General features: G+C 30.8%; 3 protein-coding genes, 1 long non-coding RNA gene and 1 pseudogene across 5 annotated transcripts; 2 read left to right on the plus strand and 3 right to left on the minus strand.

Moving 5' to 3' along the window:
* Positions 1–7,184: 7,184 nt before the first annotated feature.
* LOC114369274 lies at positions 7,185–21,922 on the minus strand. Its single transcript, XM_028326466.1, has 10 exons — positions 21,792–21,922; positions 18,764–20,497; positions 18,536–18,673; positions 12,287–12,358; positions 10,967–11,008; positions 10,730–10,816; positions 9,543–9,650; positions 9,340–9,432; positions 8,502–8,581; positions 7,185–8,397 (listed from the first exon to the last, which is right to left on the minus strand). Exons 2-10 carry the CDS (start codon positions 20,369–20,371, stop codon positions 7,668–7,670), a joined length of 2,958 nt encoding a protein of 985 aa, XP_028182267.1. The 5' UTR covers positions 20,372–20,497; positions 21,792–21,922; the 3' UTR covers positions 7,185–7,667.
* A 2,274-nt stretch (positions 21,923–24,196) lies between these two features.
* LOC114370890 lies at positions 24,197–26,111 on the plus strand. Its single transcript, XR_003657944.1, has 4 exons — positions 24,197–24,536; positions 24,635–24,708; positions 24,908–25,281; positions 25,363–26,111. It is a non-coding gene; the product is annotated as an uncharacterized LOC114370890 (long non-coding RNA).
* Positions 26,112–27,254: 1,143 nt separating this feature from the next.
* LOC114372663 lies at positions 27,255–30,011 on the minus strand (annotated as a pseudogene). The gene is made up of 4 exons (XR_003658255.1): positions 29,496–30,011; positions 28,772–28,869; positions 28,611–28,676; positions 27,255–27,680 (listed from the first exon to the last, which is right to left on the minus strand). The product of XR_003658255.1 is annotated as a multiple organellar RNA editing factor 2, chloroplastic-like (transcript).
* Positions 30,012–30,998: 987 nt separating this feature from the next.
* On the minus strand, positions 30,999–34,730 carry LOC114372406 (cyanate hydratase). The gene is made up of 4 exons (XM_028329938.1): positions 34,411–34,730; positions 33,353–33,424; positions 32,069–32,177; positions 30,999–31,383 (listed from the first exon to the last, which is right to left on the minus strand). Exons 1-4 carry the CDS (start codon positions 34,677–34,679, stop codon positions 31,336–31,338), a joined length of 498 nt encoding a protein of 165 aa, XP_028185739.1. The 5' UTR covers positions 34,680–34,730; the 3' UTR covers positions 30,999–31,335.
* A 6,914-nt stretch (positions 34,731–41,644) lies between these two features.
* On the plus strand, positions 41,645–48,112 carry LOC114369910 (protein NRT1/ PTR FAMILY 5.2-like). The gene is made up of 4 exons (XM_028327186.1): positions 41,645–41,897; positions 44,933–45,150; positions 45,929–46,494; positions 46,876–48,112. Exons 1-4 carry the CDS (start codon positions 41,783–41,785, stop codon positions 47,747–47,749), a joined length of 1,773 nt encoding a protein of 590 aa, XP_028182987.1. The 5' UTR covers positions 41,645–41,782; the 3' UTR covers positions 47,750–48,112.
* Positions 48,113–51,083: the final 2,971 nt, after the last annotated feature.

Here is a 51,083-nt window from a genome sequence, read left to right on the forward strand (position 1 = left end):
TCCACCTTTACAACCTTAAGCTATTTTTACCGAATACAAGCCCGGTCAATTGTAGGGATTATGAAGAAATAAAAATTATATGCATAAGGACTAAAACAGATTAATTAAAAATGTATGAATACAAACTAAAACAAGTAGTTTCTATATGTAAAGACTAAAACATAAAGATTGTGTAATTAAGTATAGAGATCAATAAGTAGCTAAACCTAATATTTTTCTAATACGTACACTTTTTAAATATATTTTTTTCTTGTCTCTTTTCATTAAATTAATTTCTTATCTCAAACTTTTTTTCTCTTTATTCTGATCTTTCTCTTTGTTATATAAAAAATTAGACAAATGGATTATATAAATAAAATTTGTCTTAATTAAATTCCTAGCTATTTCCTTTCTTCTTCCCTATAGTTGAAGTCATCGATCACCATGATAATCTCAAAATGCAGAAACCTATATAATTCAATGATTTATATCCAATGCAAAGCCAATCTTAAAATTGTTTATTCCATAAGGCCGACAAAAGTTAGCTCTATTGGCAAGATTAAAAGGTGTTGACAACAAAAATATGTCTAAGATTCAGATCCTTGTATTGGCTTTTGGTTTTTTAGTCAAGAAATGGGCGGTAAGTCGCAAAAGGATGGATAGCAATTTTCTATTTTTAAATTGATAGAAACTACAAAGAGATAAAAACAAAAGAGAACGGAATGCGATAATATTAATTAGTTGTCGTTATTTGAATGATTTAAATTGTTTAAAATAAATTACTGTAATATAATGTAACTTGATGGAATGGAATTTATGTCATTTATTAAATATGCGTGATTGGTTTATCTCTGCTTTTTTTTATCGCCAAAATCAATATATATATATATATATATATATATATATATATATATATATATATATATATATATATATATATATATATAAACAAGGTATAAGTATAACTGTATAAGTGTTACCCCAATATTTAATACAAACTAACAGAGTCTCAAAAAGAAATAAAAATGGTTACATTATATTTAGCACATAATATGTAAATATTGAGTAACCAAATACCACTCCCCATGTCTCTGTTTCTATGCATCCAATGGTGTCGCTGTACTAACTTAGGATCTTACACACCCAAATTTCAATGTATTATTAATGGTGACTTATAAATTTAATTTAAATTTAGTTAAATGTTAGGATAATACTATAGTTGTATAATTTTCTTGATTTAATTCCTAATAAAATATTTTAGGATATACTATTTTTTTAGTTCTTAAAGTTTTAAGATTTTTTTTTTGTTTTTATTCCCTTTGTTTTTAGTCTTTTAACTTTTTTTATTTTTACTTTTAATTTATTAACTTGTTTTTTTATTCTTATATTTAGTCTCTAAAAAGAATTAAAAGTAAAGAAAAAAATTAAAAGACTAAAAAGAACAATAAAAAAATTCAGTGACTAAAAACAAAAATCCTAACAAAACTTATTTCCAAATAATTATGAGTAAATAAAACCTCCGAAACATAACCACTCAGCAAAAAAAAACCTCTGAAACATAACCACTCAGCAAAAAAAAACCTCTGAAACATAACCGTTAAAAAATGGCTAATCAATGATTAATTATTGTTTGTATCTCTCATGTACATATATTAAGAGTTAAACCACATATGGATAACCCAAGTTTACATAATAATAAAAGGTTTTATTATATTCATATCAATAAAAATAATTTATTTAGTGTGAAAATTTATGTTTGATTTTCATTGTGTATAAAATTCTCATAAAGCACACCAGAAGCCAAATTAATTTATAACCCAATAAATTAAGAGATAGTTAAACTGTCTCACCTAAAACCAAATGCATCTTTCTTCAAATATTATTAAAGCACTACATTGTAAATAGCCCCATTATCTCCGCATGTTTATGGATGATGGCAAAAAGATAAAATTAATGTTCCTATAATTAAATGAATCAGTTAAGAGGCTGCTCATAAAATGCAATCTCCAACTGGGCAACGCACCCACCAGAAGAGTGTTAGAAAAAGGAAAGAGCGACGACATATGTTGCTTTTTCTTCTGAGGATAACAACCCGACACATCTTTGGGGGCTGCTGGTACTTCGAGGGTATAATTTGAAACTTTGGATGTGACTATGATAAGTAGAATTAAGTGGATCCAAAACCATATCTTCCACTTTGGGTGTTCATAGCTATTATCATAAAAAATATCTTTTCAAATGAAAAAGACCTTCGATCCACCATTACACTCCTCATCAGCAATCCAACAATGCCAAGTTTCACTTTTATATCCAAGCCTAATGGAAATTGTTCCAAATTGGACTAAGGTTATATACAAAAGGGCTTAGTCCAAAAGTATTTTAATGCCTACCAGGATCGAGATACACCATGGATTCATTATAAGAGCATCATGATACCTATAACTATAAGATAGCCTCCAGCATTTTTTCAGAACAGTTTTTTTTGCTAATACGTGTGATGCACTCTTTGATCGTTGATCCTGCTCAAAGACCACAATCATTCCCCTGCTAGAGCCTACTCTATGCTTAGGAAATCACCTGATTCGAATAGGTATCCATTTATACTATCAGTGCTCCATGCCTTTCATCCTGTAGCCTACCAAAGTCTAACTTCTTATGTCTCTGGAAAGCATGCCATCAGTGCATAGTCTCAACTCGCCAATGCATCATTCACACAATGAGGCTTTCACAGTATCCAATAACCTTTCCTCTACAATTTGATACCAACTACGAATTCCTACTCAGATATGATCACAGACCTCAAAATCACATAGATATGTATAAAAGTACAATTTAATTAAAAAAATAAGGATAGTCTAAATTATAAATTTATTAATATTTATAATAATTCTTTTTATAAAATAATTATTCATCGGCTTATAAATTCTTTGTTAAGTTAAATCCACAATTAATATATGTACACAATGGTTGGCCTTGACTAGCCTAAAAAGATAAAATAATAATAATAATAACTATTATAAAATTATATTTAATTTTATTTGAGAAAATAATAATAATAACTACAATGGTTGATCTCCTCATTATTTAAGAAAATATATTGTTTGATTTAAAAGGATGTTATAAAAACTAATCTTTTTTAAAGAGATGTCAGAGTGTTATCTTATTGTGTTTTTTTATACTACCCCATAAATACTCTCTTTTGTTTTTATTTTATATTTTACATAAATATTAATTACTATACATAATTTACTTAATTAAGTTTAATGTATTATTTTTTGATATAAATATATTAATATTTTAATATATATATATATATATATATATATATATATATATATATATTCTTATCTTTATATTTAACTCTTCTAAAAAAAACTATTGCTAACTCCATCTTGTATAAAGTTTTGTCCTTTCTATGCATATCAGCAAATGCGCAATTATATATTAATTTATTTTCTGTTTAAAGAACTTCAAACTCCAAGTGTAGGGACAAAAATCTGGTGCAGAGAGAAATGAGCTAGGGCCAGATGTTTTCTTTTTCTTTGGCTATAGAACCTTAAATATATGTTGTTACTGATCGAAGGTATCATCATTGAGAAAGTTCATTTTCTGGAATATTCGAGGTGGAATCAATCAAGTTGAAGAATGCATAATTAATTGAAGGGCTCTCGTTTGAGTGGGGAACTTGGAAAATCATTTAATGTTATACACTAATAAGCAAATGCCAGGCCTATTCAATCTTTTGAGTGGAATTTGTATAAATAGTGACGGGACATAACCACTTGGCCAAACCAAACCAAAAAGGCAAAAACATGCCATAGTAAGTAATAAAATAAAATAAAAGGAGGGGGCTAAAAAATAGAAAGAAATGGACTATAGAGATCTTTGGCCTATTCTTGTTTATTGAATTATTAAAGTCTAACTTTTTCTGAACCTAACTCCAACTTCTGATACATACATGCTCCCTCCAGGCATGTAAAAAAAATTCTGTTATATAATATATGTGATCTAAGACAATTCAAAGCGAAGGAATGTAACATCTTGTTATGTTTATATATGTAAAAATAATTTATTTAGTAGGATAAAAATTTATGTTTAATTATTTCCATACTTAAAATTTATTTAAGTCAACAACAATAATCACATATTTCAAGTAAAATTAATTTTTAATGTAATAAATTGAGAAACTATCATCATCTCTAACCCAATAAAAAAATGTGATTAAAACATTTCATGAATTGGAAAGTTGTCCAATAATTTTGTTGTGAAATAGACTGATGTCATGAAAATTATCAACTAGTACCTTATAATTTGTTAGTACACTGATGTAAAGCATGTGATACACTAAACCCCACTAAAGATTTTACGGTGAGAAGCATTCAAATTATGACATCAGATAAAGTTATGACACTTGAATTGCTCCAATGTGAATTAATTTGTATGGAAATTAAGGTCAACGATTGATAGATATAATGGGCCACTAGCTAGCTATATCGCACCATATCCAGAGCTTTCAAAAGAATATTAACAGTTCTTCTTCTGTAGATTATCCAACTACTGACTTGTTCTACGGTCTGGTTCTTCCTAATTCATATGTAGTGGCTTATTTATGTGGGAGTTTCATTATGATGTTGGGCTACAAAGTCATCATGGATTGGATATTGATGCCGTCATGACATGAATTTCATCATGAGACATTGATACACTACCGTGACCATACATTTTATATTAGTTGCATTAAAATGTTGTTAGGGCTAGAATCAATTAAGGTGGTGTTAATTTATTTTATGTTTTTATTAATTTGTAGTTGGTGCGTTTTTATTAGTATTATGAGAAGGATAAAAACAACATAGTCTTAAATTTCTATCATTTCCTTAGAGCAAGGAATAATCTAAAAACATAGTAACTGGGAAATAAATATTTTTTTTTCAATTATCAATAAATACATGTAACTCAAAATTAAAAAAATTAAACACACCCTAGCTAGTCCTTGGTTTTTATCATGGAATTTTGGTTTAATTTTACATGAAAAATTTTCTAGGCTTAAATAGAGCTTATAGAAGAACTTAAAGTTGTTTTACTTGATCAACCCTTTGAAATTAATTGTTGTAAGATTTATTTATCAGTTTATAAGCTAAATTAACTTAATATTGGCCCAAAATCATTAGTATCTACTATTTAGTACGATCCTATTTATATGTAAGACCAAATTAAGATACATAATTTCATATTGTATTTTTTTAATCAAAATTAGAATTTGACCTTACTAACAAAGTGAAATTATAATTTTAATTGAAAAATCATAATAAAAATAAAGATAACATTATATTTAAAGTTTCTCCTTATGCCCTTTCAATACCAAAAAAAACTCCTTTTACGTAAATAAATTCAGTATTCCTTACAATTCTTTTCACATTGAATAAGTTTATGTTAAAAAAAAAAAGAAGAAAAAGACTCGTGATCTAGCTAATTATTTACAAATGATTATGCGCCAATCATTTCCCTAATGACTATGACTAAACAAGGAGTAAGGTCAGAAGATAAAATTACATCAAACATTTTTTTTTTGTTCAGCAAATTACATCAAACATAAAAGCGTTGAAAGATAAGACTAGATAAAATTTGGAAGGAAAAAGAATAGTCATTTAATTTATGTATGTGATTACATCCACAGAGTGATTCAAGATAAGCATCCTATGATTCCAAATTTGCATTGCAATATTTAGTGGGTAAAATGAATTATCTCTTTTCTTCTTTTTTGTATTTGTCTTGTTAACTCAGAAATATTTCAACCAATGATCAAAATACAATGATTTTCAAATTTCTTTCCTGGAATAGTATCTTTGTTACCACGAAGCAATTTTTTTGTTCTCTTTTTTGGGTTGCACAGCAAGCCACGTATTTGCACTATTTAGTATTTACAAACATCCATTCATATTAAATAGATATTTCATTTTCTGTGATTTGGACTTCAGATCCACTAAAACCATTTTTGGGGTTTGAACTCATGTTCAAAATCCTCACATTTCCAATTGAGTGATCTTGAATGTAAGTCAATTTCCAATTTTGGTCAAATATTTCATTGTCAATATTATTGAATGGCTTTATTTTCAAGATTCTCATTTCCCATTATGTTCAAATATATTGTTGATAACTTTTCTCCTTTTGATTCTATTTTTTTCTTATAAATTGAGACATAATTTATTGAGATCTTATTATTTTTATTATCTTTTTAATATTTAAACTTCTAACATTTGAACTATTGTTTAAGTTCAAATCTCATAAGATGTTGTGATATCTAAGAGAAACATTTTTAGAATTATTTACCTCAAATTTTAGTTGCTTCCTCTTTTTTTTTTTTTTTTTTTTGTAGATTTGAATAACTGGAACTGATTGATCGACCATGTTTCTAAGTTCTAGCATGCCTTTGACTCATTTGGAGCATTTATATATAACTGGTATAAGATTTTTTTTTTTTTTTTTTGCGAACTCCCTTAATGTTGGAAGCATACAAATCCAGCATGTACACTCAACTTTCTTTTTGTACTCATAATGGTGCAATCTGATGGAGCAATCATGACTACCACCCATATATGAAAATTCCTATGTTAGAAACATATGGATGTTGGCCAGAATCGAACTATATGGGAGGGGGTTGTGAACTTATGATTAATGGTTAACCTTATACCAACAAGAAATGCAGCATTTAAAATAGTGTCCTCCTGCGAAAAACTATAAAAATGGCCTGTTCCAAATTATAAATGAATAGGTAACAAGTACTACTTTGAATGTTTAAGAAATTTTGGAGTTTGAACTCCAACTTCATTTAGTTATAGCTTTATAATCAAATGCATCAAGAACATATACAACATTAGGCGTCATTAAATTGAATATTAGGTTTCTAGCAAATGGTCATATTGCTGACCAACAATGTCATTGATCATTCTAATGATAAACTTAACTAATAAACTCCGTAGTCAATGTTTGATTCGACTTATTTCAAAGAAATAATGACTAATTCTTGTCAACTTAAAAACCCTTTTAAAATATAGGCGATTGTTTCCTTCTAACAAATTTATTCCAAAGATCCTAACTTACAATAGTGTGTGCATCAATCTCTCTGTAAGCATGTGTCCCTCACAACAGATATCATCCAAGATTCTGAGTAACATACTTGTCAAATAAATAGTAAAAAACAAGTTTTATAATGTTACGGTGATTCAAGATTAATGTCAAAAAAAATAATTATGAAAAGTATGGCCCTGTAACCAACATCTAAAAATAACTACGATACAATAATCAGTTTGTAACGCAACATAACCATGTACACAAAATATTGCCAAATAGCATAAGACCACCAGCTCGAAATGTAACCACATTTAAACGTACAAAATAAAAAAATAAAAATCATATGCCCGATTTGCATAACAAATCATCAGATAGTCTGCAGTTACAAACTTGATGTGTGCTATACTGCATTTTCCTCAAATCGACATTGCTCAGTTAAGCTTTTACCCACTCCAAATGTTGAAATACTAAACATCAGAAGTGTAAATCTGAAAGTTAAAAAGCTATCCAGGAAGCAGGCTGGCATAACCAATCAGATTGATTAATCTATTCTTCCACAATCATGCAAAAATATAATTTGGTGTTTCATCATATAACCACGAGTTGCTGCTTTGAAATGCTCATTTTGTAAATCTTGATCTGTATAGGCTGAGAGCAACATATCCCACCGTCACAATTCTGCCATCAAAGAATCGTCCGTGCAAACTATGTGCTGCCGAACAACATGCTTCAGCTCTTCCATACTCAACAAGAACAGAACCTGGTTTAAATACATGACCATAAATATCCTCTTCCGTGTCAATGCTCTTTTGGGGACTAACCAATTCTGCACTGATATCCCATTCAGAAAAGCCTTCCTGAAATGCACAAACTGTGTCTTTAGATTCCATATTATTTTCAATATTCACATCAATATCGTTAGCAACCATCTTATCATAAAATTCTGGCCCATCATTGGGTGTATCTTGTTGATCAGGACATTCTTGAATGATACTACAAGGTATGCCCTTATCCCCCACATCTTCTACTGCTGAATCATCCACGTGTTCTCTACATGATTTATAGTCAAAAACTTCAGCATTTTTATCAACATAAACACAGCTACCCTCGTCAACTTTAACTTCTTCCATTTCATTGTTATCATGGATTTCCATCCCATTTGTTCCTTCAAAGTCGGGGTAAGTAGCCTTGTCAGAAAAACTAGATTCTGTATTATTAGTAATACAGTTTGTGTCTTGAGAAACTTCTTTAGCATCCACTTTGTTTATGACTTTGCATTCTTCTAATTTGGTTGCTAAATTCTCGCCACTGCTATGCTTGACTACATTAATTGATTTAATAGTCCCAAATCTGCAAGATCAAAAAGGACTACATACAATAAATGTGTATAATTTATAAAGTTTAAAATTATAAATAATTCCAGAGAAAAAACAAATACTAGCTTGATTTATGACCTTGCACATTCCAACCGTACATCATCCAAAATTTCTTCAATGGCCATGTCGGATAAAGACAAAATAGTGTCTGCTGCAAACTATTCATATTTTACACAAACAGAAATCATCAAAATATGTAATGTAACTAACAATAATATTACAAGAAAAGCATATATTTGACACAAAGCAAGCACGTCTTAAGCAAGAGCCCAACAAAGATTTTTACAAGTCTAGTGCTCCTTTTCATGTGAAAGACAACTATCATCAAAATGTGGATTAAGTACAGGCAACTAGTTTACTTGAAACTAAGACTGATAGAAATTGAATCAGCCAAAGATTACAATAAAAAATAAATTAGGAATCTTTAAAGTGAATTGCTCTCTCAACTTGGCTCTGAATAAAGATGATTCAGATTCAAGTAAGAGAAGCTAGAACTCTAGTATACAGAGTGTTTGCATTATTCCATGAAATTGAAGAGTCTTCCATCTCCTACCCAATCTTCTAACAAAATTCCAAAACAGACCCTTCCCCATTATTTATTTTCCCTCCTACTCACTGATTATGCTCTCAACTGTCCAACAGACATGTCTGTTAGAACTGTGGTCAACAGTAACAGCTATTCTCTGGTCTAAATCCCTTACAGCCCCTCCATTCCTTCTAATAGACCTTCTTGAAAGGAGGCCAAACAAAAACATTTATACGGAAAATTTCAATTTAACACTAGAAGCATTAAAAAATTGAATTCCTATCATATAAAACAGCTAACAGACACTTCAAAAAATAGAAAGGGGAAAAAAGAGCCCACTGAAATTGAACGAAAATATAATAATCTCAAGCTAAATAAAAAATTGCATACCACATTATTAATCTCTAGTACTTGTGTTGGCTTTCTGAGCAGTGGTTTTGCATGCTCTGGAACCCCATAAGACAGTGATTCACCAGCATTTTCCTGGAATATTTTTATTTATGTAAAAAATTATGGATATAATTCAAAGGCAATCAAGGAATCATATCCAAGGATTAGAATAGACTAAAGGGATGAATGGATGGCGAAGTTACCAAGGGTGATGCATCAGGCATAGCCTGAAGAACTGTTAATACTTCCCCTCCCAGCTTCATACCATTCAAACCAGCACAGGCTTTGATGGTAACAGAGTGGTCCACGTACTGAACAGATGGCTCAAATCAGTGTTCAATAAAACAAAAAAGAGATTACAACAGGAAAGATAACAATAGCAAATAATAGTATACATGCTTTTAGGGTTTTTTCATCTTAGAATTGAAAAAGATACTAAAGAAAAAATAACAGCTTCTGCAAGAGCTCATATAGACAAGAGGAACCATAATATGCCAAAATTCATAAAAATTAAATCCAAAAACCAACCCATTATATTGTTTACATTTTTAAATTGAATTTGACTCTTCTAAACTAAGGATGCACTTTAAACGAATAGGTGTTGAGTTATTATTAAACTCTAATAACTTGATTTTCGGATCGAAGGATATAATTCAGCATGTTTCCCTCTATAGCGCACCCCACTTTAAAGGAGTCAAATCCCTAGCACATATTGGGTTTATCCTGCCAAAATCCCTAAAGAGAATGGCTAAGTAAGTACTTTTTCCAGGATTGTGTGCACCTATGATAAACCAACCCAAAGGCAGCAGTTTAATTAGGTTAATTTTGATGATTTTGTTTGTCTGCTGGAATTACAAGGAATGGTCCAATTACTGGTTTGAGTTTTCTAAGACCATTCAATTGGCTCAGAAAAAGAATGCTTGAATCATCATCTTAAAATGACAGTGTCACTTAACTAAAGAAAACATAAGAAGCTTCAAAAGGCACACAAATGGCCGTCTTAGTTGTTGAAGAAGATTTCTTACTCCAGGGCAACATCCCATCCCCACACCCTAACAGGAGAAAAAATATTTCTTTTCTTTGCACTTGGAGCTGAACAGAAACTGAATTTGTAAAAACAATGATGAAAAGTACACAACAGATGGAGGATTTTAGAAAATATCAATGGACATAGTTGAGGGGGGAAAAAAGAAATATTTACAAATGAAAAACACAAAATACCTCGTCAACATAATTTCTTTCTAACATAAGTATTTACAAATGGACCCTTGAGCCACTTGGGATTTGCTCAGGTTGGTACACAAGCAGGTAAGTGTAAATAGTAATACTTCTATTGTACAAAAGCTAATAAAACTATTAAAAAATAAATAAGAAAGAAATGCAGCCTTACCTCGAGAAAAGCACATGGTCCATTGTTGACCTTCATTTCAAAGTGGTAAGCCTTCAAAGATCCAAACACACCAGCAATCTCCATAAGCTAGAGAAGAAAATATGAAAAATAAATAGGCCTTAGTCACATGAAAGCTTAAGTAAGAACATTTAGTTACTAGATGGAGTACCAAAAATCCAAAAGGTCTTAAAAAGTTAGATTTTGAAAAATAAGGGATTTTCATTTCTTAATAATTACCATCTCTGAAGAAAGATGATTTGAAATTCCACCAATGAAGATCTGCCACAACATAAAAGATACAATCATTAGAAAAACAATTAATTGAGAAAAAAATAAGCCAATTAGCAACATATAAACAAGAACAAATTAATTTAAACTAAATCTGTCCGATTAAGCAAGAATGCAAGATGAATACTTTAGGATATGTTTAGCCCAAGTTTTTTCCTGCTTAAAAGCTACTTTTAAATTAAAACTAAAAATATGAACTTAAAGAAAGGTAGAAGTTGTTGTTTGTCAGTTTTCATTTTTTTTAACTTAAAAGCTCAGGAATGAATGTTGTTGTTTCCAGTGCCAAAGCCAATATTACTGCACTAACAAGATGTTGGGTTTCATTGTTTCAATGAAACATCTCCATCTGCCAAAAAAATCCTAATTTCTTCACTGAAGATTTGAGAATTTGTAATTGTAAGTCCGTTTGAAATATTCAGACTGCAAGGATTCTTCTCTTTTTCCCACATTTTCGTTTTGTTATGATTGATTTTTGCAAACTCTGCAGGGTCTCAGATCAATTATTACTTTCTATTCAAATATTAGGGGATTTATGACTTTAGCAATTTTTCACTAAATTTCTGACTATTAAACTTCTAAAATTATTTCACATCCCAAATCCATCATAAAGTCATAAACCCCCAAAATATTTGAATACAAATAATAATACTAACTTGAAGGTTTTATTAGGTAGAAAAAATAGAAAATAGGACCAAGTTTGCTTAATTTTGAAAATGGAATGCCTCAATTAGGTCAAAAAAACTTGGGGACCAAATTGAACAAATTCCAAACTAAAGTGACCAAAGCAATTAAGGCTAATAACAATGAATTAGAATGAGTACGAGAGCAGCAAAACTAGTACAAGTTTAAAGCAATAACACGGTTCATAGTCGCTCAAATATTATTTACCTAAATGTTATAAAGTGGCACATTCTTGCTAGTATAACAATACTCTACTGTCCTATAATCAATGTCTATGCCAACTGTCAGACATGTGTATAAACAAAAGCATAACCAAAAGTTGTGTATAACTAAAGAGGCACAAGTGATTTGGCACTTGTGTCCCCTTAACTAAGGGCTGGGTTCAATCCCCATCTTGGGAATAGTTTCACAACTAAAGGTACTCATTTACCACAGTGAAACGTCACGTTCCACTATGCAACAAAAAGATGAAGCCATGCAGTGAAAAGAGTATGTGCGATTCAACCATGCATGTAAGAGAAAAGTGCATCCTAAGCATTCAGATTGACACTTACACATGAAAGTAAAATTATTGTTTTGCATGCATACCTTGTGAGGTGAATCAATTACAACATCACTTATTGAGACAGCAACATCCACTGATCTCGCTGGTTCACCAGTCTGCATGAAAATAGCAATTGTCTGAAAACCTGCTACATGGATGATAACCACAATATACCTTAGAATTCTAAAGCTTACAAGAAGGCATTAGTTTGTAATATTGAGTGATAGAAATAAAAAAAAAATTAAGATCAGTTGACATTAACCGTACTTTTAAGATAAAGAAAGCGAGCAACATAAGTAACACAACAAACAAAAATGTAAAAACACAAGATTAGCCACCAATACAAAATCCAGCCAACAACTTCTCACTTACATCAGAAATGAGCCCAAAAAAAAACTAAAATGAGTACCAGACATCTAAGCACGTACAATATTATACATTTAATTTATAGTATTCTTTAGAGAAGCTGTTCCATGTATACATAAAATAAATTATGCGACATAAAAACAGCTTCCTCTTTCACAGGTTAGAATCATCGTAGAGGAACCCAGAGATAAAAAAAGTCAAAGAACAAGATGTCTCCTTTGTTTTCTCTAGGTGATTGAGGAAAAAGGATAATTAAATTCAAGATGTTTTTTCCTTACAAATACTGCATCAACAAATACCAATTCATTAGTGTTGCCACATATCAGATCATTAATACCATGCATAGTCACAGCAAATACTATCAAATAACATAGCAAAAAAGAAAAGAAAAATATTCCAAACACTTAAATATTTTATTCTTTTGATGCAATTTTCAGATGTAAAGACAACCTGCACACTGCACAGTATAAAAAAAAATTGAGACATAAAATGGAGGCCTCCATCTAACAGAACCAAAATAATCACATTTTTTTTGTCATGCAATTATGTGGCATGTGGCAAATCCCTGCAAAACAGCATACTTGTTCTGTCACAAAGTCAAATGATCTTGAGATCATAAACAAAATGATCAGAATAACCATCAAGATCAAATCACCCTTTAGCAATTAAGTTACACAAGTATATTCAACCTCAGTAATGGCATGTAAGGATGGAATACTAGAGGGCTTTTTAAGACACTCTACATTCCTTTAAGCTTTTGTAACAAGTACATAGCATTAGTGTATTAAAATTAACTACAGTTAGAAAAGAACATTTAGATTAATATGTACTTATGTAGACATACTCCAAATTAAGCAAGGTTCTTCGAGCAAAGTCTGTATTGTGTGTCAAGTGATGAAAATCAACGCACATAAAATTTTATCTGAAAGGGGAGAAGATACCAAGTAAAGAATGGTGAATACACCTTGCGCTATTTTAGGTAAGATGTACTTCATCTAAATTAATCAACGATGACATGCTTTCAGCACACAACATAACCCAAATTTTCAAGCCTAGGGACATTGGATATGAAGATAAATTAGGATCCCAAGGAAAAGTACAAAGCGGGCATTGGAACCGAGAGTGACAGAAGAAACTCAGAAATAACTTGCAACCCATAGCACTTACATGCTGAATATAACAAACAAAGCATGAGATCATAATTAGCATTGTCAGAGCAGCCTAGAACAATAACCCTGAAACATTGGCCAGCTAAATCCTGGTAACGCATCAAACTTGCCAATACACCTGGAAGTCTTCTTAATTAGGAGTCAGCTTCATCACCATCCAGAATGTGTATTACGAAATACCCCATATAAACATCCTATTTAAAAGATTCCAATACTAGGGTCAGAAAATATCTCATAAAATGGAACAAGCAGATCACTCCATGTGAATTATAAAGCTCTTGAAGCTACAGAAGCGGTTTCTAGCATTTGGTTATGAACAATATGAATTTATTGTCCAAATGTCCAAGAAACCTATCACTGAATATGTCATGAAACAAAATTCCAAGTTAATTAAGTACACCCTCACCAGCATTACCCAGAGGATTGGAATTGTGTCTTTCAGGCTAAGTTCAGATTTAAGGCTTCAAGGCTGAGGACAAGACAGCCGCTAAAAGATAGGACTTACCAACACACACAATTCTTCAGTGACAACAAAATTAAACTAGAAATTGTTGCCTTTTATTATAATTTTTTTATCACGTTGTTTATCTATAACCCAAAATTAGGATCTAATACTCTTGTTATATTCTTCAAGCATAAATTCACACACAAATGACAAAACAAAATTTATTTGCAACAAATGCAATATTACTCACCTTTTGGTTCATTTGGATGAGTATATCAGTGGAAAAAATCCAGTGGGGAAAGATACACAAGCATCATAGTTATCCTGTCAACTAAAATGTGCATCATGACAATACTTCTACAACACAATAGTTGCCAATTAGGGTCATTAGTTTTCTTCTGAGAACAAAAATTATCAAACTAATTTATAGTACAGGCCATGGTAGTAAAAAACGAGATTCTACCCCGACTCGGAAAGGGGTTACAGAATCGTAAACCGTGAAATCGTAACTTGAAGCATACATTCTACAAGACTTATAAAATTAAAATATATGAATATAAATTCTTATATATGCATCTAACATAGTAAAATTATGATAAAAAAAAACTTATATTTGCACGCAGAAAACAGAGAAAGGGAAGAAGGAAGGTTTGTGCCTTCAGTCCCTTCATTGCCAGTGCCTTGTGTTGTGCGTAAACAGAGAAAGAGAAGATGGAGAGGTTTCATTTTTTGAGAATCGAGACTCAATTCAGAATATGGAGAGGTTATTACTTATTAGACGTGTGTAAGTGTGTTGACTGTTGTCAATTCAGTTTTGGCCTTTTGGGTTGTCTTAACGTTTTTTGGGCTATTAGGTTGTTCTGTTTTAAAAAACAATGTTTTGAGCATTGGGCTTTTAGGTTTTTAAGGCCCAAAAAGTAAAAAATTTCCTACTCAGAACCGTTTGCTTCAGGAACAGAAAAAATGCACATTCAAGCATTTCTACAAGTTTAAGCGGCAATTTTACGAGTTCGATCAGAAAGCGAGTCTGCACGGAAACACACTTGCAAAGCCTTGGCAGAATCGTACGATTCTACGAGTTTCCTCTCGTTCTTGACTACCATGGTGCAGGCACCATTGACTACATCCGCATGAATTTTTTATTTTGCATAAAACATAACCATGAAAAGAAAGTACATTTTAAACACCTCTAGAGCTAAACAAACATTTATTTAAGTAATTCAAATTTCTAAAGTTACTTATACATAGGCCAGTTACAAGAAGGTTCAATTGTCTGTAATTCTGTATTCTATGTCAAATACCTGTACTTAACATTATTAATACTAATAAATGGTTGTAAATTCATAATTTTTTAAGAAACAATAAAAATCTCTGCTGCAACCAGCTCAGAAACATTAAACAATTTTTTTGTATTGCAAAGTGACCACCTCCTATCAAAATTAAAAAAAAAAAATTAATTCGTGGCAAGCACTGGGTGTGTCCTTAATCTTTGGAGCACCTTTTTGCAAAAATTAGGTGGCAAAGATTCTGTGGCAGGGTGCTGTTTCCACAAAACTTGCCTTGGAATAGGATTAACTATCTTTGGTGTTCAGCACACAGCTATTCCAAGGAAGTTGCTGTAGATTTACTAGTTTAGTTTCTAAGTTTCTTCTATCACAACCAATTCTCCCCCTAGTAGTATTTTTGCTCTCTTCTTTCGGGCAAAATTATTTTTACTACTATAGAATAAAAGTATTAAAAACATCACTTTCCAAAAATAATATAGCTAAGAAATTCAGTGATACAATATATGGAACAACTTAGAGAGCAGAGAAAGAATGCACAACATAAACTCATCTTTAGAAAGGCAAGTCAATTTGATGTGTTTTGCAGGGAAAATTAACTAAAACCTAAAATTATATTCAAGACACAAGCAAAACCACACAGCTGAAAGGAAAAACAATTCAGGTACACATTTTAAGATAAATAAATTAGAAATAGTCAAAACTCAAATTAATTGCATTTTCCATCACAGAAACTTGAGACAACATACACTTAAAAAAAAATTATTCATTACTTTTAGATTCTCAAATGAAACATTCAACTTAAATCTAGAGCACAAGAACAATAAAATCCAATGAATTTTATAAATGTCCAGCCTCAGTATCTGTTTCTTCATGGACAGAGAGTAGACAGAATAACAGAAAAGGTTAAGTTCTATAAAAACAGGAGTGACTAACTAATCTAACATCATTGCAATTACAAAACATCAAAAAGTTCACATTAACTATTAAGTATGTAAATATTAAACGAGGGGATACAACCTTTGCAGATGCACAATAACTTAAATCATCCCTACATTCAGTTATGATGGGAAGGTCAGTAATGGAAATAAAATACTGTTTTACAACACACCTGCAAAATCATTTGAAGTTGAAAACAGAAACAAATTATATTTTTTTTTATATTATCCATATTTCATAGCACATAATCTTGGAGCTGCATCTTGAATTTTATAAATCAGAAAATTTTAGAACATCTCAAATCAGAAAGAAAAAAGCCTTTTATAAGAAAATCACACCATTAGTCTGGGTCCTTTAAACTACTCTTTGGTAACCAATGATGAAAATTAACTAACAAATTCTAAAGTCTATATTAGGTTCTGCAGTATGACAACAAACAATCCAATGATTCATTGATCAAGACCAGTCATAACACAATATCTGATAGACCCCCTAGTACAAGGGCATATGCAACAGGTAGACGGGGAAGTTGAGAATCAGCAAATATGAGGGAAAGGATGAAAGAATAGCGAATATTCAATTGCAGCATAACGGGATGCCCATCTAGGAGTGAAAAATGACAGAATTTGGCTTGGAGGGATTAGATAAATGTGAAGAGCAGAAAGAGCAACAGTTAGGCAAAATTGTGTAAGAGTTTAGACAGGGAGGTGGGCAGACCCTCAAAAATCTGTATGTACTTCTATATTTTCTTTCTTTTAGTGTAACCAAGTCAGTTTCCGTATTGTAAGGAGCTATACTCCAGTGTATCTCATAAAAGTAAAAATCAGTTCCTATCAATATCTCAAATTTCTACAATGGATTCTTCACAGTTTGAGGAAAAGAAAAACATAAGTTACAAAACTTCAGGATTCAGACCAATTTACCAAAAATGGTTTCAGTAGTCAGAAATTTTAGAGCCAATTTTCAGTTGTAATAGACACTTTGTCAATGAAGTTTTAAAACAAAAAAAAAATGAAATCGTCAGGATATACGAGTCAAGCGTTGAAAAAGGAAAATATCTCCAGCTTCAATCATTAAATATTTAATCAAATATGGATACAACAAGGGTCATGCATGTCACAGGCTTTTGACATCAACAGAGAAAGCTGTTGTTTAATTTGGGCTTCCGTACAATTTTGACAGATTTTGAAATAGAAAGTTCACAAAGAAATTCATGCTGCAAATCTCTGGATCTTCTAAGATCCATTGAATGTAATGTGCAGCTTGGCAACTAATGGAAATTTACAGCATTGATTAATACAAATATAATACCAAACAATTACAGAAAAGCTAAGCAAATACTTGTATTTAATTCATAAATGCACATACAATAGGAAGTTACGAACCGAAATGTTTTTTTTATTATTCGCCATCCTAAAGACAAACTACCAGGTGTCTATAAAAGGAAGTCAGATTAATGTAACATAAACATAAAAATTAGGCAAAGAGATAGAGCTGCATATTTTTCATTTCCCTTTTAAATAGGAAATAGTTTTATTCAGTTTAAAAACAACCATATATCATTCAGAAAAATCCGCAACTTCATTTATCAAAGGATAAATTATCCATTTTAAACAAAAACATTGTAAAATGATCATGTCATAAAATTCAAGAAACCTAAACATAAACAAAAGGATAGAAGAATGCACAAGCATAATGGAATCTTTTCAAATTGAAACATCACCATCAACACAGCATCAATAAGCAAACCAAATTCAAACAAAAATCAGAAATGGTTGCATAATTTTTTGAGTAAACCAACTATATTTTGCCAATTAAAAGCAAGTACAGGTAAGCAAAATAAGTGGTAAGACAACTTTCATAGTTTCATCCGACAGTTCTCTATAAATGGTTGCATAATTTTTTGACTAAATCAACTACATTTTAGTGGAGGAAATACTAGAATGCAATATCTATAATGAAGCAAAAATACAAATCTAACTCTAGGAGAAAAATATCAAACACTTTAACAGCCATTATATTAACAGTTATAGTTGCAGTTATATGATACAAATGAAAGAATGAACGGATAGATAAGGTTTTCGTTCTTACTGCAACTTCAATGTAGTCTTTGGGACGTCTAATTTTCACAATGGAGCCAAATAGCATACTGCCATCAAAAGAAAGAGCAGCTGATGCATCATCAGCTGTAAGGAACTCTACAAGTGCTTGCCCCTTATCTTTATGTAACTGCAGAGAATATATACAAGAACAAATTCAAACCCATTGCTTCATAAGAGGGGGAAAACTAAATTTTCATATTTTGCACTGCAGACTCACAATGCAGCAGATGCATGGTTGAGCTTGCTGGATATGATTTACACGGGCAGAGAGCAAGAGGTTATTGAAACAATCCATCACAGCTTTCTCAGAAGCAGAAGCAGGTAAATTCTCAAGATAAAGCCTTCTAATAGGCCGGGTAGCTTGTGTCAATTGGACAGAATCAATGTTGGTATTCTTCCCTGTTGATACATCACTTGGAAAAGACACAGGCAGAGGCTTCACAAGGGCTAGATCAAGAGAACTAGTTGAAACCACATCATGCATATTAGACAACACAGCACAATTTGATACTGGAAAACTTGAAGAAACAACAGCAGAAGGATTATTTGTCCCTGCAGGGGGAAGATCCCATCCAGCACGTTTCTTCTCAAGAGAATGCTTAGATGGAGAAGGAGTCTTGGCAGCGGCTTCACTTTTCCTCTTCCTTGGAGAATACCCACCAAGTCCACTTGTGGAGACACCATGTCGATGATGGTGACCACTTGAACCATTAGTTGATACTCTATATCTATCAATATCAGGGTTCTTAGTTCTAGAACTATCTTTCAAGGAATGCATTGACAACTCTTTGCGCTCTCCATCTTGATAAGTACGTTTTTGCTCCCTTGGTGAAAAAGAAGGGGACCTTCTATCCTCACGCTCTCGACTTCTTGAACATCTCCTCTTTGCTGTTAATTCTTCATTATGAGACTTCACCTTTACCCGTCTCTCTTTCCTCTCATAAATGTGCATGTTATGATGTTTCACAGCATCTTGTTTTCTTGATGTATTCCTGTCTTGAGTTTCATCATCACCATTTTTGTATTTTCTCTTGGTTTCCCTTTCATATTTTGCCCTACCCCCTGCATGCTTATCCTTATCTGATTCTCTATAATGCTTCTTTTCAGGTACTTCTTCAGAGTCATTGCTTAACCGCTTTTTCAATTTCCACCTATTATCTCTATCTTTGTCATGCCTCTTTTCAGTAACATACATATTATGATTCTCATCCCCTCCAATGTGGTTCTTTTTCTTTATTTCCCTTTCAGATTTTGGTCTATTTGTTTCCACATAACTATCCTTATAAACTGAATCTCTTGAATGCTTATTTCCAGCTCTATACTCGGAACTATCATGAACTCGCTCATTTTTTTTATAACCAGACATCTCTTTTTCAGTCTTTTCTTTGGTTATCCTGGCTTTATTATTTAATCCAGCACTTGATTTGGTTTCCAAAATATGGTTTGCCCTTCTTTTCCCTTCAGTTAAATCATCTTCCTTTACAATGGCGCTTTCAACTTTCTTTCTAGATGTTACTTTCACTAATTCCTCCGAAACATGTTTCTCCATGCCAAAGGATAAACTTTTGTCATGTTTATAGATTCTGGCAGACTTAAAATGATCAGTAATTTTCTCTGAAGAACATCCATGTGCAGGGTCTTTTACATTTTCAAGCAGTTCTTTTTCTTTTGGTGAATTTCCAAGCAGTTCCTTGTTTCTTCTTCTAAGCATAATCTCTTCAAAACTAAATGGCCTTGTACGGGCTGCACTCTCTTCATCACAATTATGCTCAGAAAGCCAATTGCTTTTTCCATGCTTCTCCTTTGAACGATTAGATTTGCTCATCTTGTATGATGCCAACCAATTACAAAAAGAAATTAATTGTGTCCCTACTAAGAGATTAAGGAGAGCATAACAACATGCTGAAATCTTGAAATTGCAACAACTATCAAAAGATAGATTATACTGTTCCTGAGGAAGCCAAAAAAGGAAATACAATGAGATCACAACCACATACATGCATCTATATGTAACAACTCATTCAACTAAATGAAACAGAAAGTCCATTTCAAGCATTAATATGTTTGTTGATTTCTTCCAATCATGTTATGAAGAAATGATTAACTACAAAATGAATATAACATGGATCAGGCTCCTCTAATGCAAGCAACTCACTTTTGAGAGTAAAGTGGGCAATCTAAGTTGTCAATAAGAAAAACATAGTTGATGTTACTTGTGTTTGGGAGTTGGGTTTTGGAGGGGAAGGGAAGAGGAGGAATTTTTTTTGTTTTAAATAAATATTTTCTATTTTGATATTTTGTAAATGAAAGAAATAAAATAATATATCAGCATAAATTTAAAGTCCTGAACTTTTGTTTACTTTTATAAATAGTACATAACTATCTTCATTTAAAAAAAAAAAAAAAAATTGCCCTCCCTCTTCTTCCCCTTCAAAACTCAACTCCCAATCAGTTTATAAGGGAAAGGAGTGCCTAGCATTGTAATGCAACAACCACAAAAGTCTTATTCCCCAGGGTGAGATCCTCTACATGAATCATAGGACATCATTGGACTTGGTTAAATAACATAGCATTCTAATAAATAATAATAATAATAATAATAATTTATTATTATTATGTTAAACTGTAACAATTAACAAAATCAACATAAGCATGTGTGTGATTAACAGCACTACTTTCTTTCTTTTCCATTTACCCTTTGTAAAATCAATTTCTCACATTCTCAACCACCATAAGTTCCACCTCTGCAAAACACTTATATTTACATACTCAGAAAGCACAGAACTGCTAGTATTTATTTTCCCACTAGCCACTGTGAAATTGAAGTTACACTCACAAAAGCATTTTTTTTTCATTTCAATAATCTAACCTATGACCTTCATGTGCTAAATTGCAATTGCATTCCATCTCAATCCCCTAAACTATAGTCTATGATGCTTCATTGCTTCCCTCTAAAACCCTAACCTATGACCTTAATATGCTAAATTGCAATTGCATTCCATCTCAATCCCCTAAACTATAGTCTATGATGCTTCATTGCTTCCCTCTAAAACCCTAACCTATGACCTTAATATGCTAAATTGCAATTGCATTCCATCTCAATCCCCTAAACTATAGTCTACGATGCTTCATTGCTTCCCTCTAAAACCCTCGATGCCTTTCAAATCAAATCCCATTAACTTCATCGCAACCAAAACCTAATATTGAAAAACGGAAAATGCTACGGCGAAGAAGAGAGACAGAACCTGGAGAGAAGAGAGTTAAGGTTGCGGCGGTTGGCGACGGTAGTAAGGGCGACGAAGCGAAGAGAGTGAGAGCAGTGCGTTATCTATAATTTACGCAATGCGTAGTATTCCCTCGTTTCATCTTCTCCTTTTATTTCTGAAATTAAATTAAAACAAACAAACAAAAAACAAATATCCCTTGTATTTTGGAATTTATTTTGAGTTTAATAGTTTTCAATAAAATTTAATTAATAGTTTTTACTTTCTCAATTAATCATTTCTAATATGTTATTATATAAAAAAATTACTGATTATATATTAAGAAATATTTATCATAAAAAATATCGATTAACCTCGATTGCACCGTAAATACCCACAAAAGATAAATACTTTTTATTTTGTATAATTTATTTCATCCTTGTTAAAATTAAGATTCAAATCCATACTATTGAGTAATAATGTGAATATATTTTTACTATATATTGGTATATGTATTAGATGACAGTGTTTATTGTACATATTATTTATTTCTTATTTTTTTTGTTAAAAATATATAAATAAGATTCTTTTTATTAAAAAAACACAATAAAAATGTATTGAAAATCACGTGTGAATTTTGATTACATTAGAATGAAAATGAAAAATTTTATAAACATGGATTCTTCGGAAAAATGTGTTAAAAATGAGTTTAATAAAAATATGTAGTTATTATAAAATTTTATATTGGTAACCAATAAAAAATTACACTTTATATGACGTTTAAGGTAATCTTTTAACATTTTTATATAGATTAAAATAGTTATTTTGAATGAAAGTTATTTTAAAATCAATTCTCTAACGATAACATTTTTAGGAGTTTTTTTTTAATAAAAGTGCTTTTAAGGATTTTTCTCGATCTCTTACACTTTTCAATTTATTCTTTTTATCTTTATTATAATATTAAATTTTAATATTTTTTACAAGAAGCTATCAATGGTAATAAATAATATTATATTAAAATATATTTGTTTCTTATAAATCTAAAATATAATTTATATGTGCAAAATATTTATTTGATACAAATTTTAATTATACATAATTTATAAATTCAAAAGTACATATTTATTATCAATTTTATCTATATAAAATAAATATTAATCTTATATATTTCACATACTAAAATATTAGTTATTTTATAAATTAATAAATTGAATATGAATGTTAATTTATTATTAGATGATCATGTGGTTGGTTTCAATAAAATTTAAATTATAAACAAAGTTTTAAGTTTGAATTTTGTTGCGATAAAAGACCCTACAAAAGATAAATAATTAAGTTTTTTTGGCAGAAATTAATAATTGATAAAACTAATAAATACATTAATAACATATAGTGACAAAAAATTGTAATTAGATGAAAATATATAGCACATTATTTATTCCTAATTTTTTGTGTTTTTTTAGTCTTAAATAATAAATTTTAAGACTAAAACAAAAAATTAACATTTAGTTGAAGCTAAAAGTGAGAATTATCAGTCTTATAATTCTCCTAAAATACTAATACTAAAAAAAAAGTTGAAGCTAAAAGAGAGAAAATTATTTGCTATTAGAACAAATTTCATTGTGTAAAACCTCATAATTGAACATATTTGAGAATTTTATTTTATTTTCCTTTGTTAGTAAATCAGATTGGAAGCATAAACGGCATTTGAAGCAATTGATTTCCTTCAAGTGAGATGGAAGTACAATTAAAACCAAGATTCATAACACACAACAAAATGAAATGGGAGATTAGAAGAAGAAAAGAAGATTCATAACATAACCAAGATCCATAACAACCAAAATTAGTGACCAAGATGCATAACACAACCAAAATTAAAAAACAAGATCCATAACACAGCTAAGATAATAAAGTATATTTGTTAAAGTTATACCTAGTAAGTATCTATGACATCAAATAGAGGAAAACTAGAGAACTTGAGAAGGAGTGTGAGACTTTATCCATCCTAGTTGCAGTGCAGGATCCTTTAAAGCGACAAAGGTAATCATGTTTTTCCTTTTCTTCATAAGTCTAGTAGCCATGAAAAATATATCAGTCCCAAGCACACAAATAGTTCCTTTACTGATAACTTTATTGTCAATTTAGACAAACGCTTATGTTCATGCAATTTGTTGGGATTTAACTGGAATACCATGTAGACATGCATGTTCAACCATTAGTTTTAAGGAGGGGACAACACAGGATTATGTACACATACTACAAGAAGGAGTTGTATAAATTATGTTATGAACAGGTCATTTCTCCTATTCATGGTCAGAAAAGGTGGCAAAAAACTAATGAAGAGTTGTTGCCACCCCTTTACATAAAAGGGTCTGGTAGGCTAAAAAAAACTTAGGAGGAGAGAGCGAGAAGAAGGTTCAAATCCAAGAGAATTAAGGAGAATTAACATTGTTAATAGATGTAGCAGATGTCATCAATTAGGTCATAATTTGAAAACATGAAAAATGCCACCTCCTCGACCTCAAATAGAAAAATGTGAATGGTTCTCAACCACAAACTTTTCAATGTACTGATCCAAATCAAGTTGGTGTCAGCCCAAGTGTCAATCCTGCTGATCCAAATCAAGGTGCTTCTAATGCAAATGTCAATCATGTTGAACCAAATCAAGGTAACTCTAGTTCAAGTGTGGATCCTGCTCAAGCAAAAAAGGTTGCTGCCAGTTCAATTGTTATTCTTAATCAAGCAAAAGATGTTGCTGCCAATTCAAGTGTGATTCCTCCACCAAAGGTAACTTTTGCCTCACCATGTAACAGACATCAGTTTATTGCAATTTTTCATTTTTTTAATGTAAATTGATGCTTGCTATATGTCTGGGAAAAAAAAAGTTGCTAAGCCAACTGCAAGGTCAACTAGGGGAAATAATAAATCAACACTGAAGACTAAAGGAAATATACCAAAGGTAAACCGCACTTTTTACTTTTTTTTTTTTTAAAGGATGTACAGTTTTTACATTTTTTATCAACTCTGTTGCAAATTTGGCAAAGAATTGGATGAACTTAGCATAAAAAATGGTTAGATTAAATCATCCCAGTCTATTGCTTAATCCACATCTACTTATTATCATCTAATTATTTGATTTACTTGCATTTTCATGGCAGGACTTCTGCACCAAATCAAGGTGATGGTGAACAGCAGTTGCATCCAAATATGAATAAAGCCCAAGAACTGTCTGAAGGCTAAAAAACTGAAGTTTTGTATGAGTCAATATAATTGGTATGGATTGACCTTTGCAAATTACCAATTGATTGTTATGTTTTGTGTACCTTACAGCCTATGAACTCGGCATGTGATCATAAGACCAAGGTCCCCATCGTGGTCGGATGACACATAAGACTCTATCACTCGTAATGAACTCAAAGCTTGGTGACCACTAGCTCCCTATGATCACACATGATGCTTAGAGGATTAGTTAGTTAGTCTAACCTCCTCAAGGTTGGACATGTATATATAGACCCAAAGAAAACACAATAAGGTACGTTTTCAATCACTCCATACATAGATGCACAAAACACCTTGGGCTTGACTGACTTAATCGTCTGAGTCCTTTTTGCAGTCACTTCCTCCAACATTGGAGTAGGAGATCGGAGATTCCATTAAGATGAGGAACAAAAGGAGAGAGGTAGACAGCTCATCAGAAGTCAGCCACAACTCACCAGAACTCAGTCGGAACATTTAACTCAGCCACAACTCACCGGAACTCAGCCAAAACATTTAACTCATCCACAGAGCGCCGAAACTCCACCACAGCTCACCGAAACTCAGCTGGAACATTTTGTTTGCACAAAGTTGTTTCTTCGTCAAGGATAATTAATAGGTAAAAGCAGAGAGGAGACTGTCCAAGATGTTGGTGGCTGTCAGATTTTTTGGAAGACTTTTGACTTATTATGATATTGGTGTTGGGGATATTATGAACTTTTACAATGTCTTCAGTTTTGAATTTAGATCTAATTATTTTGGTGGTCTTTTAAGTCTAATTTGGTTGTGAGTAAGTCATGTGGTCCTTAGAGGTTCTATTTTTTTGGATGTAAGTGGCCACATGGATTCTTGAAAGATTTGCATGCAGACAACGTGACTTAATTGGATGTGAATCTTTCAATTTTGATGTACCTTGTCTAAAGATTACCCTTATTGTTTTGGTAAAACTTGGCAGTGTTGTTAATTCAAATATCAGTTATCATATTTAAAGCTTCACACAATTATATGGTACACTAGATTAATGGGTGTTTCTAAAATGCTAACTTGAAAACACCCATTTGTATTTACAACATTGCCGATTCAGTTGCAAGGACAGGGTTGTTTTTTATCACTAAGTGGTATTATTACATTCTAATTGTTATTCAAGTCATAATCACATATACATAGGTGTTTTTCTTTTCTTTTCTAGATCACAAGTATCTTCCACTAAAGACAATCTCATTCAAATTTGATAAAATTACTATAACCAACAAAATTCTCCCTCTAGATATTTAACACCACTACATAAGTGTTTATATCCAAGTCTGTTGGACATTTAGATCTAACTATGACTATAGCAAAAACCTCCCTGTAGAATAATATAAGAACATTGTAACTGAACATTAGAAAAACAAAAGACAATAGGCCTTTCTCAATTTACTAAATATTGAAATAAGGAAGTCCAAAGTCTAAGCATGATGTAATAATAATAAAAAATTAACATTGTAACTGAACATAGCAATAGCCGAGGTTTTTCTCAAAAAAAATAAAAAAAATAGCAATAGCCGAGGTGTTTCGGAAAAAAATAACAATAGCCGAGGTATTTAACCACTGAGATCTCTACTTTTTAACCAACACGATAATGCTAAATGGCCTAAACTAATGAGAGGGACAAAAATACAAACAGAAAATTTTTGAGGTGCTAAAAATAGTCAAAGATTTTAATCAGGGACTAAATATGATCAAATTATTTTTTTTGAGAGATTAAAAAATAAAAAATAATTAGGTCCATTAGCTATATGTTTAATCTCTACATGACATGCAGCATCAGATTATGTGAATATCACATTATCAATGCCGCATCAGATGCTTATGTAAATATCACATTATGGTTCATGTTAAGTGCAAAGACCAAAAATGTGGAACAGACAAATTTATGAGGCACCAAACCCGGTCAAAAACAATTTAGGGACTAAAATTGAAAACCTATATAAAATGAAGGCCTAAAAAGTTAATTATCCCTTCTTTTTCTTCCTTTGACCATATATTTTGCAGCTAACTTATAATTCTCCCAAAATACAGATAAAAAACATTTGACATTTACTTGAAGCTAAAAGTGAGACAATTATTTGCTATTAGAACCAATTTCATTAAGTAGTAAAACCTCAATTGACATATTTGCTAATTTTCTTTTCTTTTCCTCTGTTGATAAATTGGATAGGAAGCATAAACAACATTCGTGGCAACTGATTTCCTTCAAGCAAAAGACACAAAGCGTAAGAAGCAGTGTACAAAACAGTAACACTGCATAGAGATATATTATATGCTATATGTTCAACACTCTCCCATGGAAAAGATGATAAAGAATAAAGCCAACATCAACACTGGTTTAACTACTAACATATTCATATACTACTAGTTTAACTACTAGCATATTCAAGTACCACCAGAAATAGTAGGCATCCAAAGGCTACACTACAATAATAGTGCAGAATCCACTCTTCCATATCTTCAACATCCCTCTCCTCCCTCCTCTTATTATCCGCTTGCTCCTTCATTTTGTGTTTTCTCTGCGTCGAACATACCTTGTTCTATCATTGTATCTTGGTCTGTCCTGTTGCCTTTGTGGCTGCGGCTCCACTCTTCTCTGTCTTTCAGGTGGTCTCTGCACAATCTCTCCATTCACAAATAATTCACCTGCGCAATTAATATATTTGGAAAGAATTACCAACCTCATCAGTAATGGTAAATAATAGAAAAGGATAAACTAGTGGTTGTTCTATAAAAGGACAAAACAAAATTTTGTAAAGAAAAACATAGGACCTTTGATTTATCATACAAACAAACAAAAACAAGGAACTAAAGCCTCTAATGAAGGAGTGTATGTAGCGGGATATTATGCGATCTGATGTATCAACTCCAATGATTCTGCAACTACATAGTTGATGAAGCAACAGAACAGGATAGAAGGGAAATTCTGTCAGTCCATTAGCATTCAAAGCTAGACATTACTCAGAATGAGTTATTAGCTTTGCCAAGATGGACTATGTATAAAGGGAGAATTTTAATATAAAAAATTGATGTAATTTGAACAGACTGCAAACCTAGGACAACCTAAATGTTGTGGACAGCTATTTTTTACATAGCAATGATAATGCATCTTCATAGCTATATGTTTCATCTCCCACTGATCTGCATCTCCACAAAGTATATAAAGAGTAGAGAACAGTTAAAGAGAGACATTTGATGTAAGTCCATACATCAAGCCAAACCTTGCAAGTTGTAAGGCACCCTAGCTATCTTGCAGAAGATGGACTGACATTTCAAAGAAAACAAATTAAATGGAAACGTCGAAACTCATGCAGTCATGCCACATTTCACTATGTTGGTTAGCAGTCAGCACTCAAATCCTCAAACTATCAAAGCTAAACCTAGTGTGACACACTAACTATCCTAGTCAACAGGGATAGGAGCACAGGACACTCGACATTTTATTACTTCGACGGGAATTCCAGATTGAAACTTAGAGTCTTAGACCGATAACATATAACCAATCTTCTAGAATTGCAAGAAAAATGGTGGCTGTGATGAAAAGAGTTAAAAGCCAACACATCCTTAAATTCTCACCTCCATAGTCTTTGTGTTCAGGATCTACATATGAATCTGGGAGAACAAACAAAACTCCAGGCAAACCTAATTGAAGAGAAACGAAAAAGTTTGAATATTAAAGCAACAAAATGTAAGTGCTAACAATAAAGGCACAAAATTACAACACATCCATGACAGACCTTCCAGCTTATTCGATGTCTCCTCATCAATGTCACATCCAAATGCGAAGTACCTCTCACAGGAAACATTGTAAATCTTTTTCTTAGCTTCCTCTTCACTGAAAACCAACATCAGAAACCCCACATTATCACAAGCTGTTTCCTATTTCGATGATTAAAAAAAAACACCAAATAAGCTAAACCTAATTAAAACATTCAACCATTTTAATTAACAAAAAACAGAAGAATTCATTTTTCCATGCTTAACAAATAAATAAACCACAGCTCACAAGAATACCCAATAAACTAAAACTAAAATCAAACATTAAAAAAAAAAAACCAGCGCAACCCAGAAACCCAATAAAACACCCTGAAAAAAAAAGAATAAACTTACAATCTTGCCAAGAACCCATTTCAAGGGTTTCAATTTCAGATAGCAAATAGGAGGAAGCGAGACATGCCAAGAACCCAGTTTTCTACGGTTAAACCAAAAAAAAAAACCCAATAACCTAATAAATTTAAAAAAAAACAATAAAAATATGAAATTTCCAATCCTTAAGCGCAACCCAGAAGCACATTAAACCAAAATTAATTAAAATTAAAAAACACGTAAAACAGAGTGAATTTTTTTTGTTTTTAAAATCTCAAGACTTAAAAAAGAAGAAGTTAATAACCTAATCCAAGAGATATATAAATGGAAACAACAAAAACTGAAATTGGAAGAACAAGAGAGGGGGAACTCGACCTGCCAAGAACCTTGGCGAGGGTTTGAACGTAGCAATCTATCATCTGTTGCTTGGTAGCGCCTTCGCCGCCGGGCTTGTGGATGACGACGAGCCAGTGATGGTAGTCGCAGCCCGGGAACAGGGGCGCCATGTCCGTCGGAGGGCGCTCCGTGATCGACGACAAGATGGAGGTGGGCTTTCCCGTGTTCAGGGGCGAGTACGCCGAGTCTCCGGGGCGGTTGCAGAGGCACCGGACGACGGCGAAGCGGGCGGTGAGGGGCGGATAGGGGCGGGGAGCGACGGGGAGTGCAGAGGAGAGGAGGCGACGCGAGGCGGCGACGGAGAGGTGGCGGAGGGAGGTGAGTGGAAGGAGTCGTCGGGCCATTGCGAATGACTGAGGATGGATGTCTCTGTTATGCTAATCCAAAAGGGTGGCGTAGAATAAGGTTTTTCAAACCATCTATTTAACCGATAATCTATCTTTAATTCTTATTGTGTACAAAAATTCTTTTGATCAGTTACAAATATACACATACATCGTGAATGAGTTAGCTGACACACCTAACATATACATCTTCATATTTGTATATCAAGGCACCAAAAAATATCCTGGAATTAGAGAGCAAAGATACTTGCATTAATTTTAGCATAAAATAATCTTATATTGCGATTCAATCAAAAAATACCTTTTATGATAAATTTTATTGATTTTTTATCTTATTATCTTTGTAAGACTATTTTACACGATTAATATATCATTATTATTGTATATTTGTACTCATTATATAATTTATTATAAATTACAAAATCATGAACAAAACTCATTAAATTAATATGTTAAAAAAATTGTAATATTTAATAAAATTCAATTCATAGTAAAAAGAATTTAATGTTTATATATTAACAATATAAAATAATTTTATAGCGCTATCAAATTAAATATCATCGTTTGAATTATTTTAAGATAATTATTTTAAAAATTAACAAATTTATCATAAATAATGAATTATAATTAAATGACTATATGAAATTGTTTATGCGATGAATACATAATTATTTTTCTCTAGTAAATATATGTTAAAAAATGTATTATTAACATATATTTTTGGATTGACTAAGTATAGGTCTATGCATGAGTAAAATTGCAATAATTCCTCAATAAAAAAATACTAATCATTCTACAAAAGATTTGAATGACAAAAAGAGAAATATATTAAAATCACATAATATAATATGATAATAATAAGTTTGTTAACTTTTGTAATGATCATCTTTAAAAGCATAACATAGTCAATTAGTCATTAAACTCATAAAATAGGAGATAGTATCATTAATTATATAAACATTAATGATAAGTGAGACCCAAAAAATTGTTAACTTTTTTAGAAATTTAAATCAGAGAAATCATTAGAAAAAAAGTATTAGAGCAAGTGTCTCTATAATTTCTCAAAAAATAATGTCAGAAACAAAGTAAACTTAACTCGCTATCTCAAGGTTTGCAAATTTTACAACACGAGGCAGAATAAAGATGGATAAAATGAATATTATTATGTTTATTTGACTTGCTCAACCAAGCACAATACAAGCTTCTCCATCTTATAATTAACTGGCATTAAAATACATGGTGCAAGTGTCATGAAATATCCAAAGCCATAAAACATTGTATAAATATGCATGGCCAACTACTTTTTATTATTTATAAATCTTAAACACTTTTATTTTTCTCTTCCAATGTTTTTCTATAGACAACACAAAATAGCACTGATCAAATACAACTTGTGGTTGTTACAGATCAATGATAATTCATGTGCAGGTAGACTGGTGTTGAAGATTGCGTAGTTGGTCCTCCAATGAAGATACTCACTGTTTTCCCAGTGGCCTTGTTCTTGAAACCATGTGCTCAGATTTCTGTTCACATTATGAATAAAATTTAAGTGAAGGAAAGGAAACAAAACATAATGCATTAACTGCTTCCCAAGCAGAACATGAACGAAAAGACGCAAGCAGAACAGTTTTTGGATAGGATAGATCATAGATGCATAGCAATTGCAAGAGTAAGAAGGTCACAGAAATATAATAAAGAAAAATATATTAGTAACATGCTCTCTAACACGCTTTTTATTATTGACTAAAATTTATTGAAAATCACAGAATTTTGTATATCTCACTTCTGATTTACTGAGCTCCATTCATGATTTTGTAGTTTTCAATAAATTTTAACCAATAATAGAGTTTCTTAGAAAGAGTCTGATATGGTGTGTTTCTAACATTCCTCTATAATTAATAAGAATTAGGATCATCCTAGATTTGAGTGGAAGAAAGAGGACAAAAACCAAAAGTTTAAAAGAAAAAAAAGAATTCAATACTATTATAATATCAGAATGAATATGATGACAACTTTTCCTTATCAACAATTAATTGGCAATGATATATTCTTAATCAACATTGCTGCAGAATTGTACCAATTTTCTGCTTCTGCTACCTACTGTCATCAAGCATTAGCATTTTTTTCTTAGTTCTTTTTCCTTTTCCATTCCTTTTATTGATTATTGTTCTCTATCTCACAGAAAAAAAGGACTAAGAAGCAACTGACCTGTTCTGAATGTGGCAAATATTTCCCATCAAATGTCAATACCACACGATCCTTCCCATCTACTCCTTTAATTTTATCAACCGAGCAGTAGAAATCTATTGCTGACATGCTAAACATGAAATGGACAAATAAATAATGAGAGAAATTCTTCAAAGATAATCAGACAGTAGTATTTATACATTTATTTACGCTGCTTTGGGTATGGCATTTTTTATTGCCTCTAACATCAATCTCATAAGCTCACTATAGTAATCCTGTTCCATTCTAATGTAACTAACTAATGGGGAACTCACCTGTTATAACTAACTGATAATTGGGGCTACCTAACATAGTATAATGGATATGATTGTGATAAGCACCACAAAACCTTTGTGAATGGCTATGTTGAAAGCAAATTATCTTTCCCAGTCTCTGGGTGTCTTGGCTCCATTAATCAAAACCCTTTAATGTCAAATCTTTTTATAATATGATATTTTCCTTGGCTCTAGGTTTTTCACTTTTATTATGCAAGAGGTTCTAAAATGTCATCTGTTTATTGAGACTAAAGACTTAGATTATTGCCATATTATTTCTTCTTCAGACAGAATTCTTTTTTCTTTTCTTTTTAGTTGAAGTAGAAACAAGCAGCAAATGAGGTTTTTTGAAAATTAAGAAAAAAAACATTATGCCATATATATTCACAGATCATATACACCTAAAAGTCCAGACATCCTGACTTCCTGAGAATAATTAGTCAGTGTTTTCAAGTATTTAAGCCTTCAATTATTGATGGTTAAAATTGCTGGAACAGTGATGGCAAATGGGATAACCACAATCATAGGAATATCTATACATAATGTACTATCCATTGAAGATTCTCTCTAACCATTTCTGCAGCTTGCCTAAGTTGCATAACATAGAAGTCTTGTTTTGTCAACTAGTATCAACACACATTTAGTGTACAGTTTGCTTCAAAGCTTAAGCATAAACAACATGTGTAACCTACTGCAAGATCAGAAAATAAAACTAGGTTTTAACAGCAGGAGTTTATATTTAATGGAGATAGAGAAATTTATTTCGGACAGGGACCAAGTATCAAAACAAAAATGTTGAGCATTTCCTTAAACCAATATATCTTTTCTTATCAAATCTTCAAAAAAAAAAAATCTTTTCTCATCAATTAGCTTTAAAGCTGAATGAACAAGAAAACATGATACACTCAACTCAAGTCATATATAGAAAAACACCAAACAACTTCATCTTGAGCATTCATGAGAAATATATCATTATGTAATTGAAACTTACATCCCATCACCAAACTCCTCATTGATTATTTCTTTGATGCTCTCCCCAAAATGCATAACAGCTTCATTCAACCTATGAAATAGAAGATCAGCATAACTCAACAAATTAAATATATATAAAAGGAAGTTGATATGCATTACACTTGACATATTTCCAACATTAGAATCCTCAAAAACATGTTACAACAGAACTACCATGTGCATACATGTTGATCACTTTGGTTTCATAAGAGTATGTCCTAAACTCCTCAAAATGACATAAACCCTTTGAAGAAACAGAAACATGTCTACTTAAAGACACCCATGACAGTTAAAAAAAATGACATTTTGACATCGCTCACTGACAAATTTACATCTAAACATTCATCATAATGTCATGTTAACACGACAACCTCCCATACCCATTTGGCCATTGCACCGAAGACAAGACAACAAGTGTATGTTTACTCCACAACAGCTTGATCATCAGCAGAGGCACATATGAGAACCAAAACTTACGATTTCCCATCTCTTATTTTTACAATCTTTAAACTAGCTACATAAAAATTAAATTGTGGCGTTTAATGCTAATACATCATCATCAGTACATAAGGTTTTCACATGTTTACAATCATGCTTTGACACATTATTGAAAACCTCACATGATTGAGTGAATATTAATAATAATAAAAAAAAAAAGAGTCTTAGTTAGTCTCTCAAATTACAAGATTATGCAATTTTGGTTCCCAGATTCTTATTACACCCCAATTGGGTCCATCAGATTTTCTTTCATTCACAGTCAGGTTCCTCCATCCAATATTTACCAGAATTAGCTGGCTTGGCATACCAGGCATTAAAAACTGGAAGGACTCAATTCATAGAATTGAAACCTAAGACCAAAATTGCAGACTTGCTATAAGTGAGAGACTTAAAGTGCAATAAATACTAAAAAAAAAAAAAAGCAATCGACGAATTGAATCATGATTATATTGAAAGAACCCATTTCACCTCAGAAGTAAAAAATCCAACCTTTCACACAAAGAATAACTAGACAAGTAAAAATGACATGTGAAGAGGCACCTATAGACAGTGGGGTCTTGGATGAGATTAGGGTCATAAGACCTCAAAGGGGGTCTCATCATCTCAGAAACAAGGTCTTGGGGCAGGTCGGGCAGCGCTGCCCGAAGTAGAGGGGCAGTTTGGGGATTGAGCTGAGCCTGTCTCCTGAGAAGCTGAGCAACATAGACGTTGGTGAGTCCAGTCTCCTCCGCTAACTGATTGTAGGACTTGCCACTGTTGTGCTTCACAGCTTGGAGCTCTGCCACTATCTTTGCCTTCTTCTGCTCCATCACACCTACATGCTTCGCTTCCCCTTATCATCTTCTTATATATTACTACCCATTTCAATTAATTGATTTCCAAATTATCTATTTATTATAGAATTTAGTTAGTTGTTTCAACTTAAAATTTAATTGTTTTAACTTTATATTAATTTTGAAATTAATTTTAGATTTATAATTTATTTTTTAGAGTTAAACTGAACATTCACGAAGTATTTGATTTGAGTTTGAAGTGTCGGTCATTAAGTTTAATAAAGTAAAAGAAGTCAAACACAAATTTTCTTGTGTTTAATCAATCAAGCAATTTTGAAAAGGAAATTATCCACAGGCATCTATGCCTCCCTGTGTGATTACAAATATTAAATTATAGAGATTAAAAAAATATTTAAGTTTTTTATTATTATTTTTATAATTTTAGAAATGAGAAAGGATGGAGGGTATTTGATAGTTTTTTACCAGAAAATATATGAAAATTTTTATTTCACATCCAATTAAATTTTCCCATATTTTAAGATAAAATCATACCTTCAATTACAATTTTATGTCAAATCCAGGGATCATATTTGATATACTGTACTATTTCTTTTATTATGTTTATGTTTGTTTCCTTGCTTGTATTTCCCATTTAATTTTCATTTTAAGTTTCATTTTTTGGTAAGTTTGACTTTGGTCTATTCCTTTGCTATATCAATGTTAATTGATGACAAAAAAAAAATCAGGATCGAATCAGGGAGGGAGAGGATCCTGATTTTAAAATAATATATTTTTTGTGAAAATATATATTATTAATAATATATAATAATAAATATACTATTTCCAGTAAAAAAAATTATATATATATACATACTAGTTGTATATAATATATATATATATATATATATATATTAGTTATGAAATTTGATTACTTTTGGTTATTATTATATTTGATGTGTTTATTCTTTTCTTATTGTGAAATTATTATTGTGAGTTATGTTTGATTGTTATTGTGCTTAGTAAATCAAAAAGTCTTTCAAAATTTGAAAAATAAATAAACAAGTTATAAACAAACATATTTCTATGCTGTATTATTTGAAATAAAATTCAATTTTAATTTTACGTGCAAAATTTATTATTTATTAAATATTTATTCATTAAAAGTTAGATATTTAAATAATGAAAGTTATAAAAAAAAAAATTCAACGCCTTTGCTAATTTCTTGGATCCTATGTCCAACTACTTTACTTTTATTAGTTATGTCATAACTACTGGCTAAGTGTTATAGTTACTCGTACAGATACACACTAAAGAATAATTAATTAATTAACCCATCATTTTGTAAAGTACTTAACATACATCCTAATTCCATAAAAATAGAGTATATGAGTGGGAAAAAAAAGGCAAATGATAAGCGACTTTTTATTTTAATACTTGATGAATTTCAGCGACAATGCTGATTAAAAATATATCCATACCAATTAATTGTTGATATGGAAAAATTGTCACCATTTTCACTCTGCTTTTATGATAATATTGGATTTTTTTTCTTTAATCTCTTTTCTTCCACCCAATTTTCTAGCATAATCCTTATTCTTATTAAGTGAAACTAGACACTAGTCAGTCATTGGTCGGGACGAGCGGTGTTCTGATTAATTATACAAGACTATTAACAACACATTTATTCTAACACAGATTTTAACATAAGTTAAAAACTTTATTAAAAACTATAAAATTATGGAATTTATTAAAAAAAGTGAGGCCCACAAAATATAATGGTTTTTAATAAATTTCACTCAAAAGTTAATTATATTTCTGTGAACTTCATACTCATGCTATTGCTATGCATTTATCCAATCCAAAAAGGGTTCAGTTTTAGTCTTTTCTACCTTGTTCTGCTTGGCAGCATGCAGCTAAAATCTGAGCATGTTCTGTTTTATGTTGTATTTCGTTTCCTTCACTAAAATTTTATGCATTTCAAAACTTTTCCAATGTGAACAGAAATCTGAGCACATATGGTTTCAAGAACAAGGCCACTGGGAAAACAGTATGAATATCTTCATGGGGAGGCCAACTACAAAATCTTCAACAACACCAGTCTACCTGCACATGCATCAATTACCTGTGATCTGTAACAATCACAAGTTGTATTTGATCAGATCATTACAATGTAAAGAAACAAGAATTACACAGTTCATGGAACGAACATTGAGTATAAAGGAGAAAAGAGAAAAGAAGGAATGGGAAAATACTTATTCACACAATTTTCACACATTCACCTATTAATTAATTTGATCGTTGGAGTCTATGTGATAAAATATAATAAGAATGTGAAATTATTTGCGTAACTCATTTAGTAAAAAATGTAAAGTTACTAAGTTGGAGAGAAAAACTATGTAAGTTGTAAAAAGTAAAAATGAGTGATATTAGTGTATAATAGTGAGATCTATTTAAAATGTATAAATAAAAAATAAAAACGCTAGGATGGAGATGTTCTTACTCCCTGAAGGAGCAGGAGGAATCGTGCTGAGTTAGATAGAGCAATGGGAAATTTTTCTTGGATTGGTGTTGAACAATTTGCAAATATTTTTACAAGTTTTTTTTTAAAAAAAATTTTGAAATGTAACTTTGTGACAAATTTTGCGGAATAACATTGAACAAACCTTCTTGTTGTTCTTTCAGAAAAAAAAAGAAAGAAAAAAAAAACACCTTCATTGCAATCAGCTCTTCATTCAATTGTTCTTTAGCATGTTCTGAAAACTTTCAACTCCTACGTTAACATAGAGTAAAATCATTTTCAGCCACACCCGTGTATGGGAGATTTCTATGCACATTTTCTCTATACTTGTATTTAAATACATGGACTGTCATAAGTGGAGTCAACCAGGGATCTAGAACCTTAAAGTCAGAGGAATAATCCATTTTAAAAAATAAAAATTAATAATATTATCCCGAAATAAGAGAAAAATTAGAAACAAAGGATGCAAATATATAAAATTAGGAAAAATTAAATATATACATGCATGATATTTATATGTAATTTTTTAAAAGTAATAAGATGTATGGTACAACCTTTATTTAAGTGTGAATCCGTGGCTGAATGAAGTCATAACATAGCTTGAAACAGCTGACACTTAATTGCACCATTAATTTTCATGAAGATTGAAGAATAGACTTGCAACTGCATGTAGTTATCACAACAAACTTTGCCTACAAAATTCAAAGAACTTTGGTGCTACGCGGATTAGGTTAGGTTGGCCGCAATAGTTCACATCACAATTAAATGGATTGCATTGAGTTAATCCATTAAATTAAATGTATATCTTTTTGTGTGGCCTAATTTGCGTTAGGTCCGCTTAACCTGCGAGTTAATTAGTAGGCTATAACTGAATGTAAAAAAATTAAAAACTCAAAAAACTTATAAAAACTAAAAAAACTTCATAAGATTAATGAAAATATAACATTAAACAATAATTCATATTTAAAATCAATAAAATATTTAGAAAAACTATGCGGGTTGATCCAATAACTCATGGATCCTAACTTATATAGCCACCGAGTTCAATAAATCAAGACAAATTAACGCACGTTTAAATAGACCATCTATGGAGCCAAACCTATATACCCAACTCTAGATACTAGAGAGAAACACTCACTGGTATATGATTATACAAAATTTACAATGATTTGAATAATTTGAAGTGAAATTAAATATATTTTAGAGCTTAAATTACGAGGTTCTTACGATTATTGGTTGAGTTTTTTACTATTAATAATTTAATAACTTCACATTTTATTACATTTATATAATTATTTTTTTAATTAAAATTATAACTATTTACTCTATTAATCTATGAATCCCACTATACGACAATATAGACTTTACTTCCCATAATATCATATATATATATATATATATATATATATATATATATATATATATATATATATATAGTAACAAAAGACAACTTTTCCAGGAAAAAAACTTCGAAGCTACATTTTTTTCGACGGGATTGGTTAGTCAAGGGGATGAGTAAAGGTTATCTTGAATTCCAAGGAGGTTTTATAACTAAAGGGTTTCAATAATGAAAAGTAAGGAATACTAATCTGTTTTTTCTCCTTTCTTCCATGTATTATTTTTCTTTTTTTTCAAATAATCTTATTTAAAATACAATCCAATGTTAAATATGTGCATTTTTTTAGAAGGATCGTTCAAACTTTGATTCAGTATAATGTAAGAGATTAATAATTTTCACTAAATCGAACCACTTTTAAGTACATTATATAAGTATTCATATCGAAAAACACTAAAGTGAGAGAATGAAAAGTCCTAACTCATTTCTTTGTTGGTGTCTTTCCCTAACTTGACTTAACCATAAATCTAAGGTGAGTTATGTCTTTGTTTTCCCTAACTTCGCATAACCATAAATTTAGGGTGAGTCATGTAGCTCGCCCCTATTCATGCATGGTGTTTCTAGACAAACTTAGTCATGTGTCCTGGCATCATTGCCTCTAACTCTTTTGTCACACCATTGTGCAAATAGTACTTGGTATGGATATGTGATTGTGTGTCTATGACATCACTATTAGAAAATAAGATTTTTACATCGGTTATTTAAGATTGTCAACATTGGTTATTAATCGATGTTGAAAGTACTGATGCTGAAAGTAATATCGTTAACATCGATTTTTCAAAACCGATGTTAACTAATAAATACAATATCGGTTATTTAAATAGTCGATGTTATATGATAAGAATTATGAAAAAAGAAAATTATAAATCTACATATCAACATCGATTTTTTAAAAAAATCGATGTTAATCGGCACTAACATCTGCATGTCTGTCAATTCATCATGTCATATCCACATCGTATAATTCCTTTTAATTCCATCACACAACGGATGTTCTCATATGTTGTCCACTTTTTATCGTCTCCCGTTCAAACAATTTATGCAGGAAAAAAAAAACTTTTCGTTTTCATCCGGTCGACTTCTTTCTGAAGCAAATTGTAGGAACTGTTGCACGCATTCCTCATACACAGGGCTCAAGCGACTTTCATTCATCCAACTTCGATCCATCTAAATAATAACTCCACCATACTCCGAAACTCATTCAATGCATGAAATCCCACTTTTTCATTTAAGGTGTGGCTCTATCCCATCAAGAAAATACTTTTTTATGATAAATTCATGCGTCAAGGTTAATCTTATTTTTTTAAATTCGATGAAATTTTGGCAGCATTTTGCATTGTACCGAAATTTCATCAAGTATACACTCAGAGAACAACTAGAAGTACATTGTACAGAAATCTTATCAAATTAAACAAAATAATGTTAACCTTAAAACATGAATCTACCATAAAAATATAGTCTTTCCAAACTGTCCAAACGAACAATTCAAGATTCAATACAATGATTAATGCAAACTGTCCATAAAAATCATTATATTCAATGTCAAACAAAAATCTAAAATTCACTCTTTATGAACAAAATTTGTATGTAATTAAAGCAAAATAAATTAATAGCATAAAAAACAATCATAACAAAATTAAATATAAAAAGTTTGATACTTGTGATAATAACTAAAACAGTGTACAGCAATCGTAACATCGATTTTCTACGTTGTCGTCATATGTCTCAATGATTTTTGGTGTTGTACATAATATAATACAGGTCTTGAGATGTCAAAATTGATCGGGAACAAGTGTACCTAACCATCCCTATCTTTCATCAGCAAATGGTTCGCACTTATTATCATAATTATGTGTGAGTTGACTTCTATGGACTATTCATGATTTTCTAAGCATTTATTTTTCTAATACATTTTACATTAGAGATTTAGAGCTAAGTTGGCTTATTTTTTATTTATTTTTTGTTACATCATACATGCAAGTCTTGAATTTGCCAATAAACCAATGGGGTATATATATTTTCATTAGCAAATAGATAAACCTAAACTAAGGAAATAATTTCGTAGGCCAAGATCCTGCATATATCTTGTAGGAGTTATCACAAACTTCTTTGATGCTAGCAAACCCAGACAATGAATTACTACTTACTAGCAAGGATGGCCTCGTACGTCAATGTATAGTAAATGTGCCGTGAAATTAGAACCAACTGCCTTAATATTATCATTTATCTAAGTAATAATTTTCTTTTGATTTTTGTGAGAAAAATAATTAATAATATTCTTAAGATCTAAAGTAAACTATTTTAGCCCTTATGGTGGCCGTGTAAATTACTACTACTAATTAGTATTCCCTCGGTTCTCAATTATAATAAAAAAAACACAATTTTTTATTTTAGGATAATTTAGAAAAAAATTAATTAAAAATAACACAATTTAATAAAATTAGCTATTTTTTTAATAAGTGTAATTTTTTTGCTTATAAAAAAGAAATGAGAGGATAGTAATTTGCAAACAAGAAATATTACATGGCGAAAACTAGGCAGAATTTAATGTCAAAAAGCTAAAAAAATATGTAAAGGGGCCTTATCCCAATTTAATGGCAGAATTAAATGACAGTATTTGATATACCACTTTAACGCCGTACACTCTTCATCATTTTATAAATAATTCATAATAAATCATATTTATAGATAAAATATGTAATTTTTTTAAAAAATAATACATACATAGTACTGTAAAATAACAATACTAACTTCCTTGAGTATTTAAAAAATACTATAATGACACTTCTTATACATTATACTAACTTTCTTAATTGTTTAAAAAAATATTACAACTTATACTTTAAAAGAAAAATTGTTCTATACGTTAAAAAAAGATAGAAATTATGTAGTATAATCTCAAAAAAAAAAAATTCAAGTTAATTTATTCTAGAAATGATACTATTTTTATACCTTTTCTCCGTTCATAAATAAATTATTTTCTCCAAAAATGGAGGCTAGGCATGTGGCCATAATAATGGCCCAGCTAGAGCTAGCAATGCATTGAGAAGGTGAGGCACTCTATAAATAAATGCAACGTAGTTTGGTCTAAATGGTCACTTCAAAGTGGAGAAAAACACACACGGTTGGTTCATTCTCTCTCTTTTCTTTTTCCTCAAAAAGTTGAAAAAGAATAAAGGGGGAGCAATCGAGTGAAGTTGTTGCTCTTCAATAGTAAACTTACCTATGGAAGAGGGAAGGGTTGTGAGTGAGTACACAAAAGATGGAACTGTGGATCTTAAAGGGAAACCCATTCTCAAATCCAAAAGTGGTGGTTGGAAAGCATGCTCCTTTGTTGTTGGTATCTCTCTCTCTCACTATAAATTTTATATGGTCATTTTCATCTTGTTTTGGACATTAATTTCAAAAGCAATTTCCCAAAACATTGGAAGCTTCATGATGTTTTGCTAACAAAAATCTTAATTTCCTCCGATCGAGAGACATTGTTCAATTCTTTGTGTTGTGTTGTCTCCTAGAACATGGGAAGAGACCTCAATCTTGGTCTTGTTTGCTTCTTGTAATGCTTATAGTATATATAGTATTTAAGTGTGTATGTATGTCTCCTTTATCATGAAACTGTTAAATACACACAAAATGTTTTAAAAAATTAATTTTTTTTAATAGTAGTCTTTGTTCTTACTTTTCTTTTACTTGTGTTCGTGAATAAACAGTAAGTGGTTCTTTATATTTTCCTAAAATATGAAAACTGTAAGGTATGATGAAGATATGTTTGAAAAAATAAAATGACCAGGGTTTATACGGTGAAACAATTTTTACACACATTATTTTTGCTACCTACCATATAATTAGAGTTTTGGTTCTGTGAAGAAATTCCAAAATATCTCTACAAACTGCTTAGGTCTTTTAAATTGGTTATAAGACTAATTCTAAGTTAAGAATTTAATCGCACTTTAATTTTTTTTCTCCTCCTTAACTATGTTTTATGTGAGAATGGACCATACATCATTCCCCCACAAACTCCACTTGTGTGTTGTTAATTGAACTATATATATCCCTTAAGTTTCCATGTTTTATTTGGTAGTAAAGCTTGCCCTTACAAATCCAAAATATTTGAACCACTAAATTAAATTAAACATGTCTTTTTTAATAATAAATCTGTTTCACTACAAATATGAACCATACACACGAACAGTCGAAATTAAAAGTTAATTAATAGTTACATAACCACTTTAAAAAAATGTGTGTTTTTATTTTTCAAATGGTGATAATTTATATATATATATATATATATATATATATATATATATATATATATATATATATATATATATATATATATATATATACTTGTATGTTCCAGATCTACGGTTCTCACACAATTAGTTACTAGTTATATGTAAAACATAATTTCAAAACTTTAGTTATGTTAGCTTTTGAAGCTTTTTACTTGAGGCGTTGAGCATATTCAACATGTTGTAGAGAAGTAGGTTTGATCTTATAATCATCCAGCTAGCTAGTAAATGGATTGTTGCAGAGGTAGTTGGAGGTGGTAGCCTTCCGTATAAAGACACCAATTTCTGTTCTTTTACGTACGTACATCGTATAAATGTAATATTTCACAGTTGGCTTCTCCAAGTAGTCATTATGAGATTTTCACATTGTCCGTACTATCTGTTTAATAGGTTGGAATGAAAATAATTGATGAGAGAAAGTTTTGAAATTTAAATTACTACTGAAATATAAGAAAAATAAATAAAATTTGAAAATTTTGTTTTCAGTAATTAACTTTTTCTTTATTTTTTCTTCCTTTTACTTTTTTTTCCTAATCTAATAAAAAATATACATCATTATTTATATTTTCTTTCTTTTCTATTTATTTTCATTTCAACCAAACATATTAGTAAATTTTACGAAGATTACAACTATCTATGTAAATGCAATATAAGCTACTACAAACAAATCTTAACTTTTTGTGTTAAACAATATTAAATTATATTTAAAAGATCAAATTGTATTTCAAATATGTTTGAGGTTATTTGTTAATTATTTAAATAAACTAAACCATTTACACAACCTCTTGTTCTTGCAACGATTTTATAGCTAGTAATTAATGTTTTGAAAGGTTTTTAAAATAATGAAACTACTTGATTTAGTGATAATAATCTCTATAACGTAAATTAGAGTTTAATTTTCATGTGCTAGTGCTTTTTTTTTTCACCAAAAGGACATTCTCAACCAATATAGGTTGAAACTAATTTCTTAACAATATATACATAGTCTAGAATTGAATGCTTTACTACATGTTAAAAGAATTCAATTATACTTTCTATTAACTTTACTGAACCTTGTTTGTATTATTAATAATACGCTGACACATCATTCAAAAAGTTAAGCTTACTTCGCAGAGGATATAATTGTTAATTTCTTTAACAAACTAATTAAAAATTTTAATCATTAGGAGTAACAAAATGAATGAGACATGTGGAATTAACCTGCAAAAATGATAAGGTGGATCAAGTGATTCAATATAATCCATCAATTTGTCCCACCTAGTCCATCAATCTAGTGGATGAAGGTGAGATGAGGTGGGATCATTTGTCATATTGACTTACCTAAATCACTAGTCGGTCCATCAATATTTTAAAAAAAAAATAAAAAAAAATATATATATATATATACATATTTATGTAATTAAAAAATAAATAATATTTAAATGTATTCAAAATAAACCGAGTGATTTGTTAACAAGAAATCAACTAGTATTTAGGATTGTAAATTAATCTTTCCTTAATGATTTCAGAGCGAAGATTTTATTGCAAACTTATCACCAAAAGCTGTGAAGAAAGATCCAAATGTGCATAATATCAAAATAACATATAGTAGTCTATTATTAATAGCCTGCAATAATAGGCTAATATAGTTGATTTTTTTTACAAAATAGTCGAGATTTCTTAATAATATAAGTATTTTGAACATTTTATTTTTAGAGAAAAATTATATAATTACAATAATATAAAATAATTTTACATTATCACCCAATCATAAATTATTATATATAATAAATTTGTTAATTTTATAATAATTATCTTAAATAATAATTTATAATTAAATAAAAAATAATAATTTTATATTATCAGTAATCAATATTAAAACTTTTATTAATTAAATTACGAGTTCTGTTAGTTTGCAAATTAGACTTATTAAATAAGAGAATGAGACCAAAATATTAAATAAGACATACATCAATTTTACTTAATAAAAAAAGAGAGTAAAAAAATAATACGTTATTAATGTTTCTCTAACATGTAGAGCAGTATATTACCCATTTAACTTGTGTTGGCTTTGTTGATTAAATTAATTTGATATGCAATGCAGTGTACGAGATATTTGAAAGAATGGCTTATTATGGAATATCATCAAATTTGATACTGTATCTGACAAGGAAGCTTCACCAAGGCACTGTGACCTCTTCCAACAACGTCACCAATTGGGTTGGCACCATTTGGATAACTCCTATCTTAGGAGCCTACGTTGCCGATGCTCATCTTGGTCGCTTTTGGACTTTTCTCATTGCCTCAGTCATCTATTTATTGGTACCCCTTTCTGTCACTTTTGAATTCTCCCATTCATTACAAAAATATCGTATGATATGAATATCTCATATTGTTATACACAACTAAATCATCAACACATTATTAGATACTCCTTTCATAGTATAGGAATGTTATTTTTTTTATCAACCACTATTAGAATCACTCAGTTCGAGATTTAATCATACTCAACAATTTGTTATTTTTATCTTAACACTTTTAGCATATTAAAAGTTAAAACCATAATAAATGTTCATTGTATTCTTCCCCAGCCCACAACGCATTCACTGTTCAACTACCAACTCCCAAATTCAACAATTCTTTAATATATCTGTGCATTGCATAGCAGTGTATAGTTTATTTAGAAGTCATAATTTTATAAATTGTAATAAGTTCTAATCAATAAAATAATTCGAATTAGAACAAATGTATATGAGAGAGTGAGTGTTTTACTAGCACTCTTCAATACTAAATTTCATCTTTTAAGTTTTTTTGGTTTGAGTGTTTGACCGGTATCCTTGCTCACGTATCTGTCTGTCTGGCTTGGTGATAATTAGATGAAGTCTTTCTACAATAACGGGGCATTACACCATTTGAGTCCATGAAAAGATAATTTTTTTTAAAAAAAGTGCTTTAAACCGCAATCGGTCGATCATTTTAGTCTAAAATTAAAAAAAGTCACATGACTTGAGTGATAATATTAGTTAATGTTTAGGATGAGTTATGTTGTTAAACTCTCATTAGTGTTGTTGAATGATTCATGTGCATTTTGGAATGGCAGGGTATGTCTCTACTTACGCTATCGGTGTCCCTTCCAAGCCTAAAGCCACCAGAGTGCCATGAATTGGATGTGACAAAATGTGAAAAAGCCTCCACACTACATCTAGCTGTGTTCTATGGTGCACTCTACACTCTTGCACTAGGAACCGGTGGAACCAAGCCAAACATTTCCACAATTGGTGCTGACCAATTTGATGACTTTGACTCCAAAGAGAAGAAGCTCAAGCTCTCCTTCTTCAATTGGTGGATGTTTAGCATCTTCATTGGGACCCTCTTTGCAAATTCTGTTCTGGTCTATATACAAGACAATGTGGGGTGGACTCTTGGGTATGCTCTTCCCACTCTTGGACTTGCAATATCAATCATCATATTCTTGGCAGGCACACCCTTTTATAGACACAAATTGCCCACGGGGAGTCCATTCACTAAGATGGCCAAGGTCATAGTGGCTGCTATAAGGAAATGGAAAGTGCATATTCCTAGTGACACTAAAGAACTTTATGAGCTTGATTTGGAAGAGTATGCCAAGAGAGGGAGAGTCAGAATTGATTCCACTCCAACCTTGAGGTCTAAATTCTACCTTAATTTCTCATCAACTTTATGTGTGATTTTTTAATATATGAATTATTGTTTATTTGTCATGAGGGTGTGGGTGTTTTAACACATGTATATGCTATTGGGGGAGGGGTATACACATTGGACAAAACTTAAATATAAGTATTTATACATTTCAATGTTATTTTCTAATTAGAATTGAAGTTTCATCTTATAATTGATGAATTAAAGGTTTGTACTAAATGTCGATATAAATTATTGAAGTAAAAATCTAATTCTGATTCAAGAATAATACCAAAGACCATTTTTTTAATATTATTATATGATTATTCTTTTGAATGCTCAATGATCTTATATCTTATATTTTCTGGTTCTACTTCCATATATATGTAGGTTCCTCAACAAGGCATGTGTCAACACCGATTCAAGTACTAGTGGATGGAAGCTAAGCCCTGTTACCCATGTGGAGGAGACCAAACAAATGCTAAGAATGATCCCAATCTTGGCTGCTACATTGATCCCTAGTGCAATGGTTGCACAAATAGGTACCCTTTTTGTGAAGCAAGGGATTACACTTGACAGAGGCATTGGCAGCTTCAATATACCCCCGGCAAGTTTAGCCACATTTGTGACTCTATCCATGCTTGTATGTGTGGTGCTCTATGACCGTTTCTTTGTCAAGATCATGCAAAGGTTTACCAAGAACCCTAGAGGGATAACCCTTCTCCAAAGGATTGGAATTGGCCTCATAATCCACATAGTGATTATGGTGATTGCATCTCTAACTGAAAGGTATAGACTTAGAGTGGCCAAAGAACATGGGCTATTAGAAAATGGAGGACAAGTTCCTTTGAGCATTTTCATCTTGCTTCCTCAATATGTTCTTATGGGAGCAGCTGATGCGTTTGTCGAGGTTGCCAAAATCGAGTTTTTCTATGACCAAGCCCCAGAAAGCATGAAGAGCCTTGGCACTTCCTATTCAATGACTACCTTAGGCATTGGGAATTTCCTAAGCACTTTTCTTCTCACAACAATTTCACATGTCACCAAGAAACATGGCCACCGAGGATGGGTTTTGAACAACTTGAATGCTTCTCATCTTGACTACTACTATGCACTTTTGGCCATACTAAACTTGGTGAACTTCGTATTCTTCATGGTTGTGACAAAGTTCTATGTGTATAGAGCTGAAATTTCAGATTCCATAAAAGTGCTTGAGGAAGAGCTCAAGGAAAAGACATCAAACCAGGTGATTCCAAGAGATTAATTAGATATTTGAAAGTAGAAGATGTGATATATGTCAGCCAAAATTTCAGAAACATGCATGATGCTTGGGATGGTTTAGATAATTTGAAGCCATTTTTTAGAAGAAATGGAGAATATATATGTCATGGGCGATAGGGTCTTTAATGTGTGATATAATTTGGACTTCACTCTTCAAGAAACGTCACGTTCATTGTGGAAAGAACAAAGTAGAAGTGAATATTTAATTTTTTTTATCAATGTGTAAACATGTAGGCTCGAATACCTATGTGATACCTATTATTGGTGGATATTTGTCTTAGCTAGTGTTTTTTTTAAATGAATATATATTTTTTTTCGAAAACTCTACTAGGAAACTGTTGAAAGATATTTCTTTTTCCTTTATAGTTGTACAACATAATCTCACCTAGTTGAGAAAAGTGCAAGACTATAAACAAAGTTTGAGAAAATATCGTGTGAGTTTATTTAAGCTTATTTTAAAAAAGATGCTTTTTTTTTAGTTTTTAATAAAATAAGTAATATTTTATTCCTTGAAAATAAGTTTATTTCTTAGCTTATATATAAAGAAGTTGTTGTAAAAATATTTTCTGAGTCGATCATGAGGTGCACTTTTTTCCATAATAAGGAAAAGAAAAGAAAAGAATGAGAGGAATAGGGTTCTTGATGTGAAAAAGGATTTCAGCAATTAAGTGTGTGTGATTTAGACACGTCTCTGGACTTGATGATAACATATGAGTGAGAATTTGTTGTGTATGTGATGAGAGGAATCAGAAAAGCTGTGCCCTATATAGACAGATAGTGTGATGAAAGTGAAAAAGAAGAACAGAATTCCCCCAACGGATTTCCCACTCAATTTTATCTTAGTTGATGCTAGATTTATTTCTAAAAAGTTGGATGTCCAAATGATAATAATTAATTAAAGACTCCATATTATGTATTCTCATTTAAAAAAAAAAATGTATTCGCCAACCCACTAAAAAGAATTTAGGTAATATGCTCAAGATCTTAAATTGGTTTTTCAGTCAAAAAAAAAATCTTAAATTGGTTTCATAATACCCAAAAAAATGTTATGTGCTCTGACTCTCTGAAAATGTTATATTAATTCAGTAAATATGTAACACATGATACAATACAATCGTTTGGTTAATATATTATAAAATATTGAGATCATTATTATATATGTAAGTATTATGGATAGTTACTTATAACGCGTCAATTCTAGGCAAATGATGGATTGGCCACTTTATCCATTTTCATAATTAATTCAAAAACTATCAATTTTAATAATTTTATGAATTTGGTTTTCCTAATTTATTTTATCAAAAGTTTAATTCTCTAATTTAATTATTTGAGACAATGATAGTTTGATCGATGTATCTTATCTAATTTTTTTTAGATAAAAATACTCCTTTCAAAATATTAAAGGTCACGGCATCTTCAAGAACTTAACGTTGGATCATATTACTAGAGGGGATATGCCTATTCTACTCCCATGTGAAGCTGAATCAAAAGATTCAATGGAAAATGAAAAACGACCATAGAATAAAAAAATATTAAAAAAGACTATAGATTAAAGGGAAAGATAGAAAGATTACCAAGAAGCAAAGAGCATCCTTTCCAACCACCTCTTTTAGATTTGAGAACAGATTTTCCTTTGAGATCCACAGTTACATCTTGTAAATATATACTTACTCACAATCTTTCCTTTTTTCATAAAAAAAAAAAATCTTTCTAAGGAACAATTATATGTGTTTGCTCCTTCGAAAGCCAAACACATATAATTGCTCCGCAGACATAAAGCCAAACATATAATTGTTCCTTTGAAAAAAAAAATTTTAATGGAAAAAGGAAAGATTATAAGTGAGTATGTCCGAGATGGAACCATGGATCTCAAAGAAAAATCTGTTCTCAAATCTAAAAGAAGTGGTTGGAAAGCATGCTCTTCGCTTCTTGAGACTATGTGTTGCAAACATTTTTCATATTTTGTATTATATAATTTTTTATTTATAGGAAAATATGGCATGCATAAAGAACTAAATGTTTTTTAATTACATAAATTTTTGTTTATAGGAAAATATGATATACATAAACAAGTAATAAGAAGCAAATTTAAATAAATGGAACAAATTTTAATTACTACAAATCTTAATATTACTATATTTGGAATAAATTCTAGTAATATGGTAAGATCCTCATCCTAATATAAAAAATAAATTAAAACATACATTAATTGATTAATCACAAATCCTAATTACATTTTCAAATATTAATTTTATATCTTAGGCAATGAAAGAAATAAAAAAAGTGTTAGCAAAACACTTTCTAATGCATTCCTTCTAGCACATAATTTATTATTAATTAAAATTTATTGAAAGAAAATGCATTAAAAGATTATATATATATATATATATATATATATATATATATATTTCTAGCATTTCTCAAAAAATTCTATATTAACTGATTCAAGAAATAATAATTATCGCTCAAGAAATAACAAGAAAAAATATAGTTGGACACTCAAATTCTATTCAATAACTGGTACGTGAGAGAAAAACAAATAAAAGTATGATAAGACGAAATAGATCGAGAGAAATAGGAGACGTTAAGGAAGTGTTTAAAATAAAAGAATGTTAAAATAAGTAACAAATACCTGAAAATTAAAACGAGTAAGAAAAGGGGAGTGCAAGTTGCCTAAATCTGTTAGACCATATATAAAGAAATATTCCTTCTTGCACGTTCTGCTAATTAATTTGTACCAGTAGTTCGTAACATATATGGTATATATTCTTTATAGAATCCTTTAACAATGGAGATGATGATGAGTTATTGGGGTTGGTTGGCATTTGTTCATCACGATACTGTTGATATATGGCATGCAAGAAAATTTCTTACATAGATTCAAAGAAGGTGGTTTGGTTGGTGAAATTTCTGAGTCCATCATGAGGTGCACTTTTTTCCATAATAAGGAAAAGAAAAGAATGAGAAGAATTGGATTCTTGATTTGAAAAAGGATTTCAGCAATTAAGTGTGTGTGATTTAAACACGTCTCTGGACTTATGATAACATATGAGTGAGAATTTGAGAGGAGTCAGAAAAACTGCCCTATGTAGACAGATAGTGTGATGAAAGTGAAAAAGAAGAACAGAATTCCCACTCAATTTTATCTTAGTTAATGCTGGATTTATTTCTACAAAGTTGGATGTCCAAATGATAATAATTAATTACTTATTCTAGGCAAATGATGGATTGACCACTTTACCCATTTTCATAATTAATTCAAAAACTATCAATTTTAATAATTTTATTATAAAACTATGAATTTGGTTTTCCTAATT

Source organism: Glycine soja, chromosome 10, assembly GCF_004193775.1.
Source record: "Glycine soja cultivar W05 chromosome 10, ASM419377v2, whole genome shotgun sequence".
Classification (NCBI taxonomy): Eukaryota; Viridiplantae; Streptophyta; class Magnoliopsida; order Fabales; family Fabaceae; genus Glycine; species Glycine soja.

Bases quoted from the DNA above. Each gene is read 5' to 3' on its own strand.
- LOC114369274 (XM_028326466.1), bottom strand. From the start codon at position 20,371: ATGAGCAAATCTAATCGTTCAAAGGAGAAGCATGGAAAAAGCAATTGG. The intron at 18,674-18,763 runs GTGAGTCTGCAG...TATTCTCTGCAG, and splicing joins AACCATGCATCTGCTGCATT to TTACATAAAGATAAGGGGCA. The intron at 12,359-18,535 runs GTAAGAACGAAA...ATTTTCATGCAG, and splicing joins AAGACTACATTGAAGTTGCA to ACTGGTGAACCAGCGAGATC.
- LOC114372406 (XM_028329938.1), bottom strand. From the start codon at position 34,679: ATGGAGCAGAAGAAGGCAAAGATAGTGGCAGAGCTCCAAGCTGTGAAG. The intron at 33,425-34,410 runs GTGCCTCTTCAC...TCTATTTCATAG, and splicing joins CAAGACCCCACTGTCTATAG to GTTGAATGAAGCTGTTATGC. The intron at 31,384-32,068 runs GTCAGTTGCTTC...TAATGTGAACAG, and splicing joins ATTTGCCACATTCAGAACAG to AAATCTGAGCACATGGTTTC.
- LOC114369910 (XM_028327186.1), top strand. From the start codon at position 41,783: ATGGAAGAGGGAAGGGTTGTGAGTGAGTACACAAAAGATGGAACTGTG. The intron at 41,898-44,932 runs GTATCTCTCTCT...TATGCAATGCAG, and splicing joins AGCATGCTCCTTTGTTGTTG to TGTACGAGATATTTGAAAGA. The intron at 45,151-45,928 runs GTACCCCTTTCT...TTGGAATGGCAG, and splicing joins CCTCAGTCATCTATTTATTG to GGTATGTCTCTACTTACGCT.